Source organism: Lissotriton helveticus, chromosome 12 (assembly GCF_964261635.1).
Source record: "Lissotriton helveticus chromosome 12, aLisHel1.1, whole genome shotgun sequence".
In the NCBI taxonomy this organism is placed as follows: domain Eukaryota; kingdom Metazoa; phylum Chordata; class Amphibia; order Caudata; family Salamandridae; genus Lissotriton; species Lissotriton helveticus.
Window position 1 is genome coordinate 471,819,538 of NC_136073.1, and position 72,089 is coordinate 471,891,626.

The following is a 72,089-nucleotide window of genomic DNA, read 5'->3' on the forward strand; positions in this document are numbered from 1 at the left end:
AAAACTGCACACACAGGCTCTGCAATGGCAGGCATGAGACATGTTTACAGGGCTACAGAAGTGAATGCCACAATCAGTGCAGCAGGCCCACTAGTAGCCAATGTTGCCATGTTTAAAGCAGCGAGCACATGAACTTTGGCACTAGTTAGCAGTGGTAAAGTGAGCAGAGTCCTAAAACCAGCAAACCAGGAGAACTGAATGCAAAAAGTCATAGGGAACCAAACTAAGGATGCCAGGTCTAACATCTACCTCACCATTGTGATGGTACATTTGTGATGCATAAGGAGGACATTGGATTTTCCATTTGAAACTTTGGTAATCAACGCCACATCATTGTCTTTATTACAAGTGAAATAGGTCAAAAAGAAATGCAGCTAATTCTGTATCAAGAAAATCCCATTCGGTGTATATGCAGGGGCCTATTCACAAGCTGCACTTTGTGGGACATTTTGTAGTGTTATATTAGTACTACAAATGTACAACAAAATGCTATTTTCAAACTACATACGGAGCTCTATGCCTCTGCCTGCCCTATCTTTTCATTGCAGAGATCTCTGCCCGACTGTGGAGTCTCTGCACATGTAGGTATATATTTTAGAAGTAAATGTGGGAGAGATGTGGGCTGGGTAATATTTATGACTAAAGGAGAAGGAGTTAGGGCAGAGTAAGGAGAGGTAGTGAGAGGTATAGGGAGGGATATGCACCCACCTACAAAACAGAAAACCCATTCCTATTCACAAACTGTACTTCTATAGTTACTGCTGCCAAAAAGGATCCAAAACTGTATTACATTTCAGAGCTGGGGTAAGTAGCGCCCCACACATGGCCACTCAGAGGTACTGCAACATCCTACCATAGCATATAATTAAGGATCCCAGTTTTCAGTTTTTTACAGATTTTTAAAGAAAATTACAGGCAGAAAACAACGTGTTTCCTGCCTGTATTTAGTTTTTAAATTGGAAAAATTGGAAAGATACGGAAAATTGTGCTTCCTGTGAGTGACTCTCCATGCTGTCCATGAATTCCAAGCCAACAGATGAACAGATAGACAGCATGGGGCATTGAAAGAGAGGATGAGATATTCCTAAGTACAGGGATATGTTACTAAACATTAGGATATAATGCTAGTATTGACCTTTGGCTATAGTTTTTTGTTGTATTTGGATGCTCAATTTGCTAACATGCGACAAGCATCAAAGTATGAGTGCATATTTTCCCATTAAATATATACGAGGAAATGTACCATTATGCAATTCCATTTATTTTCAAAAAACAAAATAAATATGGATCAATACCAATAAGATAGCCAAAAAATAAACATTGATAAATACAGACGGAAATGTTAAAAATATAAGCATCATAAAAACGGGAGCCCTAAATATAATGAAGGTAGGGAGAGCCCAGCTGAAAATAATGGTCAATTAAATTAATTAAAATAGGTAAAAAAATATGAATCATTATATTTTAATGTAAAAAGTATTATCTAAAATGAAAAAGGTTTTGTTTTATATTTTAAGAACCTCTATTTACTTAAAAATATAATGTAAAATATAATTTGATTACTTTTGATTATTTCTATGTACCACTCAATAATTATCACAACATAATAAAAAATGTTTTATTTTTACTTTAGGTAGGAATTCACATCTCAACATTGACTATAGTATTAAAAACAGTGCTCTCTAAAGTATGTTCATTCTTCCCCACTCCATTTTCTGAAGACAGCAGCAGGTCTGTGATGAGATAAAGAGTATGGCAAACTATGTCAGCTGAAAGAATACTTTTCCAATTTAGTAACAGAACAATGTGAATAAAACAAAAAAGAGAAGACACCTCTCTAGGGCCTCCCAATTATATCAAGTGAGACCCCAGACTGATATCCAACATCTCCTTGTGTTTGCATATAGCTGGGTCTGAACTGAGGTGGCAAAGTGAGCTAAATAATGATGATGGATTCAACCCAGATCTGTGACTGGGCGTGAGTGTCTGAAAAGTGTCAGCGCTCTGTCCATCATTTCCTTGTGTTTGCTTTGTTCTCCCTAAGTTGGCAGCTTATGCCCAGACATGGGTCCCTTGCTCACTTTGCCACTGGATTCAAGCTAGCCTGGCTGATGAAGGGTGTTACCCAGAAACCGGTCCCTGGATGCTTGTTTCCGGTTCAGTGAAGACCTGGCTTGGCAGTTCAGGCTGGACTGTTCTTATGAGGCACAGGGTCAAGACTGATTTGCAAATAGCTGGGTCAGAACTGAGCTGCGAAGTGAGCTAAAGAATGATGATGGATTCAACCCAGATCCGTGACTGGGGGTGAGTGTCTGAAAAGTGTCTGCACATCGTCCATCATCTCCTTGTATGTGCTTTGTTAGCCCTAAGTTGGCAGGGTATGCCCAGACGTGGGTCCCTTGCTCACTTTGCCACTGGATTCAAGCTAGCCTGGCTGAAGAAGGTTGTTATCCAGAAACCGGTTCCAGGATGCTTGTTTCCGGTTTGGGGAAGACCTGCCTTGAAAGTTCGGGCTGGACTGTTCCCATGAGGCACAGGGTCAAGACTGATTTGCATATTGCTGGGTCTGAACCGAGGTAGCAAAGTGAGCTAAAGAATGATGATGGATTTAACCCAGATCTGAGACTGGGGGTGAATGTCTGAAAAGTTTTAGCGCTCCGTCCATCATCTCCTGTGTTTGCTTAAGGTTGACATGGGCCCCAAAAATGCATCCCGCTAAAGAATGATGATGGATTCAACCCAGATCCGTGACTGGGGGTGAGTGTCTGAAAAGTGTCTGCACATCGTCCATCATCTCCTTGTATGTGCTTTGTTAGCCCTAAGTTGGCAGGGTATGCCCAGACGTGGGTCCCTTGCTCACTTTGCCACTGGATTCAAGCTAGCCTGGCTGAAGAAGGTTGTTATCCAGAAACCGGTTCCAGGATGCTTGTTTCCGGTTTGGGGAAGACCTGCCTTGACAGTTCGGGCTGGACTGTTCCCATGAGGCACAGGGTCAAGACTGATTTGCATATTGCTGGGTCTGAACCGAGGTAGCAAAGTGAGCTAAAGAATGATGATGGATTTAACCCAGATCTGAGACTGGGGGTGAATGTCTGAAAAGTTTTAGCGCTCCGTCCATCATCTCCTGTGTTTGCTTAAGGTTGACATGGGCCCCAAAAATGCATCCCGCTGTAAGGGAGTAACAACTGTGGGTCTTGCAGCAATGGCAGTGTAATATGTAAAGAATGCAAAATACTTTTTATTTGTCACCTACAGAGATGTATGTCTAAATGGCTCCCATGACTAATGGGTTCTCTCATCTTAGGATGTTTCACTCCCATCTGCATGTGTTATCGGTGATGCTGTATGTAGTCTATGGTTATAGCATTGGATGATTGGGGAGCCCACATGCATGTCTAACATAGGTGTGTTGTTTTTTTTGTGTGTGTGTGTGTGGGTGTGTGTGTGTGTGCGTGTATGCACGTGTTGCACAAAAATGGTGAGGACATTATACAGGGTTGCCCAGGACCTTGCTGGTCTTGGAGTATGCACCCTTTCTATTTGTTTCCCTTCTGCAGTGTCCTACTAAAAAGGGTTGCAGAGTCCTGTGGACGGGGGCTTCAGATGTCTCCCATTTGTAATCTGAAATGTAGTGCCTCAGGCAGAGTGCTCCCAGCTCTGCCCTATTTACCTGCCTGATCTGTGCTCACAAATAATTTGAGTTGCATCCAATAAACAGCTGCACATGAACTGTGTGACACCAGATCCAACACAGCTCTTGATGTCTGTAGCCTAGAAATGAGCTGACCCTGTAATGGCCATGAAATATCTGATTACAGGAGCTGCCTAAAAATATTAACTATCCAAGGGAGCAGGTACATCATCTCTAAGGATAAAAAACAACTAGCATTACCAATACTTGTTGCAGGATACTTGATGACCAAGGAAGGAGCTGCGCACCAGTGCAGTTGATGAAATACTAAGTTCCAAGGACAGAGTCTGCCTGACTATCATCATCTTGCCAGATTAGTAGCAGACTAGGTTAGGAATCCTGCTGGAAGCACTGCTGGATTCCCTTGCAAAAAGAAACCCTATCCTATACCTGCTATGAGAGGAGTTGCTCCACTGCACCACACAGACCAAAGCCAAGCTATCTAAGGACATCTGGATGATGTTGTAAGAGCTGTATTCCACCAGGAACAGGGTAAACCAGCTGCTGTGGTAGAGAAACAAACACCAGCAAATATCAGCATTGACCAGTGTTAAGATCATCACCTGCATCATGTATGCTTTGCCCCCATTGCCCTGACTGTGCCACTGCAATGTAGTGACCAGTTGGTCATTGTTCTAGTGTTTCTCAGTGTATGTGTTTACCAGCCACTCCCTGAGGGCTGGCTTCCACCCTCACCCTCTCCTCACACCCATCATAGGAGTCACAGATCAGGTGACCCTATCAATAAAAGGGTCCGGGTGCACGTGCCCTGGGCCAGTTCTAGATATTGTACCACTGTGTCTGTGTGGTCATTATTAGTACATTGGGGCCTAGGGCCCCGACGCTTACATGCAGCAGGGAAACCCATGTGTGCCCCAACTTGCTTAAATGAGACCTCAAAAACTGAGGTACTGGGTTTTTCAGAACCGGTAGCGAACCGGTAACCCAGTGGTGTCAGGGTACACCCTAAGACCTCGAGTACTTTCCTGATTCGGACCACAGAAACTCAGAGTCTTCTAGGTGAAGTCAAGGATCGATTTTATTGGCTGCAACCAAGAAACAAGCGTCCTAGAAGTACAACAGCACGGGATGTATTTTCTCAGTAGACTGCTCACTCTTACAAAGTCAGGCTTCTCTTTTTATACAAAATATTGTGCTTTAGGCAAACATTCTTCGAATTTACAGTATACTATTCAAATTTTTTTGTTACAAAGGAAAAGCAGAGTCATGATGACAGGCCCATTTTTCAGTTCGTCCAGCCCACAACAAATTACCCGGCAAGGCCCAGTATTTCCATCAGATACCGGTGGACCCCCAATAAAAACGGGCACCTCCCCATCATAAAGCAAGTGAGAGAGAAAAGAGCAGGGACAGGTGTGAGCAAGATTCGGCAGGGCGTGTGTGCGATGAAAAGGGTTTATGGCCTGTTGTGCCTTGATGCTATCTTGTTCGGCCACTGGGAGAGGAACTGACCAAACAGGTTCGGCCTGGGGCAATGGTTTCAACCTGCCCAGGTCAGAGAAAAGTCAATTAAGGTGTACGTGTCCTTTGGAATCGAATTTAGCTGTATCATAAGCCTATGTAAAAGGCAACTCACAAAATGGCTGCCGTATACAAAATGGAAGCCAAGGGTTCAAGACGAAAATGACGATTTCGAGGTGAAATCGTCACTCGAATATGACGAAAATGCTTGTACATAGTGTACTAGCCATTCTCGGTATTTTGATATAAAAATCGTCATGCTATGATGAAGTTTAATTCTCGAGTCCAGAATTTTCAGAACTACAAACCCTCCTTTTGCCCTTACATAGGCAATTTAACCTAATCTCATGCTAATCTGAGTCCAGGTCTATATTCCTAAAGTCATTGAGATGTTGCTGTAACATCATTCTAGCACTTAGCTCGTCTCTTGATACAGGTTTCCTTACACATGATGTAACACAGAGGCCACATATTGCAGGAGCACACTGCACGCACAGACAAAACAGGAAAAGAATGGCTAAGACCATCCCAATGACCATCAGAACTTTCCATCCCCAGGCGGATATCAGTTCCCAGAACCATCCCATTAAAGACCAATCTCCTTTATCCACATGAATAGATTCGGAAATCTTATGCAGTTTAGAGATGGCCTGGTACACTGTTGGAGCGTTATCTGGAATGAAAACACAGCAACTCGATTGGATCAATCTACATACCCCACCTCGGTCTGCAAGTATGACATCTAATGCGACCCTGTTCTGAAGGGTCATAAGACGATCCGACTGGAGCTCAGCAGTCAAGTTACTAAGGGCACCAGCAGTTTCAATTACGGTGGACTCAACCACCCTTGTCAATTGCCTTATGTTCCTGCTGTTAGCCATCGGTCCCCAGAACGGCAGAAAACCCTTTATGAAGTCCCCAAATTCTTGTCCTGCAGTGTCGTCTTCGCTGAAGGCACCTCTAACTATCCTTGTCTTGTGGTAATCTGCCGCTGCTGTGTAGGTGGGAGGTAACAGGAATAAAACAAAACATGTGCCCGAAAAGTCAGGGGGCAACCATGTATAGGCTCTATCATGGCAGATGAAATAGGTACCCTTAGCTGCTAAAAACAAAGGGGAAGTCTGGGCTGCAAAAACATACGTTTTAGTGCAGATACTCTTCCCTAACTGAGCTCTGGGATTCTTGCCATTACCTTGCAGACACAGGTGACCCTGATGGGGTACAATCCAAATCGGGGAAGATCTCTTAGCTTGCTGTTTCTCACTCAGAGTAGCTCCATATCCGGTTACGTTCCATCCTATGTATACTAGTGTCTCATCTCTCGGGATAGTCTCATAAGAAATATCTTCCTTAATCATGTCTACTATACCCTTAACTAGAGCACTATTCTTAGGATTGTCTGTTACAGAACGTAGGAGGTAGATTTCATGTGCATATATGAACATGGTTCTGTATGCCCACACAGAACCATTGTGGCTGAAAGGCAGGACCAGATAAGGGATACCTTTATCCGTTGTGTGAGGCATGAGACCACACACCCAACAGTTAGTTGTGTTCATTACAAGTTGGTGTTGGTGCAAGAGCTGAACAAAGGAGTTATTAATAAACTCTAATCTCCTAGCTGATTCGTGTTCAGGAAGGGGTTGAAAAGAGTGTGGGGAAACAGTAGAAGGAGGAGGTATAGGCGATGTAGTGGGTGCAAATGTTACTCGAAAAGAGAATAACACATAACTTATTAAAAATATCATCACACTGAATAACATGAAAATGCACAATATCAAAAAGCTTTTCTTTGTCATTATTTTACATATCTTGGTTTTAAAGTTCATAGTTTTGGCAGGTCTCTCCATCTCGAAAAACTCCATCCTCTCTAAAGTGCTGCCCGCGATGGGAGGTTGTTTCTGCTAAGGAATGCTTCTGTCAGTCCAGGGCAACTCCCTTAGACCAACCAGAACTGACGACCTAACGTCGTCAGCTGCACCCCAAAGACTTTGGGCAATCGCGGCCCTAGCAGCGGAACCCGGATGGCGGTTCGAAAAACAAAAATAAGCAAGTTTCTCGGATGGGAGAGCTGCGCTTTCAATAATAGTACTTGGAGGAAAAAAACTTTTATTAGTTCGTATTTCTCGGCCTCAGATTATACCGTTGTTTTCCTGGTATTGTATTATCTTGGAAAAGGAGTTCAGGTTCTGTAGTGTCCAATCAAACTGATGGTGATACAACTGGTTGCAAAATGTTATCGCTCTCTTGTTCAGTAAGTGTTCCTTTTACACGTGCCTCACTGAAAGGCAGAAAACGTGGCACGGTTTCAGTCTCTGAGTCGGCGACACCTTCCTGGACCCACCGGTCATATGGCAGAGGCAGAAGGATCCGCTTGCAGTGGATCCCGTGGATCCAGGTTTTCTTCCCCTCCACTCGAACAGCTGATCTCGTGGAAAGAAGGACGAGGTGCGGTCCGGTCCGGTCCACCTGGGCTTGTCGTTCTTGGTTCGCTGGAAATTCTTGACCAGCACCCAGGATCCAGGGTCGATCTGATGTCCTGGAGCTTCAGAGACTTGAGGCAGTGTATCATGTACCTGTTGGTGCAAAACACGCAATTTAGCCGTCAATTCGTACAAATAATCAAGCAAAACAGGGTGTTCAATGTCACTGAACTTAGTGGGCCTTGGCACTCCCCATATGTTGGCCGGGCGGCCAAAAACTATTTCATAAGGACTAAGTTTCACTTGCGAATGTACAGTCATTCTGGTGGATAGGAGTGCTAAAGGGAGAGCGTCAGGCCATTTAAGACCTGTGCTCGCTTGGATTTTGGCCAGTTTTAACTTAAGCGTGCCATTATAACATTCTACTAGTCCAGCTGATTGGGGGTGATTTGCAGCGTGGAACTTTTGCTGAATGCCTAGCCCTTCACATACTCTCTTCATCACTCGACCCACAAATTCACTTCCATTGTCACTCCAGACCATTCTAGGCATTCCGAACCTGGGGAAGAACTCTTTCACAAGGGCTTTAGCTGTGGATAAGGCAGTGTTGTCTTTTAGGGGATAGGCTTCCACCCATCTTGAAAAGGCACAAACAACAACGAGTACGTATTTTAAATTGTTGCACCTCTCCATGTGGATAAAATCTAGCTGCAAAACCTCAAACGGGTACGTAGGAGGTGCAAAATGACCAGCTGGAGTTGGGGTTCCCCTACCAGGAATATGTTTCAGACACACCATGCAATTCTTGACGACATTCTCTGCACACTTGGGAATTCCTGAATTTTGCCATACTGGAGCCAACAACTTGCAAATCCCTTTCACGCTGATATGGGCCATTCCATGAGCCATTGTAACCACTGCAAGCACATATGTTCAAGTTCAAGTTCAAGTTCAGGAATTTGTATAGCGCACTACTCACCCAGAGGGTCTCAAGGCGCTTGTGGGAGGGGTGCATTATTTATCGAATAGCCAGGTTTTAAGTTCCTTTCTGAAGTAGATGTGGTTCTGTGTAAGGCGGAGGTGAGAGGGGAGAGAATTCCAGGTCTTGGCTGCCAGATAGGAGAAGGATCTTCCTCCCATGGTGGATCTGTGGATGCGCGGAACTGCGGCGAGGGCTTGATTGGAGGATCTTAGTTGGCGGGTGGGTGTGTAGAAGGACAGTCGTGAATTGAGGCATTCTGGTCCTAGTTTGTAGAGGGCCTTGTGTGCGTGGGTGAGGAGACGGAACGTTATTCTCTTGTTAACGGGAAGCCAGTGTAGGTCTTTCAGGTGACCGGTAATGTCAGCTTGGCGAGGGATGTCCAATATGAGTCTGGCTGATTCATTTTGAATGCGTTGGAGTTTTTTCTGTAATTTGGCTGTGGTTCCGGCGTAGAGGGTGTTTCCATAGTCCAGTCGGCTGGTGACCAGTGCGTGGGTGTCAGTCTTTCTTGTTCCGGTGGGGATCCAACGGAAGATTTTTTTGAGCATGCGAAGTACGTTGAAGCAAGAGGATGAGACGGTGTTGACTTGTATGGTCATCGAGAGGGAGGAGTCTTGGATGAAGCCTAGGTTACGTGCGTGGTCAGTGGGTATGGGTGCTGTGCCCCGGGCCGATGGCCACCATGAGTCGTCCCAGGCAGAGGGGGATGGTCCTAGGATGAGGACTTCCGTTTTGTCTGAGTTAAGTTTTAGGAGGCTGTTTTTCATCCATTCAGCAGCTTCTTTCATGCCTTTGTGTAGATTGGTTTTGGTGGTGTTGGGGTCTTTGGTGAGGGAAAGGATCATCTGGGTGTCGTCAGTGTAAGAGATGATGTTAAGGTTGTGTTGACGAGCGATGGATGCGAGGGGGCTCATGTAAACGTTGAAGAGAGTGGGACTGAGTGATGATCCTTGTGGTACTCCGCAGATGACTTCGGCAGCTTCTGATTTGAATGGGGGAGACGGACTCTCTGGGTTCTCCCGGTGAGGAACGAGATGATCCAGTCCAAGGCTTTTCCTTGTATGCCGATGTTTCTGAGGCGTTGTATGAGGGTGCTATGACAGACTGTGTTGAAGGCGGCGGAGAGGTCGAGTAGAATGAGGGCAACTGTTTCTCCGTTGTCCAGTAGCGTTCGGATGTCGTCAGTCGCTGCAATGAGGGCGGTTTTGGTGCTGTGTTTGGCTCGAAAGCCGGACTGTGAGGTGTCGAGGGAGTTGTTGGATTCGAGGAAGGCGGCGAGCTGACTGTTGACGGATTTCTCAATGACTTTGGCAGGGAATGGGAGGAGGGAGATGGCTCGGTAGTTCTTAAGTTCAGAGGGGTCTGCTGTGGGTTTCTTCAAGAGGGCACTGAGTTTGGCGTGTTTCCAGCTTTCTGGGAAGGTAGCGGAGTTGAAGGAGCAATTGATGACATCACGGAGATGGGGTGCAATAATGGAGTCTGCTTTGTTGAAGATGTGGTGGGGGCAGGGGTCGGTTGGCGAACCTGAATGGATGGAGTTCATTAGGCGGATGGTGTCTTCAGTGGTGATTGGGTTCCAAGTGCTAAGGTTGTTAGGGGGCGGTTTAGGTTTGGAGGTGGGTGATGTGGACTGTTCTTTGGAAGAGTTCTCAAAGCTGTTATGTATGTCGGCGATTTTGTTGTAGAAGAAAGAGGATAACGAGTCGCAGAGGTCTTGGGAGGGAGTAATGTCGTTTGAGGCTGCGGTGGGGTTGGTAATTTCTTTGACGATGTTGAATAGTTCCTTGCTGTTATGGGCGTTGTTGTCGAGTCGATCCTTGAATGCTGATTTCTTGGTGGAACGGATCAATTGGTGGTGTTTGCGGGTGGCCGTCTTGAAGGTGGTCAGGTTGTCAGTGGTTGGGGTTTTTCTCCATGTTTTCTCAAGGGTACGGCAGAGTTTCTCGGATTTCTTAAGGTCATCATTGAACCAGGGTGCCTTTTTGCATTCCTGTTTGGTTTGGTGGTTTTTCAGGGGTGCTAATTCGATGAGAGGGCGGAAAGGTTTTGGTTGAGAGATGTGAGGAGTTGGTCGGTGGTGATTTTGTTCCAGTTTCTTCGCGGAACAGGTTGAGGGGGGTTGTGGGTCGAGGTCTTTTTGTAGTTGAAGTGAACACAGCTGTGGTCTGTCCAATGGAGAGCTGTGGTGTGATCGAAGGAGATGTGCTTGCTGGAGGTGAAGATTGGGTCGAGCGTATGTCCGGCTACATGGGTGGGGGTGTCAACAAGTTGTTTGAGTCCGAGATTGGCCAGGTTGTCCAGAAGGGTGGTGGTATTGCTATCGTTATTCTTTTCCAGGTGGAAGTTGAGGTCTCTCAGTAGAATGTAATTCTCGGAGGTGAGGGCATGTGGGCTGATGAAGTCAGTGATGTCTTCGTTGAATTGTGTGCGGGTTCCTGGTGGTCTGTAGATGAGGGTGCCTCTAAGTGTGGTCCTTGGGTCGGTGTGGATCTGGAAGTGGAGGTGTTCGGCGGTCGCGAGGTTATCGTCGGAGCTAGTCGTGATTCGGATGGTGTTTTTATGGGCGATGGCGATGCCTCCTCCTGTTTGGTTGGTGCGGTCTTTTCGGATGATCTTATAAGCGTCCGGGATGGCTATGGTGATGTCGGGCGCTGATGAGGCGTTCATCCATGTTTCTGTGAGGAAGGCGACGTCTGGTGATGTTGTGTCGAGTATGTCCCAGAGTTCAGTGGCGTGTTTGTGGACTGAGCGGGTGTTCAGCAGGATGCATTTCAGGTGGTTAGAGTCGGAGCTGTGTTTAGAGGGGGGGGATTTGGTGATAGTCCTGATGCAGGCGAACTTGCAGGAGTTGCAGGTGAATGGTCCGTGGGTGTGTCCTGGGGTAGCTACGCAACATTGTGGGGAGCGTCTGGGGTTAAGGGCAAGGAGGGTATAGGCGTCATACGTTATGCGGGCGGGGTGGCTGATGCGGGGACCAGGGGGTCTGGCGCTGGGTGCGGTCCAGGCGCGGACGGGCGTAGACGGGCTTACCTTTGGCGCGCCTTCGGCGCGCATGGGGCGCGACCGCTGCGCGAAAACGCATCTGTCATAAGTGGGTAGTGGAGGGGGGGAGGGGCGAGGGAGGATCAGCTGGGAGGCGGGATCGGGTCGGAGAGGACGGGCTCCGAGGCACAATTACAACAAGATGGCAGTAGAGTGAAAACCGGGAACAGGATGGGGCACACAGAGCAATACGAGATCAGCAAACAATGCAAACAATAAGCGCTACAAAGATAAAATCGCAGAAACGAGCACTGCTAATTAGGGTCAAAGCGCTGATTCAGAACAGTGAGCCTGCGCATATGAGTCAAGCAATTCTTAAGTATGGAGATCGCTATCAATAGTTGCAAAACACTCGATAGCGCTATGGCAAGCAGCAGCAAGCGGAGCAAATCAAATTAGTGCAGCCAACGATACCACTGAGCAGGGAGCGTGGGGAGCGACCGCTTCTGGAGGCACCAGGACGGTCACAGCGCTTCTGAGGGCGGGGGTCAGGCTATGTAATCAGTGGGAGGGAGGATCAGCTGGGAGGCGGGATCGGGTCGGAGAGGATGGGCTCCGAGGCACAATAACAACAAGATGGCAGTAGAGTGAAAACCGGGAACAGGATGAGGCACACAGAGCAATACGAGATCAGCAAACAATGCAAACAATAAGCGCTACAAAGATAAAATCACAGAAACGAGCACTGCTAATTAGGGTCAAAGCGCTGATTCAGAACAGTGAGCCTGCGCATATGAGTCAAGCAATTCTTAAGTATGGAGATCGCTATCAATAGTTGCAAAACACTCGATAGCGCTATGGCAAGCAGCAGCAAGCGGAGCAAATCAAATTAGTGCAGCCAACAATACCACTGAGCAGGGAGCGTGGGGAGCGACCATTTCTGGAGGCACCAGGACGGTCACAGCGCTTCTGAGGGCGGGGGTCAGGCTATGTAATCAGTGGGAGGGAGGATCAGCTGGGAGGCGGGATCGGGTCGGACAGGACGGGCTCCGAGGCACAATAGCAACAAGATGGCAGTAGAGTGAAAACCGGGAACAGGATGGGGCACACAGAGCAATACGAGATCAGCAAACAATGCAAACAATAAGCGCTACAAAGATAAAATCACAGAAACGAGCACTGCTAATTAGGGTCAAAGCGCTGATTCAGAACAGTGAGCCTGCGCATATGAGTCAAGCAATTCTTAAGTATGGAGATCGCTATCAATAGTTGCAAAACACTCGATAGCGCTATGGCAAGCAGCAGCAAGCGGAGCAAATCAAATTAGTGCAGCCAACGATACCACTGAGCAGGGAGCGTGGGGAGCGACCGCTTCTGGAGGCACCAGGACGGTCACAATATGCGTCGGGTAACAACTGATGCTCTGACAATTCAATCCAACAACCATTGGCATCCATTTTACCCATACTTTCTCTCCACACACTCAACTCTTTCTCTGTAGCCTCAGCTTGAATAGACTTCACACTCTCTATCTTGTCTTCACACATTCCAACATCACCAACCCATCTTGCAGGGCCTGCAACATACATTCGGCTCATCATATTCCTTGCAGTTTCTTTCGCGATTTCGTCAGCAAATGCATTTCCACGACCAACATCATCAGTCACCTTCTTGTGAGCACTGCATTTCACAATCGCCACTTGCAGAGGCAAGGTCAGTGATTCAAGGAGCTCATTCACCAACTGACCATGCTGAATCTTAGCTCCATGCGAAGTCAAGAACCCACGTTCTTACCACAATCGTCCAAAACTGTGAGCCACACCAAACGCATACTGACTATCGGAATAGATAGTCACTTTCATTCCTTTAGACAACACACATGCTCTTGTAAGTGCAATCAATTCTGCTGCTTGAGCTGAATTATGTGGAATACGTGCAGCTTCAACAATTGTATGCAAAGTCGTGACAGCATATGCTGCAGTCGTGTCACCATTCGGAAGCTTGAAGCATGAACCATCCACCCATAAGTTACCATCACACTTTGCAAGAGGAGTGTCCTGGAGGTCTATTCTCCCTTTCGTTTCTTCTTCTGTTCTAAGAAAACAACCATGCTGTTCTGAATCGTCTAACTCCTCTACAATTGGCAACAACGTAGCTGGGTTTAGAGTGTTGCATCTTTTTATATGCACATGACTCGCTAACAATGTCAATTCGTAACCTGACAATCGAGCACTAGTTAAGTGCTGTGTCTTGGTTCTGTTTAACAACGTGCCCACTGCATGTGGAACTATCACAACTAGCATATTATTCATCACTAGACCAGCAGACTGTCGAATAGAAACAGCTGCTGCCGCTGTTGCTCTTAAACAACTCGGCAATGCTTTAGCTACCGGATCCAAAGTCAACGAAAAATATGCACATGGACGCTGCTTGTCTCCAAACAACTGAGTCACAACTGACAATGCACAACCTTGTTTCTCATGGACATACAATGTAAAGGGCTTACTGTAGTTGGGGGTACCTAACACAGGAGCCGAACATAATGCTGTGCGCAATTCAAAAAAACTTTTCTGACACTCTTCAGACCAAGGAATGGGATTGGGTGTATCTTTACACGTTAATGCCACCAAAGGGTTGGCTAATAACGAACAATTTGGTATCCATTGCCTGCAATATGATGTAATGCCCAAGAAAGCACGCACTTCTCTCTGTGTTCTTGGCACACTCAATTTCGCTATTGCCTGAATTCTTTCTGGGGTCAGTTTCCTTCCCTCCTTCGATAAGAGATGACCTAAGTAGGTCACTTCTTGTCGACAATATTGCAATTTTGAGAGACACTTTGTGATGCAAATCACACAAATGACGCAACAATGACAATGTGGCTTCTTTACAGATTTCCTCAGTATCTGCAGCAACAAGCAAATCATCTACATACTGAATGAGGGTAGCGCCATCAGGTAAAACAATCGTATCAAGCTGTGTTTTTAAAGCTTGACTATATATTGATGGACTTTCACAGTAGCCCTGGGGAGCGCGTTTAAAGCGGAAGCTGCGACCTCCTAAACTGAAACCAAAAATATCACTACTCTCCTCAGCAATCGGGATGCTGAAGAAAGCATTCTTCAAGTCAATCACCGAAAACCGGGTGGCAGACGCTGGAATCATAGTCAATAAGGCAGTAATGTCAGGAACAACTGGAAACTGTGGCACAACTATTTTATTCACCTCTCTAAGATCAATCACGAATCTGTAAACAGGTGGCTGGGAAGGGTCAGTTTGCTTCAAAATAGGCAGAACAGGACTATTGCAAACGTTGCCTCTTGTCTCTTCAATTACATCTTTTTCAATCAGATTCTAAATGATCGCTAACAACGCTTTTTCACCTTCACTAGAGATTTTGTATTGGGGAATTCGTGGCATTTTAACATTGGCTTTCAATGTTACAACATATGGTGGTATTTCCAAAAGACCCACATCATTAGGACCAGTAGCCCAAAGAATATTAGGGAGAGACGACAAATCTTTTTTTTTTTTTTTTTTTAAACCTTTATTGTGACATAAGGCAAATACAATTACAGGCTAGCAAAAACACAGCCGGCCATAATCACAGAGACGGTCAATGCAAATCAAGAAGTCAAAACACATACCTCCCGCCTCCTAAAGTCCATCTCAACACCCAGGATACTGTTGCACCATAACGGCACCAGGATAAGAGAGGTTTCGTTTTCGTTTTTTAAGGGGGTTCAGAGATAAAGCAGGATCCGACATCATACAATCTAGTAGCACCAGAGCTAGGGGACATCATAAATCAGGATATGCATATTTGGGACCACTGCAGGCGGGGCGCAGACACTAACACGCACTAAACAGGATAGACAACAAACAGCACATTACGCCCTCCAATGCAGCACGAGCCCGCCATACCTGAAACGAAAAATTATTAGAACATCCCCCATATTGGCTTGAGACATAAGAACAGCCGGTAAACTACTTACTACTCGGAATCCCAAAAATAAGAAAAGAAAGAGAGGAATAAGATACCCAAGCAAAGCAAGAGAGAAAAAGAGGCCCTAGAAACTGAAAAAGGAAAAAGAAAAACAGAGAATACCCCCCACCCTGCACCCCTGCCTCCGGCTACGGCCTCCCCCTCAGCAGTGTGCCTGTCGCCCGCTGTATGAACCCGAGATTTAGAAGAAAGAGAAAAGAAACAACCACCCGTCCAGACTAAAAAGAACCCAAGCGAGGGAAGGAAAGAAAGAAAGAAAAAACGGGAGGGGAGCCCTCAAACAGTCCCCCGGCCTCTCCCTCTGCAAATATCGTAGACGGACAGAATGTAAAACACCTACGCCCAAAGCAATACAATAGGTCAGTGCACTAGGCACAGGAGCCGCCCAACATGGCAACAATATGGACAGTATGTCACACATCCCACATGAATCCGCAAGCAGGAAGCATCGAAACGGAGGAAACATCGTCTACCCTTGTTCTGTCCCGCACATACTACGATGGCCCATCAAATTGTCCCACTCCAAATCCGCAAACGTAAGGAAGAGGAATATTGGAGCAAGTCCAGAGAGCAGCAAGTCTGTAGTGCTGCGCTGCGATCGGACCCCATCCGAGCCCGCTGCCCGCCAGCGCGAATGACCAACCTGTCGAAACAACATGACTGCCACATCGCAATCAGCAAAGCAGAGCAGGGAAAAAGTGTCGCAGAATGAAAACGTGGTTGGAGCAGAATCGAAGACACCAACAGCATGGTGTGGAAAGAATGCCATCGCTCAGGTCCAAGCAGGAGCCCACGGATAGTTCTAAATCACGAATGTCACAAACTGGGGATCTCTCGAGAGCCCGCGTACAGAAGTTCAGGATATCAGCGCAGGCGCCATATTGTCGCGTCTGGGTAAGAAGTGAAACATACCACTGTGCGCCCACAAACCACTCGGGCTCAATAGTTCCACCACAAAGTCAATACCATCCAGCATATCACACAGTGAACGGACATCCTGCTCCAAGGTATCGTGAAGGACAGCTAGGGCAGCCAGGAGATCACCAAGACGAAGTTCCGCTCCATGTCCTCTTTGTTAAAGCTCCCATCCTCCACAGGATGGAAAACAGGTCAGGACTCGGTAGCACGGACACAGCACTATGCCCCCCTCACTACGTTCCGAGGGAGCACCACCATAGATCGGGCCGGGGCACGAACAGCAGGGCATCAGGCGTCATGGAAGCACAAGCCGGGCACCCAAACAGAGAAAATATGGCCAAAACACAGCCGCCGGGGGAGTCCGTGTTATCAATCGCGGCCGGGCACAAATTCGGGATTCTCCCGCAAGTAGCGGGACAGGAATGACCACGGTCCTCGGCGGCAAGCGAGAAATGTCCAAAAAAGGGGGGACAAACGACCCAGGGAAATCAGGAAGGGGCGATCTCCAGCTCATGCCCCCAATCAGACAGGTAAGCGATCCGAAAATCGGCCGGTCCGAAGCAATCCGGAACCGACCGGTCCCTCACTGTGGCCGGTGGCCGTTGTTGTTGAATTAATGGCCGGCCCCGCAGCTAGACGAGGTCCCGGTCTTAAAGCTGCCCCAGGCCGCAAACGCCGCCGTCGGTTTCTCCTCGTGTGGAGGTGGTAGAAAACCCGGGGACGCTCCATCGAGCACCGGAGCCGCTCCTGCGCCCGTGTGTACACTTTATGAAACAGGACATCAGGCCGAAGGCGCCTCCAGGAGGAGATGGTACACGGAGCCGGGGGACTGGGCGGCCATCTTCGATGCCGGCTTGGCTCCTCCCTTAGAGAGACGACAATTCTGTTGGAGGTTTATCCCTTGACAAATACATTGGAGAAACCACTTTCTTACCCAGTGTAAGTTGTACTCCAGAAGGAGAACAGTACAAAGTCGCATACAATCTTTTCAGCAAATCTAATCCTAGCAAGTTTTCACCACAACCTGTTGTCAGAATAAGGGGTGCTTCGAATTCACAAGGTCCAACAGAAAGGGACAAAGGGTCAGAAATCGGATTTCTAACTGGGGTGCCAGAAAAACCTACTGACACATTCGTTTCGCCAGACAAAGGTGCGCCAGGGAGTTTTGAGTGCATAATAGAACTCTTTGTAGCACCGGTATCCAACAGAAAAGGCTCTGACACACCTGATGTAATCACCTCAACGTATGGTCCACTCTGATCTACTGGAACTGAAACAACTCCCTCTCTTTGTCTATGGCTGTCCTAGCAATCATTACCGTCCATATACTCATCTTCTGCATAGTAATCATCAGCATAGTACTGAGCCATCCTATCAGATGCGTTATTCTGCTGATCAAACCTATTCATAGAATTTTGAGGTGGAAGAGACTGTGTGTTCTGGGGGAAATTTCCACGTCCTCTACCTCTAGATGCTTGTTGAACACCTCGACCTCTTACACCAGAAGCACCATTTGCACGCTGTAATAAAATAGGACAACTATACTTGAAATGACCCTCTTCCTTACAATATGAACTCTGATTGGGGCCTACAGGGACATGTGGTTGAGTATACTCGACTCTTTGCGAGTTCCTATGATACTGTCGAGGCTGCTGATAATTATTCTGATAGTTACTCTGAGCACCACTATTTTGACCACCAGGTGGCGGATATGCTTGTTGTAACAAAACCTTCGTTTTCAACTCTTTAGTTTTCTTCTCTGCTCTATCTTTCTCATCTTTATCTCCATTTTCATAGTACTGTGCAGTAGCCTATATCTGTGCTGAAGAGGAAACTGCCCAAGAACTCTCTGAATCTTTTAACTTCTTACACAACTCTGGAAGCAGATTGTGCACGAATTTATCGACGAACAGTCGCTGACCACCTTCTGTGCTCATATCTTGACCACTGTGGTCGACAAAAGTCTCTTCAAACCTGGTGAAGAAATCTGAGACCGTTTCATCTTTCTTCTGCTTACATGCAGACAATTTATCCCAATTTACTCGCATGGCAGGCATTAAAGTCTTCATGTAATTAATAATCCTACCAGGGAGGTCTGCTACTAAAGGCTCGGGTTTAGCACCACCAACTTGTCGGTCATCTGCAGCAGCAATATTAGCCCATGTGTCACCTAACTCCTGATCATGATCTGCATGATGAATCTTTCCCCACAAAGGCTGTGGAACAACGTTCCCAAACAACATGTCTATGTCTGCTAAATTCAGGATACAAGACCCAGCAGTTTGTGACAACTCTTTGTAATACCCTGCGGGATTTTTACGGGGATCAGGCAATGTCTGTTTAAGGGCCAAAACTTCAGCTCGCTTCCAAGGAACGTGTACCCACACATGCTGAAAATGTGCTGGCACAAGTGGTGGAACATTACCAGGACCAGCTGCTACTTCTTCCTTCCATACTGGAGGAACTTCTCTCATGGGGTACTGTCGCGCCTTTTTCCTACCGGATGCGTCACGCTCAAATAGTGATCGAGAAGTGCCCCCCTTACTCCGATACGACAACAATGTCTCAACCGCTCTCTCGACATCGGGACCTACGATCATGCCCTCTGCGAACTCGAACCGCACACGACACAACTGGGGCGGGTTGTATTCCAGATCATTGTCTTCCAAATCTTCACAGAGAAAAACACACAATTGTTCAAAAACATATCTCTGCTTCGGTGCTTCCCATTGGCGGAAGACTTCCATGACAGACTCTACATCATACCTTACAGCGTCGATAACCCATTTATGCGCTAAACGATTCAGTAAATGTCTCTCTCGATAGTCAGGCAGTTGACTCCGCAACTGTCTTCGTTCTGTGTTAGGGGTCATATTAGGCGACCCGAAGAAGGGTGAGAGAAGATTAGTAACAGTGTTGGCCATTCTCTGTCGAACGGAAGGAGAAACTGACGGAAGAACGGGCAGAAAAACAGGGTGAGATAAGGCAGGAGCAGAGGCAATAGCAGAGGGAGCATTAGGAGAAATAGAAGGTGCACTAGGCAAAGTCGTAGAAAGCACAGGTGAAGCAGATGTGATCGGTGGGCCTTGAGGAGGCTGCACCGAAGGAGCAGGAGCCAGCTGAAGAACAGCTGGTGGGTGCTGTGGAGGAAGAGGAGGCAATGCAATCACAGGTTGCGCAACTAATGGTTGCGGAGGTGCCATGGCATTTTGCGCATAGGGGGGTGGCGAACTTAATAAATGCGAGAGATCGGTTGGATGGATGCACAGCTGGTGTATTCTATAGTTTATTTGTTGCGTTTGATCGGTTCACTCAGGTAGCGTCTTCACCCCTAATACGCCTGGTAATATAATTGAGCAACGTGGTTCCAGTGGGCCACTGGGACCATCCCTGAGAGAACTTGCCTTTCTCCTCGTGAAAAGGATTTCCCACAAAGTTCATAAATGTTCAAAACAAATTTATTCGTAATTGTTCTTCAAATCAGATTCAATTTCCGTTTTTAATCATTTCATTCATTCATCAATATGGCATCATTGTCTGATTGTCATGTCCAATGCATTTCGGGCTTTAGGATAGCCCTTCATCAGGGAATAACATAGCTGTAAAAATAATAATAATATGATTAATTTATGCTCGTAATTTCGAGAAATACCTTAAACAATTATACCTCAATCTGTTATTATGGCCAAAGATGCTCTGTTGGCGAAAAACATGGTTCGAATAAATGGCATATAACACAATTCATGCACGTACGTTGTAGGAAGTAGATGAAAGATTAGCGACTTACATGCCTGATGTGTTTCTTAAGATGTTTACGCGCTAGGATAAAAAAAGAAAAAGATCGAGAATGTGACTCTATCCTATTTGTTGTCAGTCATATGAGCGCTCTTTAGTAAATAGCTCTGGTTTAACTAACCTGGTTAACATGCTGAATGGGCTTAGTCTGCTTCCGAGGATTTGTTTACCCGAAAACGCCACTCCGAGGGGTGCGCGCCATTAGCTTAGTTAGTTTATGGCCGGGTTGCGGTCATGTGATCTATAGTGGCTGAAGACAGACTATGGCCATCGTGATGTGTTTGCGAGAGTCAGACTCTGTAATGTCTTATAGAGGAATGATTATTTATATGCTTAGACAGGTGTGTAACAGCGCTGTAAACAATCGAAAAATAAAGAGTGCAAAAATAGAAATAATAAGTGTGTGCTAAAATGTGAAAACGAGACGGGTGGATTCGAACCTTCGTGTTGGTGTGTTCGATGTCTATGTATCAAACCTCTGAGCTATCCAGAGAGTTTGGCTTAAACTTGAGAATGGGTATATCTAACCGTGGGTATTACATTGTCACTTACAACTAACACAGTTGTACCGTATAGCACGTATGGGGCAATTTATAAATAGCATGCAAATTCGATACGATCATTGAGTCCATTGGGTTTCTGTGTGCAAAGTCTATATATCCAAAAGTTCTCTCTTTGTAAAAGATATTTGGAATTGTCTCTGCCTTCAGTTTTCTTTATAATTTCCAAAATTAGAAATTTTAGTTGGGCAATGTTATGTTTTGCTTCATTAAAGTGTGCTGCTACTGATGACTTGGTATTGTTCAATCGAATATTGGACTTGTGCTCTGTGATTCTCACTTTTATCCGACGCTCAGTCTTACCAATATATACCTTCCCACAAGGGCACTTCAGGGCATATATTACATTGGATGTTTCGCATGTACCATTCACCTTTAGTTTGATACTGTAGCCTTTCATTGGATGGTTTATTTTGTTTCCTTTCTGTACATTGTTACAATGTCCACAGTTAAGACATGGCTTTGTCCCTTTGTATGTTTCCGAGGTTATTAGCTGAGGTTTGATCATTTCTCCCAAGTTTCTTGCTCTGGTATAGGCAAATAGCGGAGGGTCTTTGAAGCAGTCGTTAAAGTCTGGTTCAAGCGTTAGCATTCTCCAATGTTTGCGTATGATTTTCTTGAATTTGTCACTTGATGTTGAATATTTTGATACTGCTACTATCCTAGTTTGTTCCTTTTTGGTGCTGGGTTGTAGCAGTGTACCTCTGCTTATCTGGTTATCTTTCAATTTTGATTCCTCTATGATTTGTATTGGATACCTTCTTTGTTTGAATTTGATGCCCATTTCCAAAGTTTTTTGTTCCATTTTGCTTGGGGTAGAAGTGATCCTTTTTATTCTTGCCATTTGGGAAAATGGTAGATGTTTTTTAAGGCTATGTTCGTGAAAGCTGGAATAGTGTAACATATTGTTCCTATCTGTGCTTTTAGTATAGAGCTCGGTTTCGAGTCCTGTGGTCGTGCGATTCACTCTGACATCTAGAAATGTGATGGTTGTTTCTGATGTTTCCCACGTTAATTGGATTCTTTCATCGATGTTATTAAATTCAGTAAGAGCTGTTTCTAAATCTTCTTTTGAACTCTTCCAGATGATGAAAATATCATCTATATATCGGATGAACAGTTTTAAATTGTCCTGCCGTTTGGCTTGAGAAAGTATATGCATTTCTTCGTAAGATTTCATGAATAGATTAGCGTATACTGGGGCTGCTGAATTGCCCATGGCCGTGCCCACGAGTTGCTGGTACCACGTTTCCTTGTATTTGAAGTAACTTTGATACAAGGAGAAAATCATCAGCTCCATTAGGAATGTTTGAAAGGTGACGTCTAAATCCGTGTCCATTAAAGCTGCCTCTATTGCCTCTATGCCTAAGGCATGTGGTATTGCAGTGTATAAGGAACGTACATCTGCAGTGCATAGTATCAATTTCTCATCCGGGTCAATGTTGATCATTTGTAATTTGAGTATGAAATCTGTAGTATCCTTTATGTAGGTTTTCATCTTCTTGACTGAGGGTTGTAGGTATTTATCGAGTAGTTGCCCAATGGGTTCATGTAAGCTACCACTGGTGGATACTATTGGTCGAAGTGGTGGGTCAAATAAGTTCTTGTGGATCTTCGGAACCATGTGTAGAATTGGACTTTTAGGATTGTCTTTGATAAAAAAAAAATTGTTTTGTCATTGATGATACCCATGTCGTATGCCTTGCCAATGATGGTTTTCAAGATTTGCATAAATTCGTTAGTGGGATTTTGTTCTAATTTCATGTATGTGTTGTCGTCTAGGACGTGTGCCATTACTTTTTGTTCATACATGCTTCTGTTCATTACGACTATTGCCCCTCCTTTGTCAGCTTTGGTGCAGAGAATTTCCTGATTTAGAGACAATTGCCTTAAAGTATCCCGATCTTTTTGTGTTATGTTCTTCTTGCAATGTTGTTGACATTTGATTTTATTGAGATCCTGTTTAGCCATTTGTTCAAAGATGTCAATGGTCTTGTGGCTCATGGGTGCTTGAAATGAACTCGGGGACCTCAACCCTTTTAATTGGTCACTTTCCGCCATAGTTGGTTTTGGCAATACGTTGTCAAAGAAATGTCTTAAACTGATTTTTCGCATAAGCTTGAAGAAGCTGACCTCTAATTCTAAATTGTCTGTATTGTGTGTGGGCACAAAGGAGGTTCCCTTTTGTAAGAGCTGTTTTTCATACTCATTGAGTGGATGACTACTAATGTTGATCACTAGTTGGTTTTGACAGTTTTCTTCTTGTCCTTGTTGGCACCTGATGTGCTCCTCGTAGTTGGCGCATCCTTTTCCCTCTCCTTTTCTTTTTCTTTTATTCTTTCCTCGCCTGGGTCTCCTTTTTGTGACTGACCTTGGTCTAAAAAATGGCTTGTTTCTGTTTGTACCATTGTAGTTGGTTGTTCTATTTCGTCTACATTTATTGTTATCACGGGTTGTAGGCCGCTTGTAGTGGGCTGTTCAGTTGGTTTAGTTGTTTTGGGTACCTGTCTTGTTCTTTGTGTAGTATCAGTATCCGATGAGGAAGTCTCAGTATGTGATGTATAAGTTTTGTTTGCTCGTTTACGGGCATATACCTCTGCCCAGGTATATACTTCTCCAAGGCGGTAATCCAGAGTGTCTCTTTTGTATTTGCGGATCTTTCTCTCATTAATGTCCCTGGTGTGTTTATCCATTTGTGTTTGGATGTCTTCCAGTGTCTTGGTTAATTCATCTTTGGACATTAGTCCAGATAGTTCAGTGGATACTTCCTGTATTTCCTTGGTCAATTCCTCTAAAATTTCAGATAGCTCCTCTATAATTAGAAGGATAAGATCTAGTGAACACTTGTTCAAAATTTCATACCATTTCTCCTGGAATTTCTTTGAGTTCTTACATAAGGACGGTTTGAGGGCAATCCTTAGACCACGTGGTATGCGCAGATTTTTATGGTATTTTATCAATGTGCTTGCATGCATTTGTTGATTGATCTTTCTTTTGAATAAGTAGATTAAATGTCTTATAATTTGCTCCTTAGTACGTGCATTGGACTCCTGTGAGAGTTCATCCCTGATCAAAGCATAGATTCTGTCTGCCTCATCAGATTTAAATGCAAATGTAGAGGCTCTGGCCTCTGTGCTCCTTGAAATTTCGTCGTAATTACTCATGTTCTGGTTAGTGCGTGCTGTCCGTCCTATTGAGGTTTGGAAAATTAACAGAGATCGGTTGGATGGATGCACAGCTGGTGTATTCTATAGTTTATTTGTTGCGTTTGATCGGTTCACTCAGGTAGCGTCTTCACCCCTAATACGCCTGGTAATATCATTGAGCAATGTGGTTCCAGTGGGCCACTGGGACCATCCCTGAGAGAACTCGCCTTTCTCCTCGTGAAAAGGCGAAATGCATTGGACATGACAATCAGACAATGATGCCTTATTGATGAATGAATGAAATGATTAAAAACGGAAATTGAATCTGATTTGAAGAACAATTACGAATAAATTTGTTTTGAACATTTATGAACTTTGTGGGAAATCCTTTTCACGAGGAGAAAGGCGAGTTCTCTCAGGGATGGTCCCAGTGGCCCACTGGAACCACGTTGCTCAATTATATTACCAGGCGTATTAGGGGTGAAGACGCTACCTGAGTGAACCGATCAAACGCAACAAATAAACTATAGAATACACCAGCTGTGCATCCATCCAACCGATCTCTGTTAATTTTCCAAACCTCAATAGGACGGACAGCACGCACTAACCAGAACATGAGTAATTACGACGAAATTTCAAGGAGCACAGAGGCCAGAGCCTCTACATTTGCATTTAAATCTGATGAGGCAGACAGAATCTATGCTTTGATCAGGGATGAACTCTCACAGGAGTCCAATGCACGTACTAAGGAGCAAAGTATAAGACATTTAATCTACTTATTCAAAAGAAAGATCAATCAACAAATGCATGCAAGCACATTGATAAAATACCATAAAAATCTGCGCATACCACGTGGTCTAAGGATTGCCCTCAAACCGTCCTTATGTAAGAACTCAAAGAAATTCCAGGAGAAATGGTATGAAATTTTGAACAAGTGTTCACTAGATCTTATCCTTCTAATTATAGAGGAGCTATCTGAAATTTTAGAGGAATTGACCAAGGAAATACAGGAATTATCCACTGAACTATCTGGACTAATGTCCAAAGATGAATTAACCAAGACACTGGAAGACATCCAAACACAAATGGATAAACACACCAGAGACATTAATGAGAGAAAGATCCGCAAATACAAAAGAGACACTCTGGATTACCGCCTTGGAGAAGTATATACCTGGGCAGAGGTATATGCCCGTAAACGAGCAAACAAAACTTATACATCACATACTGAGACTTCCTCATCGGATACTGATACTACACAAAGAACAAGACAGGTACCCAAAACAACTAATCCAACTGAACAGCCCACTACAAGCGGCCTACAACCCGTGATAACAATAAATGTAGACGAAATAGAACAACCAACTACAATGGTACAAACAGTAACAAGCCATTTTTTAGACCAAGGTCAGTCACAAAAAGGAGACCCAGGCGAGGAAAGAATAAAAGAAAAAGAAAAGGAGAGGGAAAAGGATGCGCCAACTACGAGGAGCACATCAGGTGCCAACAAGGACAAGAAGAAAACAGTCAAAACCAACTAGTGATCAACATTAGTAGTCATCCACTCAATGAGTATGAAAAACAGCTCTTACAAAAGGGAACCTCCTTTGTGCCCACACACAATACAGACAATTTAGAATTAGAGGTCAGCTTCTTCAAGCTTATGCGAAAAATCCGTTTAAGACATTTCTTTGACAACGTATTGCCAAAACCAACTATGGCGGAAAGTGACCAATTAAAAGGGTTGAGGTCCCCGAGTTCATTTCAAGCACCCATGAGCCACAAGACCATTGACATCTTTGAACAAATGGCTAAACAGGATCTCAATAAAATCAAATGTCAACAACATTGCAAGAAGAACATAACACAAAAAGATCGGGATACTTTAAGGCAATTGTCTCTAAATCAGGAAATTCTCTGCACCAAAGCTGACAAAGGAGGGGCAATAGTCGTAATGAACAGAAGCATGTATGAACAAAAAGTAATGGCACACGTCCTAGACGACAACACATACATGAAATTAGAACAAAATCCCACTAACAAATTTATGCAAATCTTGAAAAACATCATTGGCAAGGCATACGACATGGGTATCATCAATGAGAAAACAAATTTTTTTTTGATCAAAGACAATCCTAAAAGTCCAATTCTACACATGGTTCCGAAGATCCACAAGAACTTATTTGACCCACCACTTCGACCAATAGTATCCACCAGTGGTAGCTTACATGGAGCCATTGGGCAACTACTCGATAAATACCTACAACCCTCAGTCAAGAAGATGAAAACCTACATAAAGCATACTACAGATTTCATACTCAAATTACAAATGATCAACATTGACCCGGATGAGAAATTGATACTATGCACTGCAGATGTACGTTCCTTATACACTGCAATACCACATGCCTTAGGCATAGAGGCAATAGAGGCAGCTTTAATGGACACGGATTTAGACGTCACCTTTCAAACATTCCTAATGGAGCTGATGATTTTCTCCTTGTATCAAAGTTACTTCAAATACAAGGAAACGTGGTACCAGCAACTCGTGGGCACGGCCATGGGCAATTCAGCAGCTCCAGTATACGCTAATCTATTCATGAAATCTTACGAAGAAATGCATATACTTTCTCAAGCCAAATGGCAGGACAATTTAAAACTGTTCATCCGATATATAGATGATATTTTCATCATCTGGAAGAGTTCAAAAGAAGATTTAGAAACAGCTCTTACTGAATTTAATAACATCGATGAAAGAATCCAATTAACGTGGGAAACATCAGAAACAACCATCACATTTCTAGATGTCAGAGTGAATCGCACGACCACAGGACTCGAAACCGAGCTCTATACTAAAAGCACAGATAGGAACAATATGTTACACTATTCCAGCTTTCACGAACATAGCCTTAAAAAACATCTACCATTTTCCCAAATGGCAAGAATAAAAAGGATCACATCTACCCCAAGCAAAATGGAACAAAAAACTTTGGAAATGGGCATCAAATTCAAACAAAGAGGGTATCCAATACAAATCATAGAGGAATCAAAATTGAAAGTTAACCAGATAAGCAGAGGTACACTGCTACAACCCAGCACCAAAAAGGAACAAACTAGTATAGTAGCAGTATCAAAATATTCAACATCAAGTGACAAATTCAAGAAAATCATACGCAAACATTGGAGAATGCTAACGCTTGAACCAGACTTTAACGACTGCTTCAAAGACCCTCCGCTATTTGCCTATACCAGAGCAAGAAACTTGGGAGAAATGATCAAACCTCAGCTAATAACCTCGGAAACATACAAAGGGACAAAGCCATGTCTTAACTGTGGACATTGTAACAATGTACAGAAAGGAAACAAAATAAACCATCCAATGAAAGGCTACAGTATCAAACTAAAGGTGAATGGTACATGCGAAACATCCAATGTAATATATGCCCTGAAGTGCCCTTGTGGGAAGGTATATATTGGTAAGACTGAGCGTCGGATAAAAGTGAGAATCACAGAGCACAAGTCCAATATTCGATTGAACAATACCAAGTCATCAGTAGCAGCACACTTTAATGAAGGAAAACATAACATTGCCCAACTAAAATTTCTAATTTTGGAAATTATAAAGAAAACTGAAGGCAGAGACAATTCCAAATATCTTTTACAAAGAGAGAACTTTTGGATATATAGACTTTGCACACAGAAACCCAATGGACTCAATGATCGTATCGAATTTGCATGCTATTTATAAATTGCCCCATACGTGCTATACGGTACAACTGTGTTAGTTGTAAGTGACAATGTAATACCCACGGTTAGATATACCCATTCTCAAGTTTAAGCCAAACTCTCTGGATAGCTCAGAGGTTTGATACATAGACATCGAACACACCAACACGAAGGTTCGAATCCACCCGTCTCGTTTTCACATTTTAGCACACACTTATTATTTCTATTTTTGCATTTTTTGCACTCTTTATTTTTCTATTGCTTACAGCGCTGTTACACACCTGTCTAAGCATATAAATAATCATTCCTCTATAAGACATTACAGAGTCTGACTCTCGCAAACACATCACGATGGCCATAGTCTGTCTTCAGCCACTATAGATCACATGACCGCAACCCGGCCATAAACTAACTAAGCTAATGGCGCGCACCCCTCGGAGTGGCGTTTTCGAGTAAACAAATCCTCGGAAGCAGACTAAGCCCATTCAGCATGTTAACCAGGTTAGTTAAACCAGAGCTATTTACTAAAGAGCGCTCATATGACTGACAACAAATAGGATAGAGTCACATTCTCGATCTTTTTCTTTTTTTATCCTAGCGCGTAAACATCTTAAGAAACACATCAGGCATGTAAGTCACTAATCTTTCATCTACTTCCTACAACGTACGTGCATGAATTGTGTTATATGCCATTTATTCGAACCATGTTTTTCACCAACAGGGCATCTTTGGCCATAATAACAGATTGAGGTATAATTGTTTATGGTATTTCTCAAAATTACCAGCATAAATTAGTCATATTAATATTATTTTTACAGCTATGTTATTCCCTGATGAAGGGCTATCCTAAATCCCGAAATGCATTGGACATGACAATCAGACAATGATGCCATATTGATGAATGAATGAAATGATTAAAAACGGAAATTGAATCTGATTTGAAGAACAATTACGAATAAATTTGTTTTGAACATTTATGAACTTTGTGGGAAATCCTTTTCACGAGGAGAAAGGCGAGTTCTCTCAGGGATGGTCCCAGTGGCCCACTGGAACCACGTTGCTGAACTTAATAAATGCGCCATTAACGGGTCTTTTTCAAGCTCTTTTGCTGCATCTTGCTGAGGAGGCGGCAAAACTGGATAGCATTTATCTAACACCATTTTACGTTGCCTGTGCAACTGCTCACTCATCTGTTCTTCTTCATTGTCTTTAAACTGCATAGCAGCTTGCATTTTCGAAATACCCCTTTCTCTCTTATTTTTCTTTGCTAATTTAATTTCCTTCTGTTTGGCTTCCTTACGCCATAGGTGGAAAGAGTCAAACATCGCCGGCCGGGCTTTCTTCTTAAAAAGTTTAACTTCGAGGTTATCTTGGATTTCTGTGTCAAAGCTACCATATTGGGGCCATTTTAAAACACCATCTTTTCTGTGTATTTGATCCATACTTCATTGTATGTGATGGGGCCTACTCCATGTTTCACATATAATTCATAAGTTGGAGTTCCAATCGGAGGAACCGGACACGAGTCCTCCAATCGGGAGTCCCTATTATTACAACCAAGACAAAACAAATGTCCAAGTCTGCTAAGACCAGGCATCTTCGCTCTCTAGTCTAGCTTCAAACTTCAAAGGATTATCGATTACGATATTTCTCGTGAATACACGAGTCCTTCGGTTTTGGCACTTGCAAGTTCCAAAAAGTGATCCCAAAAGGGGATACCCAAACTAAGACCAACTAAGGACTGGGAGACGCTCCACTTATACTTAACTGAGATATCGATGACGTCACCAGAAGACTCGTCTTATCGTTTCGCTCTACCAAACTTCAAGGGTCCAAATCAGGGCGATAGCCAGGGCAGCAGTCCTTTGTAGCCGTCGGGAAGCGGGGAACCTCGCAAGAAAGACTTTCTGACCACGTCGACATGCAGGGGTCGATGAAGTGGTTGGCCTTCCTCCAGAATTTTCACACGAAGCTCCTCACGAACCTCTGGCTGGACCGGTACCGCTGGTATCGCCCCGCGTTTGGGCGCCAAACTGAGGTACTGGGTTTTTCAGAACCGGTACCGAACCGGTAACCCAGTGGTGTCAGGGTACACCCTAAGACTTTGAGTACTCTCCTGATTCGGACCACATAAACTCAGAGTCTTCTAGGTGAAGTCAAAGATCGATTTTATTGGCTGCAACCAAGACACAAGCGTCCTAGAAGTACAACAGCACGGGATGTACATTCTCAGGAGACTGCTCACTCTTACAAAGTCAGGCTTCTCTTTGTATACAAAATATTGTGCTTTAGGCAAACATTCTTCGAATTTACAGTATACTATTCACATTTTTTCGTTACAAAGCAAAAGCAGAGTCATGATGACAGGCCCATTTTCCAGTTTGTCCAGCCCACAACAAATTACCCGGCAAGGCCCAGTATTTCCATCAGATACCGGTGGACCCCCAATAAAAACGGGCACCTCCCCATCATAAAGCAAGTGAGAGAGAAAAGAGCAGGGACAGGTGTGAGCAAGATTCGGCAGGGCGTGTGTGCGATGAAAAGGGTTTATGGCCTGTTGTGCCTTGATGCTATCTTGTTCGGCCACTGGGAGAGGAACTGACCAAACAGGTTCGGCCTGGGGCAATGGTTTCAACCTGCCCAGGTCAGAGAAAAGTCAATTAAGGTGTACGTGTCCTTTGGAATTGAATTTAGCTGTATCATAAGCCTATGTAAAGGGCAACTCACAAAATGGCTGCCGTACACAAAATGGAAGCCAAGGGTTCAAGACGAAAATGACGATTTCGAGGTGAAATCGTCACTCGAATATGATGAAAATGCTACAGTGTACTAGCCATTCTCGGTATTTTGATATAAAAATCGTCATGCTATGATGAAGTTTAATTCTCGAGTCCAGAATTTTCAGAACTACAAAACTCCCTTTGTTTAATATCCTACCAGGGAGAAGTCAGAGAGGTGGCTAGGTGAAACTACATAAATTCCAGAGAAATGCAAACTTATTGGAAACCCAGTCAATAAAAATCAGCTGTCCCATAGCCACCACATCATGCCCCTAGCTCTGTGGGCACTCCCCAATTAGGGAAAAATCACCAGTGACCATAGTTTGCACTTTTAAGTACAGTTACTTAAAGTTCAGGAATTTCAGAGGATAATCAATATAATCAACTTTAGTAACCAAACATCAAGGACTTCTGTGGATTGTGCTTGTTCTGCAGTGCAAGGTTTTCAGAGTTGCCCCCTTTACCAGCTAAGTTTCTGTCCAGCAATTCCAAACTTCGGTTGAATATTTTGGCTATTATGGAAGGTTGACATAAGTTGGGGGCTGAGCAGTTTCTGTAGGAAGGCATAAAAACCTTGTCAAAACTTGCAACCCTTATAAGAGATGATTAATCCCCAAGTGAAGTATAACGCCCTGATCTCCCTGACTAGAAACAACCATATCAAGTTATTGATGAACTGCATTGAGCAAGAAACTGAGCTTGTGCACTGTGCCTTTGACTCTCAGGGTGAATGTGCTTTGTACATGTATAGCACATGTGAAAGGAATTTATCTAGTTGAACAAGCTATTTTGGTGAAAGAATTGAAGATTGTAATTGTAACTGCATTTATATAGCTCTTACTACTCCTGACGAGACGTTGAAACGCTTTATGTCAGGCAGCACGCTGCCCCGGAACCCAAGTTTAGTGGTTAGTGCAGTGTTCCTGGGAATAGTCTTGTGAGCTCAAGCAAACCATTCCAGTTTCTTTTATGGTGGACTAAACTATTTAATAGGGGTTATTTGTGATCATTAGTGGGTGGTATAGGAGTTCATGCACATGGATGGTGGGAATAATAGATGATTTAGAGAAGATTAGGTATTATTAGCACAGTTATTACTGTGATAGGAGGAGAGGTTGCAATATAGTGAATGAGCTGTGGGAAATTTGCAGAAATACAATAATAGAGAAAAATACAAACATGCATGTGTTACAGTAGGTTGTGCTCAGAGAGAAAAGGCTTGCAGAGGATGGAAGGGAAGGGCAGGGACATTGAAAGAGGAAAATGGATATCAGACAATCAGAACTTTTAATTGAAGGTCAATTTTTTTATGCTAGATTAAAGGAATGTAGAGAATACTTTTGAAACAGCATGCAGGTTAAATGATGGAATAATGCAGAAAAAACTGGATTTACTCTTGAAGATAGTGCTATCTTAGGTACTTTCGAAAGGTACTAAAATCAGGTAAACCATCTGTTCAGTGCTAGGCTTCTGAAAGGCCACCTGTCCAGCCAGGTCAGTTGATCAGCTCAAGGGTTAAAAGTGAAAAATAATGGCTGGAGAAAGATGTCGAGAAATAGCAAGAGCTTTAGGCTGCACTTGGAGGAAGCAGAAAATGCAAGATCCTAGCAGTGGGAGAAATACATGGGAAATATTGTAGGTGATTCTGCAAATGGTTCAGTGGATGTCTTCTGGGGTTTATCCTTAGGTTTGGCTCCCACTATTAATAGTATAAATGTCAAAGCAGAGTGGGAGCCATTTGAATGCCCCTGGTTTCAATTGGCACAAGATGGAAGGCGAGGACAGCTTCCAAAACAGTAGAAGGGTATTGCCTGCATTTCTTTGACTGGAGTATGAAGATGCAAATACTGATCCATGTGGGGATGGTGAAAGGGCTCCCTTTACAAATTAAATGAAGACTTTGATTGCAAATGACTGCCATTTAGATTTCCTGAAGCACTGCCCTTTGGTAAATACTAGGGGAAGGGGTGGAGCTGCAGGCTGAAGGGGGCTCTTTGAGACAGGCCTTTTGTCTAACTTGATCACACTTTAGGTCAGAAACCTTACACCTCTTCGTGCCTCTGTTGTGGGTGCTCCAGGCTGGAAGACTACCTTGCTGCGAAGGGCATACTACACAAAGGCTGTCAGGAAAGCATTCTGGAAGATACATTTGAAAGGAGGACCACCCGAAACCACTTTTAAAGTATAATGCTGCCTTTATATATTATTACACACACACAAATGTAAAGAGACAAACTGTCCAATGTCTCTCTTTTTACTTTGTTTCTTTACAGCTGGGAAGCACTGTGCAGTCATTAAATAAAACTTAAACTCAGTGTCCTAGCTGGAATTCCTAGCCTGTTTTTATTGTCACCCCACCTCCTCCACACACACACACACACACAGACACACACTTTGGAAAATTCGGGGTAGTCGGGATAGCGGCAACCAGGCATGCGAGACGGCTGCAGCCCCCGTGGATGCCCCCTATAGAAGACAATCGTATTACACCCTTTAATAGACACCCCTTCGTCCCTGCCTCTCAAAGGAGTTGTGCATCACAACCCTCTCCAGAACCCCACAACAGCTTGCACCAATAATGTGTATATGACCACCGCACTTGATACCCCACACTGACTGGCACCATACACCCCATTCTGCCCCGCAGACACCCCACTCTGCCCCGCACCAGACACCCCACTCTGCCCCCGCACCAGACCATAGACGTTGATTCACCAAAATGATTGAACTAGCGGAAGTGAAATTACATGCCCTTTGACCCAGTGGCGTCACAGGAAGTGACAGCATATGGTCGTTGATGTCTTCCCGGAAGTAATGCCATATGATCTTTGACCCTGGTGATGTCGCAGGAAGTACATCATTAAAGGTATAAATTCTTTAATTAGTTCAACATTAATAAAATAGATATGCCATTCATACCTTTATCATATCATCCCAAGTCTCCTCCATTACCCCTTCTCTACCTCTCTCAGCTCTGCCTCAGGATCCCTCTCACCTCCATATCTGCTATCTTATCGCCTTCCTTCCCCATCTTGCTCCAATCTTCAATTTTGTATGACATATTCATCACCTTAACAGTTTTTATATATGACACTGGGATATGTTGTCCTCTACCAGATCTCCTCTTAACCATACTTTTATAAACCACTCTCTTTCTCTTATTCTCACAGTTCTATTACCTGCTCGCTCCCACTAACAATTCTCATCACCATTGCTCACATATTTCCAATCATATCTCCTTCTTATTTTCTCACCTCTATATCAGACTGGTTTTCTCTCATCTTTCTCTGCACGCCCTTCGCCCTAACTCGGTTAGAGAATCTACCTCTTACTCTTGACCTCATCACTCTAATTTGCTCAGATTTCTCTCTCCATATTTCACGTTCACCTAAATCCTTCCCATTTTCCCTTCCAACCCCACCTCTCTCATTATCACCACCATTCCCTGCAACGTTAGACCATCTGTCTTGAGTTCTCTCAGTTTGCTCCCACACAATCTTTACTCTTATCTTTGACAACGAATTGTAACTATCAGTGAAGAGCACACTGGCAATGTGGGCTCCAAACAGTGCACTGGTATGTAATAAATACAAATTCTGTTTCCTCCAATGCTCTTCTTTTGTGACCTCATTGCCAAGAGGCCACCCCAACACAAGGTCAAGAAATAACAAATGAAAAGGAGTGTTCAATTCTATACAGGATTATCTGTTCCAAAATCAACAGCTGGTTAAACTGTTCTCTAGAAAGAGATCAAGTAGTCATGATGTGACAACAAAACCCTCAATATGCAAACAACTCTAGTGCCTTTCTAGTAGAATAAGTCTGACAATTAGCACTGGGGACCCTTATGCTAATTATCAGACATATTAAAAAATGGATTCAGGACTTGATGTTAAGATTTTTTGTCGCCTTCATGTGCACACTCTAACTTGTTTAAACAGAGTCTGGTTTAGATTACCAGGGCGGGATGTCTCTTGATTAGAATGGCATGTTTACATTTTTTTTAATGCTAATAGTGAATGCTAGGTGGCTTGGCTGTGATTTACATAGTTTTTTAAAGTAATTATAGTGAGTGTGCTAAAAATTAAATCAACTCTTATGCAGTTAAAGGAAATCCTGCTCAAAAGTTGCTCAACTGGTATTCCTGGTCACCAAAAGGCCTGTCCTTCAAGAGTGGGATTTCCAGTTGAAGGAAAACAGGATCACTGTTTTGCCATCATGAAGCCTTAAGGCATACATTTCACGCAATATAAATATTTTACTACTTCGTTAAGGAGTGCATGGTGGCTGAAGACTGCAGGCTGTCACAGAGTCCACAAGAAAGTCCCCCACTGTTCTGTTTTTCTTCCTCCCTTAATTAAAAAAAAAATCCTTTCCAGCTTTTCAATTCATGAAGCTGTCACAGTTTTAAAAACAGAGGGACATATTATCAAGACTAGACGATAAAATTATCGCCGCTTTATCGGCAGGAAACTGCCGCTAAACTGGCGATAATGGGCTTGATAATATGCCCTTGGGAATTCCCATAGAAACCCAGGTTAGACATCTAACCTGGGCTTCTATGGGAAATCTCTAGGGCATATTATCAACCCCATTATCGCCACTTTAGCGGCAGTTTCCTGCCGATAAAGCGGCGATAATTTTATCGCCCAGTCTTGATAATATGCCCCAAAGTTTTTAGTGCCTCCTCACAACTTCTCGTACCTGCGTGATTAATTGGCACTAAACGGCCCTGATTATGGGCTGAGTTGAGCAGATTTCCGGTATGGAATTCGCTCCACTCAATTGTGAGTAGGCTGTCGTTCCTCCACCTGGATTTACCACGTGCTTGGACATCAGATCGTATTTTACTAGTTGGAACATCCTGCTTGCCAGAGGTCGTAGAGGAAGTGCTAGGAGTCACAAGGGACAAACTAGGGATCGCAACTGCGACCCCTGGTGACACCTAAATCACGTCCATGCACTAGAAACCCCTCCCTGGCCCAGCACCATACACACTATGCACCCCTTGCGGCTCCGCCCTATAAACCCCACTCTGCCCGCGCACCAGACATCCCATTCTGCTCAGCAACAGACACCTCAATCTGCCTCCACAGATGTCATACAGCATCCCAAGACCACGTAGATACCTCCTGTAAGAGAGAGATCGACCGCAAATCCCCTGCAGCAGACCCCGCAAAGGTGGTACCAGGCTTTCAAAGCGAGAGATAACACTCCCGGGACTCCACAATACAGTCCCTAGCCTCACCCCCCACACACTTAAAAACCTGCAGTAGGTCCCCGCAACAAATACCCCGCATACCCCAATAGATCCCACAACAAAAAGCATTGCACAAGTTCCTTTCAGCACAAAAGACCCACAAAAAACATTCCTCACTGGACTCCCACCTGACTCGAGACCCTCAGCAAGTGCCCCTGCAACATACCCGTCAGTCCTTGCATGGAGCCTCATGGACAGAGAGGGCCAAGACCCTCATAACGGACCCGCAGAAACCCCACACACATGTCCACCTCATGAACCCTCATGGACAATGAAGACACAAGGCCCAAGCACATCAGCGCCATATGAAGCCAGTTGGTTAAAAGTGTCTGCAGCAAATTCCCCAAAACCATTTATCTCACACAAGTGACCTATACATTTACAAAACACTTATCTTTACCTCAAAACGCTATTCGTCACCTTTCCGCTTTTCTGACACATTACTTTACTTTCTTTTTTCCCTTTCTCCCCATGCTTGTTTCGTTCCTTGTTTGTTGTGTGACTCTGTCTTGCTTAATTTTCTCACTTTCACTCGTTCTCTTCTATTTCTCTAATTTTTAGGTTGAATTCCTCCTTTTGCTGACTTACTTTCGCTAGCCCATTTTGCCTCTCATTCGTCATCTCTCGATTCCCTTGTCCCATCCAAACCCCTCCCTAGACCTGCGCTTTAAACATACTCTCTCTTTCTACTTCTGTACGTTTCTATAAGTGGCTGGTTACTGAAAACCTGGCAAGGCTCACTCTTCCCATGCCATTCCTACCCCACCATGCACACTCGACCATGGACGCAAACATCACAAATAAATGTACAGTTTATAAAGTAAGCGTCTCAACAAGGCGAACAGAAATATAACTTATAACTAACAATATGCATCAACATTCGGAGGCAGGGGATACACATATTATGCCATTCATAAAGAACACAGAAAACATGTAGATTTAATAACACGAGGCGATAGTGGAAGCCCCCTCCCAGGGCTGGCTTTAGCACTGGTGGCGCCCAGTGCGACAATGTTTTTAGTGCCCCCCAGTGACCACCTCCGCAATGAATTCCGTCCCTACCACCCTTTAACAGTCTTCATAACCACTCTCTCTCAGAGGGCATTCATTTAATAGAGTCACTCATAAAAGTGAAGGGTGTCAGAGCACTTTTCATAACACACAAATTACACAAAGACAATCATAGGTGTGTAAATCAGTGTATAGGAAATGTTACATAAGACAGTGGACAACAAGGAGTGGGTTCACATGTCATCCAAACAGGCAGGCAATATAGTCGAAGAGTACTTGGTCTGGAGAAGCACAAACTCTGAATTTAAAATGTAACAAAATGATTGGGGCTCTCTTCAATAATAAGAACTGATTTGTACCCAAATGTACTTTTTTTGCAGCATTAGAATAATGAAAGTCTGGATGGGACACTTACACCTGAAAAGGCAGTGTCCTGTGTCTCACACAAAGAGTTTATCTTTAAAAATTCATAACTCCTTTTCTATGTATTGGATTTTTGTCATTTTGGTCTTGATTTTCTCATAAACATATTCTCTGTTTCAAAACCTGTGTGGAGTATTTTCTTTGGTGTTTTCATTGTGTTACTGTGTGTGTGTTGCAGAAATACTTTACACATTGCCCCTTTAGATAAGCCTGCTCGGTGCCAAGCATAGCCAATCTTTTAGTGTGTATCTAGCTTACCCTGACTAGGATTGTAGTCCCTACTTGGACAGGGTGCTTATCTCTGCAAACTAGAGACCCAATTTCTAACAGTATCAAACTGAAAACGCATGCCAACTGAAATACTTAATTCTGCATATATTTTCTTAAATATTCATTATACTTTGGGAACATTTAAAAAAAAAATGTAATATAAGAACTGGTAAACCAAAAACAAATGTACACTGTGGATGAGAAGTCAACAGTGGCAATATATTTCAATACCATCGGACACAACTTGATTCAGTTTCCTTTTCAAATTCTAGATGATGCACAGCATCAAACTCTCCTATTTATCACAAGAAAAAAAATATTATAGAAATAAATCTTAAGGATGAAGGAATTAGTTACAGTCAGCCCAAGAGGGTGAAATGAAAGTTACGATTTGGTCTGCACTGCAATAGAAGTTGAGAAAAGACTCCAAGTGTTATGGAATTAGGTACAATGGTTGATAAGGATAAGGGATGCACAAAGGTGATGGTAATTTACTCCACAGATGCAGAATGGTGCCACATTGACACATTTAGAAGCTGTAGTACTATGCAGATATGATGTTAGAATGGGAACATAGTTTCAGAGATTAGATATGTTGTGAGAAATAAAAGTTGTATTTTCTCGTTCACAGATATGCATATCTGTGAATAATGAAATTGTGAAGGTAGCGGTAATGCTCCTGTAGAAGGGTTTTTATTTGGTAATGTGAAATGCATTGAATAATGAGATCTGATACATACCAATCAAAGATCACAATAAATGTATTTTGATTAATGTATCAATAAGAAAACTCTAAGTACAACAAGTAACATATTTTAAAGTTCATGAACAACTATTTTAGTTTGTTTGATAAATGTGATTATGCATTTGAAAGCTTGGATATACATACACAGGTGTGCACCATATGGCTTACCACTGAAGTCTTGTGCACCAACATTACATTTATATGAGAGATAACCGGACCAGATTATCAACATAGTTCATACAGGACTTCAAAATGTATTTTATTCACTCTGTTTAACAGTGAGTGCAGCTCAAGATCCAGGTTTGCACTTTCTAAGTTTAGAGATTTTTTGGATGAACAGAATCATAGGGGGACAACGAAGCCTAAAAATATCTTTGAGGAAGGGAAGGCCTGTGCTTTGGAAAGAATCGTGCTCAGTACAACTGATAGTCAATAAGGAATCTGCAGTGTAGATTTATACGATAAAGGTCATTAAAAAACAAGGCTACTTCAAATTAAACAAGGAGAAACATTTAGACTGTGTAGTTTTGCAGGCGTTAAGAGAAACAAATAGTTTGGTCTAACTTAGATGTTGCTTGTGCCATTGTAGCAGAGAATCATTGAAGATTAAAAATCTTAAAGTCTTAGCTGGTTACTTGACCAGAGGTGGAAACATGCCCAAAACAAACATAACCTCAGTGTTGCATGTGATCAGCCTCAGATGACTGATGCTCACCAACTGATCATCAGCTTTCTAGAAAACACACCTGTTTGTTGCTGAATTCCAGTAGGAATATTGTGGTCATAAAGACCAGGGTGTTATCTGTCCGTATACAAAGTGATTCAAGAACAAATTATCAAAATCTTGGTTTCGATGCAGATAACGAAAATAATGGTGACAGACCCAAGGTAATGCCAAGCCATAGGTTGAGAAGAAAAGAAAGGAGGAAGCACATCAGATCTGAATTTTGTTGCAATTAAGGACACCATGTTAAAGGTGTGTTCATGATCCAAACTTCGAAGATGCATTGCATTTATGAGCTTGAGATTCATGATACTCCATTTGATGTGGAGCACAAAACATGTATTAATTGGTTAGGGGTGATACCATGCCGGAAATGCCTTTCTTATCTTTGAGTTTTTAATTAATGATGCAAGTGGAGATGTAAATGATTGATTGGTGAATCTTTATGATTTGCAAATTTACCATCGATTGAATGTTTATTTTGCCATCATATGGTCTATATCTCTGGGGGTTAAGCAGTTCAATTTCCGCCTACAATCATTTTAGCTTGTTGTGCAGTAGTAAATATGCACTATTGGGGTTCTTATGATCAATTCTACTTCTGCAAACCACCAGCATTTCTGCGGAGTCAGTCAAAAGTATCTTCTGAAATTTCACAGCAATTTTTTTCTTTTTAGTGGCTCCATCTCACTTTTCCAAGTTTATGTGATATGATAGGAATCTAGCAGCAACTGCAAACGAAATCCCCCTGATTTTCTAGCTATCTGGACTATGCTAAACTTGTTTAATTGAAAAACTTTCATGTTGAGGAAGGAGTTACCAGTAAAAAATATGTTCTTGGCCAATATGCTAGAGGCAGTCTGAGGTTAGGATGCACGTGGTACTTCAGCCCCCTTTTGGTGGCATTTGACCGCCTCCGGGCTAGCACAAGCACGCTGTCTAGGAGTAGATAAGCTCTTTATACAAAGGCTAATCTCCACTGAATACCTCTACTCTAAAACATCTACACAAAATGTGAATATCAAATAATTCTGCAGTCAAACAGTGATGTAATCTCCAACGGAGATTTTCTGCATTTACCCCTGATATTCAACACGTAGCATCAAGCCTGAACCTTACGCTTACCTGCTCCCTGGAGGTGTTTACCGGGTTATTGATTACACTGCTGATAATGTGTGTCAGAGTACGCGTCTGTTTACCTCTGCTTATCATCGAAAGATAATGGAGTCCATATACACCTGCTCTTTGGCGCATATGAGGATGGGAAGGAAAAAAGTCAAACATTAGCACTACAGTAGAATTTTCCCGCTGCTCATATTTTATTTCCAATTTTGTTTTCTTGAAGGGGATATCCAATGTCGACTAAAAATGGTCCTCTTTGCCCAGTCCTGCATCTCTAACAACGAATAACAATAAGTTTTTTAGAATGCTTGTCTGTTTGATGATCTATTGTGCAAACAGCTACTGGTAACGGCCCCCTTACTTAGTTTTAGCAGTCCAAAGAGCACAGGACTGCAGGTCTACAGCACTAGTCACTAATGAAAGGAAGAAGGGGTTTAACTTTAGTTTTCAATGGAAGAGGGTGCTCAGAAGTAACATTACGTATATGCGTGCTCTTTCTGTTAGTCTCCTCAGATTACAGCTATTTAAAGTGCTTGGAAATAAAAATCTGCAGAGTACACTTAATTTGTAATAAAATGGGTAATAAGAAGTATGAGGTGCTCACTAAGGAAATATTTGTCTCTTGGAGCTAAGAATCTGAATAAAACCTGTTAACCTTAAAGTACCCTATGAAGAGGTTTTCGGAATGAAAAAGATGTATCTCAAAGGGTGTGTCTATAGATAGAGAAGCACTGGCTCTAGGTGTTGCTATGCTATTTATACGTCTAGCCAGCAGTCTTCTCTAAAAAGAAATCACACTAGGGTAAAAGTGCTAAAGATCATTTAGGTCTTGGGAGTAAAGGTGGGGAATATGTTTGTAAGATACATCTACTTTAGTACCCAGTGAGGCCCAGGAAGGCCTTCACATCTGTATGAGGCTTGTGGAATTCTCAAGACAAGATGGTTTGAATTTTGGTCTGGAGAGGCTGAATTTTGCCCCCTCCAACCTGGTGTCCCATGTAGACCACAGAACTCTGTTCTATCGGCACTCATTGGCTTTGATAGTCAAGCCTGCCTTTTGCAGAGCCTGAAGCACTTCCCTGAGGTGACACAGGTGGTCCTCCCAACTGGAGCTGAAGACCGCAATGTTGTCTAGGTGGCAGCACTCAAGCTTTCCAACCCTGCAAGGACTTGATCGTTGAACCTCTGGAAGGTGGCAGGGCCATTCTTCAACCCAAAGGGCATCACCCAAAACTAAGTGGCCTTCTGGGGTAGAGAACACAGACCTTTCTTTGGCCTCCTCAGTCAAGGGGATCTGCTAGTACCCAGAAGTCAGACCAAATGTGCTAAGGAACTTGGCAGCCGCAAACCAATCATTAAGTTCAATAGCTTGGGGGACAGGGTGAGAGTCAGTTTTAGTGACTGAATTGAGCCCTTGTTAATCCATAGAGAACTGGAGTTTGGGGGTGATACCTGGAAGGGCAGCCTTGAGGGCCATCACCACTGGACTAGACCAAGGGCTGCTTGAGGTCTCAATTGTCCCCAGTTCCTGCATTTTTTAGACTTCCTCCTTTATGCTGGCACTCACCTTGTCAGAGAGCCTGTAGATCTTATTGCTTACAGGCATACTATCCCCAGTGTCAATATCATGGGTACACCATATAGTGAGCCCTGAGGTTAGGGAGAATAGTGAGGCAAACTGCCCCCACAATAGCTGAAAGTCCCTCTGTTGCTTTAGCGTCAGGGGAGGGGAGAGGCTGACACCCTCAACTGACCCATCCTGGTACTTCGAACAAAAGAGGTCAGGGAAAGATTCACTCTACTCCTCTACTCCACCATCTGTTACCAAGAGCATGGTAACCTCGGACCTCTCAAATTAGGGTTGGAGGCGATTGACGTGAAGGACCTGCAAGTAGTTCCTGGAAGTATTGAAGTCTACGAGGTAGGTGTCCTCTACCTTATGCTCATCCAATTCATATGGCCCAGGCCATCAGTCTTGTAGGGCCTGGCACTGTTTGGCCACACTGGAACCCAACCAGAGTGGCCTTCAGGTCATACCAGAGCTTCACACTCTCCTGGCTGACTTTTAGATTCTCTTTTGCCTTCTTTCAGAAGTGCTTCATCTGACCACGTGCTGAGGGGCTTTCTTGGGAGTTTGCTCGCAACCCTCCTTTACCAGGCTGAGAGGCCTTCTGACAGGGTGACCATACAAAAGTTCAAAGGAGCTAAACCCAACCCCCTTCTGCAATACCTCCCTGTACGCAAACAACAGGCATTGGAAGAAGACGTCCCACGTCCGCCTCAAGGACTGTGACAGACCCATTATCATGCCTTTTAGGGTCTTCTTGAATCCTTTCACAAGCCCATTGGTCTGGGGATGATAGGGTGGGAGAACTGATATGTCAGCCCATACTTACCCCACATACACTTCATGTACGGTGACATGCAGTTGATACCTCAGTCAGATGCTGCCTCCTTGGGGAACCCCACACGGGTAAATATCCCCATTAGTGCTCTGGCCACTGTAGGCACAGTTACTGTACTCATAAGTTTAGCTTCCGGGTACTGGGTGTTAAGTTTCCACCAAGGCCAGAATGAACCTGTTGCCTAGGGCTCTCTTGTGGCCCAGAGGCCCAACACTGTTGATGCCCACCCTTTCAAAGGGGGTGCAGACTGAAAGGTGAACTAGGGGAGCCTTGCACTTCCCTCCTGACTTCTCACTGGCCTGGCAGATAGAATAGAATAGAAGAGAATAGAATAGAATAGAATATGCTCTTATATAGCGCATGGCTAACCAGAGGCATCCCAGCACTGCAGAGGAGATGTAGAGTAGATGGGGTTTTTATGGGAAGAGCAAAACACACAAGATGATGGACGGAATGTTGCACAATGGCAAAACATTCACCCCCAGTCACAGATCTGGGTTTAATCCATCGTTATTTTGCTCACCAAGCCACCCCAGTTCAGACAGGCCATATGCAAATCAGTCTTGATCATGTACCTCATGGGAACAGTCCAGCCCGAACTGCCAAGCCATGTCTTCCCTGGACCGGAATCAAGCATCCTAGGACAGGTTTCTGACTATCAGCCGTCTTCAGCCAGGATAGCTGGGGGTGAGTGTTTGTATTGTCAACGCTCCGTCCATCACCACCTTTGGTTTTTCTTTGTTCACCCTAAGTTGGCAGCGTATGCTCAGACATGAGTCCCTTGCTCACTTTGCCACTGGAGTCAAGCAAGCCCGGCTGAAGCCAGCTGTAATGCCAGAAACCGGTCCTGGGAAGCTTGATTCCGGTCCAGGGAAGACATGGCTTGGCAGTTCGGGCTGGACTGTTCCAATGAGGCACAGGGTCAGACTGATATGCATATGGCCATGTCTGAACTGGGGTGGCGGAGTGAGCTAAAGAACGGTGATGGAATAAACCCAGATCAGTTGACTGGGGGTGAGTGTTTGTATTGTCAACGCTCCGTCCATCACCACCTTTGGTTTTTCTTTGTTCGCCCTAAGTTGGCAGGGTATGCTCAGACGTGAGTCCCTTGCTCACTTTGCCACTGGAGTCAAGCAAGCCCGGCTGAAGATGGCTGTAATGTCAGAAACCGGTCCTGGGAAGCTTGGTTCCGGTCCAGGGAAGACATGGCTTGGCAGTTCGGGCTGGACTGTTCCCATGAGGCACAGGGTCAGACTGTTTTGCATATGGCCATGTCTGAACTGGGGTGGCAGAGTGAGCTAAAGAACGGTGATGGATTAAACCCAGATCAGTTGACTGGGGGTGAGTGTTTGTATTGTCAACGCTCCGTCCATCACCACCTTTGATTTTTCTTTGTTCGCCCTAAGTTGGCAGGGTATGCTCAGACGTGAGTCCCTTGCTCACTTTGCCACTGGAGTCAAGCAAGCCCGGCTGAAGACGGCTGTAATGCCAGAAACCGGTACTAGGAAGCTTGATTCCGTTCCAGGGAAGACATGGCTTGGCAGTTCGGGCTGGACTGTTCCCATGAGGCACAGGGTCAGACTGATTTGCATATGGCCAAGTCTGAACTGGGGTGGCGGAGTGAGTTAAAGAACGGTGATGGATTAAACCCAGATCAGTGGACTGGGGGTGAGTGTTTGTATTGTCAGCGCTCCGTCCATCACCACCTTTGGTTTTTCTCCGTTTGCATGGTAAGAGCCATGTCTTCAGATGTCTGCGGAACGAGAGGTGGTTGGGGTCCTGACGGATGGGAAGAGGCAGGGAGTTCCAGAGCTTGGATGCGATGTAAGAGAAAAGGCGCCCTCCTGTGCAGGACTTCCTAATGCTGGGTACCTCGGCCAGATGTAGTACATTAGAGAGAAGACTCCTGGTTGCTTTATAGGGTTTGATAAGGTTGTTAAGAATAGGAGGACCTTTGCCCTGCAAATTTTTGTGTGCGATGCACAGAGCTTTAAAGTGAATTCGCTCTTGCCTCGGGAGCCAGTGGAGTGTTTTTAGGGCCGGTTTGGCTGAGGAACGATTGTTTGTGCCTGTAAGGAGTCTTGCTGCCGAGTTCTGGAGTACCTGGAGTTTGTGGATGACTGAGGTGGGAGCTCCTAGATAAACGGCTTTTCCATAATCCAACCTCGATTAAATGAGCGCTTGGATTAGGATTTTCTTTGAGCTCTCAGGTAGGAGGGGCAGTGTTTTGTGTGTTGACCTCAACAGGCCGAAACAAATGGCAGCTGTTTTTCTGACTTGGGCTCTAAAAGTGAGTTTGTGGTCAAGCCAGAACCCCAGGCTGTTTATTTCTTTTTTTGGGATTGGGGGAGTTCCCATAAACGATGGCCACAGGGTAAGTGGGTTGAAGATACCTAGCAACATGAGCTCTGTCTTGTCGCCATTGAGTTTAAGGTGGGGCAAACTCATCCAGTTGGCGACTTCTTTAAGACAGGAGTTCAGGTTTGTTGGGTCCTGCTCTGCCTGGTTCAGTGCCACAACAAGCTGCGTATCGTCCGCATAGCTGATAAACTGAATTCCAAAAGGTGCAACTATCTCAGCCAATGGGGACATATACACGTTAAAAAGTGTGGGGCTCAGGGAGGAGCCCTGAGGAACCCCACACTGCAGAGATAGTGGTCGTAAATGGGTGCTACCTTCAAACACCTGGAAGTATCTTCCTTCAAGGAACGATTCCAGCCAGGAGAGGGCCCTGCCTGTTACTCCCAGTTTTTATATTCGGTGTGCCAGGGTACGGTGGTTCACCATATCGAAGGCTGCACTAAGGTCTAGGAGGATGATGGCATCGGACCCTCCGATGTCCAAGATGTTTCTGGACTCCTCCACCACCACCACTAGTGCAGTCTCCGTACCCTGGCCCGGACGGAAGCCCGTCTTGGAGCAATGGAGTAGTTTGAAGGTTTCAAGATGTGCAGGGAGTTGGCAGTTCACATATCTTTCCGCAACCTTGCTAATACCAGGGAGAAGGTAAATGGGGTGGTAATTGGCAAGCTCCCCGGGATCTAGATGGGGTTTTTTCAATAGCGCTTTCACCATAGCAATATTCCAGTCCCGGGGGACTAAACCAGATTCTAAAGAGGTGTTTACTAGATTGACAATGGGAGGGATGATGATAGACATGGCGGACTTTAGAATGTTAAATGGGGCTGGGTCCAGCGGGAAGCAACTCTTGATCATATTAAGGATAGGAGGAAGGAGTTCCTCACTGAGTAAAGGATTCAATCTTGGGGGAATTATTCTGGGGTTCTACTCCGAGCTCTGCGGAAAGGTGTTCATTATTAACCAGTGGAAGGAGTTTAAGTATGAGCTGAATTTTGGTGGAGCAGAAATCTGTTAGCTCCTCACAACGGAGGCCCAAAAAATCGTGAGCCAATGGGGGATCTGGGACTTTTATGAGTTTTTTAATGATCCTGAATATTTCTTTGGGTGTGTTGGAGGAGGATGATATTTTTTCTTCGTAATAGGATGCCCGTGCTGATTTAAGTGCGGCTTTATAAGAGATGATAGATGGCCTATAATCTGATTTTTTATCGGCTGAGAAATTTTTCCTCCATATTCTTTCTAATCTTTTGCACCGCTGTTTTAGTTTGCAGAGTTCAGGTGTAAACCAGGGTGAGTTATTTGAGCCAGCTTTTTGTATTGTGGGTCTCCTGGGTAGTACTGTGTCTAGTGAGTTCTCGATCCAAGAGTGGAACTCTCCACTGGCTATTACGGGATCAGGGTGATGTAGAGGTATGGTAGATTGCAGTTCCTGGGTCGATTCCTCTATACTTAGCTTAGGCCATTGGCGGGCTTGGGTGTGAGAAGTTAGCACAGTCAGACGTGGGGATGATGACGGCCATGCGAAAGGGATTTAGGAAAAGATCCAACCAGGGGAGGGGAACGGGCTCCTTTCCTTTTAGTTCTGCAATATTCTGCAATATTTGGCACATGACCTGGAGAACACATCTGAGGTCACCTTCATCCATGGCCAATAAAAGTGAGTGACAAGCCTGCTAAAGGTCTTGTGTTGCCCCAGATGACCTACCAGAGGAACATCGTGACACAGTTCCAGTAGGAAGGTCCTGTAGCACTGGCGGCCCACCAACACACAGATTGCACCAGGCTCAGGAACCTTAGGTTTGCAGTACAGGAGGCCATTCTCCTAATAAATCACCACCCCAGTTCAGACATGACCACATGCAAATCAATCTGGCCCTGTCTTCATAGGAACAGTCCAGCCCGAACTGCCAAGCCATGTGTTCCCTGGACCGGAAAGAAGCATCCTGGGACCGGTTTCGGGTTCATAACCCTCATCAGCCAGGCTATCTTGAATCCAGTGGCAAAGTGAGCAAGGGACCCACGTCTGGGCATACCCTGCCAACTTAGGGCGAACAAAGCGATACCAAAGGGGATGATGGACGGAGCGTTTTAGCAAATCAAACACTCACCCTCAGTTCACTGATCTGGGTTTAATCCATCACCGTTCTTTAGCACTCCACCACCCCAGTTCAGACATGATCATATGCAAATCAGTCTGACCCTGTGCCTCATAGGAACAGTCCAGCCCGAGTCAGGGTCAAGACTGATTTGCATATGGCCATGTCTGAACTGGGGTGGCGTGGTGAACAAAATAACGATGGATTAAACCCAAATCTGTGACGGGGTGAATGTTTTGTCAATGTGCAACATTCCGTCCATCCTCTTGTGTTTTTTGCTGATCGCCCTATGTGGGAAGGGTATGCCCAGACGTGGGTCCTGTGCTCACTATGCCACTGGAGTCAAGCTATCCTGGCTGATGATGGTTGATAGCCAGAAACTGGTCCTAGGATGCTTGATTCCGGTCCAGGGAAGACATGGCTTGGCAGTTCGGGCTGGACTGTTCCCATGAGGTACAGGGAGAAAGGCTGATTAGCATATGGCCATGTCTGAACTGGGGTGGCGTGGTGAGCAAAATAATGATCGATTAACTCCAGATCTGTGACTAGGGGTGAATGTTTTGCCAATGTGCAACATTCCGTCCATCATCTTGTGTGTTTTGCTGTTCGCCCTATGTGGGAAGGGTATGCCCAGACGTGGGTCCCGTACTCACTACGCAACTGGAGTCAAGCTATCCTGGCTGATGACAGCTGATAGCCAGAAACCGGTCCTAGGATGCTTGATTCCGGTCCAGGGAAGACATGGCTTGGCCATTCGGGCTGGACTGTTCCCATGTGGCACAAGGTCAAGACTGATTTGCATATGGCCATGTCTGAACTGGGGTGGCGTGGTGAACAAAATAACGATGGATTAAACCCAGATCTGAGATGGGGGTGAATGTTTTGCCAATGTGCAACATTCCGTCCATCATCTCGTGTGTTTTGTGTGTTTCCTGCATCATGCCCTTCCTCTTTTTGACAGGTACCTGTGACATTTTTCCAGACTGCAGGTCCTTTTGACTACCCTCTCAGGTTGCCATGGACACCCACTCAGACAGCTCCAACATCTCCAGGTGGGAACGGAGCTCTACCTTTTTCCAAATGGTGTGCCCCATGTTATGGTATGTTATGTTATTTTGTGACTTTTATAGCGCACGACTACTCAAAAGAGTGTCCCGGCGCTTTTATTGACATCCTAAAAAGACAAGCACAACAAAATAAAAGAGGCAGGGTTAGGAGAACATAAGAATCTAAGAAGAAAAAAGCCCAGTTTTCAGGCCCTTCCTAAAAGACAACAGGTTTGGGGTGCTACGTAATGACAGGGGCAAAGAGTTCCAAAGCTGAGGGGCCCGGAGCATGAAAGAGCGACCTCCCATGCGCGCCCTCCTCACACGAGGGACAATAGCAAGAAACTTCGACTCTGATCTCAGAGATCGGGAAGGACGATAAGGAACGAGCCTCTTCTGCAGGTATTTGGCTCCTATGGAGTAGAAGGCCTTATGAGCAAGGGTTAGAGCTTTAAAAGCTATCCGCTGTCGGATGGGCAGCCAATGAAGCGACTGCAGGAGGCCAGAAACATTGACTCGCCTATGCAGACCAAAATTGGCACGTGCCGCCGCATTCTGGACCACCTGCATCCGTTGCAGGAGATATTCGGGCAGGCCAAGATACAAGATGTTAGAGTAGTCCAATCTTGAACCGATCAAGGCCTGCACCGTAATCCTCCTGTGATCTTCCGAGAGCAAAGGAAAAAACTTCCGAAGCATACGGCGAAGACCAAAGCAGGTGCCAGTGAGGGCAAGGATCTGAGATCTTAAAGTCAGACCGTTATCAATTTTAACCCCCAAATTCTTAGCTGACTGAGACGACTGCCTCGGAGGAGACATATCGGCAGGCCACCATACCTGCCAGTCCGGATCGGATTGACAACCGAAGAAGAGTATCTCCGATTTATCTGAGTTGCACTTGAGGCTGTTCAGTTGGAGCCATTTAAAAACAGCCCCAAGGCACTCGCAGAAACTCTCTCTCCATCAAAATCCTCTCCTTTCCGGCAGGTAAAGAGCAACTGGGTGTCATCCGCATAGGATACGATCTGGGCCCCGAAAGACTCGGCCAGAGCCGCCAGAGGGGTCACAAAGATGTTAAAAAGAGTCAGGCTCAATACAGAGCCCTGCGGGACTCCGACTCCTAATGGCGGCATCTCAGCAGAGCCAGAGGAGGCCCAGACCGACTGTCGGCAGTCAGCCAAAAAAGATGTAAACCAGCTGAACACCGTCCCCCTCAGACTGATCTCATGAAGTCTGATGAGCAGACCCTCATGGGGGACGGTGTCAAAGGCCGCCGACAGATCGAGCATGATCAACATGGCTCTCCCACCCGAGTCTAGCGTCTCCTTGATGGCCTCAGACACCTCCAGCAGCGCCGTCTCCGTGCTTAGATTGGGGCGAAAACCCGATTGAGTGGGATGAAGCAGATCGTTTGATTCCAAAAAATTAGAAAGCACGTTATGCACGTGCTTCTCCAGGGTCTTAGCCAGATCATGTCATTACATAGCAGACAATTAACAGGCATGGATTGACTCACAGCTACCCTTAAGGAACCTGAGCAACTCCCCCATTCAAAGGGAACCAGAGCTACTGGGTAGTTACTCTCAAGCTTGTCAGCATGGTAGAGCACATTAACAACTACCTGCTCTGAGGCTTCCAGGTGACACCTGACAGTAGTCATACTGGCTCCTGTATCTCTCAGAGCGTCCACCTGCTGCCCAAGGATGGTGACCCATTGCTTATACTTCTTGGTATTGCTAGGCATGTTGGCCTTCTGCACTATCTCTCTGTTACCCAGAGACACTAAGGTAACCGCTGCACTTATCCCCATACTAACAGGGGTAACCTCCTCCCCAAGCGTTATGCTAGCCAATCCCAGTGTCTGTCCACCAATGGGATGTGGTGTCCTCTTAGGACACTTGCATCAACCTTGAAGTGCCCATACTTATAGCACTCATAGCACATAGGGGTGATCCTCCCTCAAGACTTGTTATCCGGGAACCCATTCTTATTCTGATCAGGTGAGAATTGGGAATCCTGTTCCTTGAAACTGTTTTGGGTACCTTTAGAGAACTTTTTGTTTTTATTGTTATTCTCCCCTCCTTCTTCTACTGGGGACCCTGTCCATCATTTTGGGGACCCCCACAGATACCTTCTTGGACACTTTGGTAAGCCTGATCTGGTGGTTTATTGGACTAATAAGTCCACTGCAGGGGCCTGTAATCGACCTTATGGTCACATATTCGAATCCTGGCGGGTCCACTCAGCCTTTCATCCTTCTGAGGTCGATAAAGTACCATTGAGTTGGGTAAAAATAAATCTCTGTTATTCAGCACCAAGATGCCCACGGTGGAACGTACCCTTTATAAATACACATGCTTTGTTATGTTATGTACTCACCCCGAGGTCTGCCTCCTTTGTAAGCTCTCTGGGGTCAGTGAGCTTGCTGTCAACTAAGTGCTGGTGCAGCTCCACAAAACGTGTACTGAACATGTGTTCTCTCAAAATAATATTCTACAACCCAGTGAAATCATTCACCTTGCTGGCCCACACCCAACCGCTCAGTGACTTACTGGAATGATAAAGGAAATCGACCCAAGACTGGTTTGGCAGGTTCTGACAGTTCCTAAACCTTATGCAGTACTTCTCTGGGATGAGTCCAAACTTGGCGACAATGATGGCTTTCATGGAGGCATGCGTCATCTAGTCTCCTATCCCTGGTGAGCAGGGTGTACCTCCCCGCTGTAGACGTATGCTTCCAGAGACTTACCCCAAGTACTTCTTTATGAGCCTGTGCATCCTTAGGGCTACCTTAAAGGCTGAGAAGACTTTTCGATATCATCTCCCACCACACAGCTAGCCACTAGGTCTTTGAGAATGTGGACCCTCTGGTATGATGCCACCATTACTGCTGAAATTTGTCTGCCTTGCCCTGATGCCCAGCTATCTGGGGTTCCTTTCATCAGACAGTCACACCTATGCAAGTTCTTCCTCCATGGCCAGTGTCTTTTGATCTAAGGCTCTCTCACCCACAGCCTTTCTCCTCCCCTGCCTCCAATTTGAGTTTGGCCAGATGCTGCTCTGGGTACAGACCAGTGGAAGATATGCTGCGCCTTGTCCTGGCAGAGGGAACCACTCCTGTGGGCATGTTGTCCCTCCCTTCAGAGTTCTGCATTTCAAGTCCTGTGCCCTGTTCATCCCCTTGCTCCTTCACATCATTCTCCCCCTCTTTGTCCCTTGCTGCTGCCAATATTTGATGAACCTCCACCCTGGCCCTCAAAGACTTCCGAAGCTCCAGCTTCCCGGTGTTCCTCTTAGCTGGAAATCCCCATAACATTTTGAGATCAACCACATTGTTTAGTAATCTGGTTTGGCAAGCTCAAGCTCCATCCTTGCTGGTGTAGCCATAGGCACAAGGAGTCAGGTAGAATGAGGGTGAATTAGGAAAAAAATAAAAAAGAGCCAATGAAGAGAATTGAAAAGAAGCTCAAAATGGTATCAAATTATTGAATTCCACAGCTAACCCTCAATGCAGGAAATTGGGTTACTGGTTGAGTTCTTGTCAGTGTGAAACATGACAAACCCTAAATTAACCTGTGCTTACACCTCTGGAAGCCTGGCACAAAAGCAGTCAGGCTTAACTTAGAGGAAATGTGTTGAGTGTTTATGCAGCACTTCAAACAGTAATAAAGTGAAAATACAACACAATAAAAATTCCACACCAATTTTGAAATATACAGTAAAATGTAATAAATGATTTGACACCAAAAACAAAAATCCAATCAGCAGAACCAGAAATATTCAATTTTAATTGCTTAGGTAAAAATGGGGCTTAAAAGCACAAAGCGCCAACTATGGTTATTTGTTTGAGCCGGACCGGTGAATAAAGAAGTTGAAAATTTCCCAGGCTCAGACATTTTATTCATGTAGACGAAGTGATTGTGGAATGACTCCTGGCCATCAGTATTTGATTCATGGATGAACTGGTGTTTAAATATGAGAAGATATTTGAATTTTGAAGTCCCCCCTCCCCCCGGTCTGTGATTTGTTCATGTTATGTGATTTGAGTTTTGATGGCAGTCGGACCTCAAGGAGTGTGTACTATTTGTGAATAGTACAGCATAGACCTGTGCAGTGTAGTGGGCCACAACTGACTTTGAGTTTTTATTAGGAGCTACACTAAGCTCTACAGTAGACTTCCTTTTGATAGGAACTTCTAAATTAACATTAAAAACCTTAAGTGATTCAAAACTCAGTATTAAGATTTGTGGTCAGTGTAGCTACAATAGACTATAATAGTTACACTAAGGAAACACAATTTGCTGACAGGTCAAACAGACATTCTGTAATTGATGTTAACTCTGGCACAGAATGAGGAGTGGGTGAGATTAAATTTAGCCTTTGAAGTTGGGCAAAATTGGAAAACAGTGTCCTTCGGAAGATGGGTGAAGGTTCCTGACTTCCTTTGAACTCACTTGAGGCTAGGTTTAGCTTCCCTGGCCCCTATTCCGTGCACCTGGATGTCCTGCCACAAATGGACAGGACTACAGGCTGCAAGTAATTGTTTTTAATGCTGTCACTCAGGGCTACTATTAGTCCTCACTGGTAAGGTGGAAACACAATTCCCATCACCCAGTAGCCATGTTCATCCCATTCCAAGCTACCAAAATTCACACCCTAAGCATTCCTACACTTGTGAAAAAGATATACATTGTTAAGGTATTCAGGACAAGGTTAGAAGTTTCATAGAAGCTTATTCGCAGCCTTGATCAACAGTTGAAATGTTCCCTCTCTCACTAGAGGCTTGGGTTCCTATAGCAAGGGCAGGGCCAGACTGGAAACCCAAAGCAACCCTGGCTATTTGTTCAGACCAGCCCCCGGAGGGGTGATTGCGAGTGTGAAGCACAGCTGCTTTTGTCAATGGGGGCCAATATTGCAGCACTGCTTCAAAACCAGACCCCAGTAACAAAACCGGACCCCACCCCTCCAGCCTCCAGGGGGAACGCTCAATGCCCGGCATGGCCAGTCCAGCCCTGAGCAAGAGCATGGATTAGTCCTAAGTTCAAGGAGACAGGGACAGCAAAGAACTAGAACTTACTCAAGATCATGCAGATTTGAGAGGCAAGGACATCTTGGAGACGTTCCTGCTCAGTATGTTGTTGCTTAGAGCAGGGTCCATTATTTGTAAGAGTCTTTCTGGCGCCTTCGAGCTTGCCAGAGCCCAGAGTGGTTCCTCACTGGTGGCGGACAGCACAGTTTGCTAGCGGCAGAGACTGGGCTCCAGATAACTGCATGGCATGCGAATATCAAACCTGGGCTTCTTTGATTTTTCATCCCTCTCAGTGCACCCTTGCTATACATATTTGTCTCTGATTTGTCTCAGCAGATTTAAATCATTGCTTGTGAATCTTCCCTTTCCTGCTGTTTTGAAGTAGTTTTTGCTATTTTGTATGCAATTTGCCTCCAAGCAGTTTTTGAATCAACTTCCTTGTAGACCATCTGACTCTGGATCTGTTATCCTGCATAGTTGTTTTCGCACTCCTGATGTGAGGGAGATCTTGGTGCCTTGCTGTTTATAACCAATGCAATCTACATCATCAGTAAGTATCATCAATCAAGAGCTACACAGATTAGTAAAGGTTTTTTTCCTCATCTTTTTCCCTCCTATTTGTAACTCCCTAAAGGAAACACCTACCATGTATGGGGGGAACATCCTTTACAACGTGGATGTTACCCCGCACTACAGTTACGACGCGTCTTTTACAACGCAAGTCGTAACCACGACTTGCGCTGGAGGGCGCTCAAGGACAAGGAATAGTAGATTTACTATTCCAACACCTTCTCTACTGTACGTAGGCTGGTGTTGGAATAGTAAATTTAACTATTCTAAGTCCAGCACCCCTACAGCGCAAGTCATGGTAACGACTTGCGTTGTAAAAAACACGTTGTAACGGTACGCGTGGTAATACCACGCGTTGTACCGTCGTACATCCCATGTATGGTATTTCGTACAAGCAGACATCGCTTATTACTGCCAATGTTTTAGATTGCTATGTGTGACATTTTCATAATTTCAGTGTAATTATGAGTGACATTTCAATGACTATGAGTGACAATTTCTCGTGAACAAAATCAAGCAATAAGGATGAGAAAAACATATAAATATCAGAATTTACACCCATTTGAGCAACGAGAAACTCTAAGTTAAGTGCTGCAAAGCATAAGAAACCATTTTTTAACGACTTTCATTTATCAGACTCAAGCCAAAATTGCAGAAAATAGATAAAGTGGTGTGGAAGATGTTCATAATTTAATTATAATCAGTTGAGTGCCTGGCAGACTGAGACTGGCGACGGCATGAGCAGTAAGCATGACTGCACTGGAAGGCTGACAATGAGAGGCACTCAGTTAGGTCATGAATAGTTTATGGAAACTCAATAGCATACTTTAAATATTTTTGAAGTGAAAAGCTGATTTCCTTTATAGCACTGACATTAGGGTGTTAAGCTGCACCTATCCACCGGCCAGAATGACATCTGAACAAAAGCATAGCTGATGGCGTGAGGCATTGAGATGGGCCCAGCAGGAAATGGATATAAAAGAACTCGCTCATCCGAAACACAACAGTTCACTTGAACCGGAACTGTCGCTCATGGTGCTCCTATTCAGTGCCCCTCTTGGACCTGAACCACCTCCCAACTAAACACACACATATGTCAGTGGTCGTGGGCCCAAACTCATAGTTGAAATAACAAAATGTACTTGGAAGTCTCTGCACTCAGCCACAGTACGGCTTTTGCCTGCTTACTGCCTCAATGCTGGTTAGAGGGCCACTAGTAGTGGCCGGCATGACTTGCAGGTGAGGTGGCAAGGACACGCGGGGAGGGAGGTCACGCTGGGGTCAATAATTAAACAAATACAAATTAAACTTATCTTTCCGCCGCGCCGGGTCACGCGTCTTAGCTACTCCTGCCTCCGACAGGAACAGGAAGCACTCAGTCTCCCTCCCCTCCCTTAAGCCAATCACAATGCTCCAGTGGAGCGTTGTGATTGGTCGTGACGCCTCCCAGCCAGGGGCTGTAGGGCATGGCATGTTCTCCATGTAGGCTGCAATGCAGCCTGCATGGAGAAGTTCAGGGTGCGCATGACTGTTTTTGGGGGCTCGAGAGGGCTGACCAAACAGTCTTTGCGTACATAGGAGTGGGCAAACCAATCCTGCCCTGCCTGGGCAGCTCCGGCCACCCACCCGCCCACAATGCACAAAGAAACATAAAATGGTAATAACCAAAAGTTATTACCATTTTATGTTTTGGCTTTCTCACATTGCGAGAAAGCAGTGGAGCGAGGCTCCTCTGCCCTTGCGGAGGAGCCGGCCCTGAGGAATTGAGTCGCACCGGTAACTCTGAGACTCTCAAGGGCCTTTAGAACTACTGCAGGTGAGTGGAGTCAATGGTATCTAAACTCACTGTATTCCATCGCCGCTAATAGTTACAGGCTAGTCAGCTGTGCTTCTTAAAGACAGCAGCGCGCGCTTAGAATGGACACAATTATCTCTGTGCCCCTAGCCTTGAACACAAGTGAAGGCCACGCAGCAGGTGAGGTTTAATGCTGCAAGCCCATCAACTTATTTTTATTTGAGTCTGTTTGATTTGCACCCCCTATCTTATTACTGCTTTATGATGTCCACTAAGTCGAATGCCTCCTGAGCATTTATTAATATCGCTAATGGTCAGGGACACATGGCCGACATCCGTCTCGGGGCACCCTCAATCGGAAGTCTGGCCATGGTTCTACATAGAGGGGCAGTGCATACACTATTGTAAAACTTGTAAATATGGCCAATGAAGTACCACTAATGAAAAACTAAAAGGGGAAGAAACGGGCAGCAGCATCTTACCAGCTCTGCTTCAATCCAATGTAGCACCTGAATTGCTTTCCCGCGCTCTACCGTGCAACACACCTGCACGCCGCGGGATCGCGTTTCATACTTTAAAAGGAGTATACGTGTCCAAGGCAGGCTGTCGCATTACATCATGGCAACACATAGACCACCTAAGTGTATGATGCTCCCTAAATAGCAGCGCTCCGGCAGACAGCTGAGATGCTATAAATGCGTGACAATGCATTTCAGTGCAGTGATGCGGACCACCAAACGAAATGTGTTAGCCTAACACCTGATGTGTGGTACTTGACAGGGCTGACCATGGTGTGAACTCCTAAATGCAAATCGGAACAGTATGTATCAGTGGTTAGCGGCCGCAAGTGTAAATATAAACCATTGAAAAGTTACTGACTACGCAAAGGAAGGATTCCCAAAAGGCCTCCCCCAGATGGTTGCTGCCTGCTCCCTGTGAATGTGTCCCCAAAACACACAGGCCGCTTTAAAAAACAAAAGTGTTTCACTTGGGAATGCAAAAACAGAAATGGAGATCTGGTGTTACTTGCAGTCCACACATTCCTGTGTTTGTAGCTGATCAAATGGGGCAATAACAGCTCGCCTAATTAATTATAATTAGAACGGCCGTTCTGCGACCTCTCTTGACTGGACATTTTGTGGTTTGACCAATGTAAAATCTGGTTGCAAAATGTGTGTTCACAGAAAGTGGTGTGTAATTCACACTCTTTTCGTACATGATGCATTCAATCCTCTGATGCACACCAAATCATGGGAAAATATTGTTCATCATTGAAATGGCTGCTGTTTTCATCTTTCAATTTGGAAAGAGAACAGCAGCGGCCGGCACCGATTGGGGGTGGAGGAGCGGCAAGAGAGAGGAGGGGGAGCGGCACGGGGAGTGGGAGGGGTTAAATAAAAAAAAATATTTCACTTACCTGATTGCCGCGTCCTCCTTACCGCTCCCTCCTGGTCGCATCTATCCCCCTCCCGCCGGCTGGAACAGGAAGCAGTCTGGAGGCACCCAGGCTCCCCTGGGCCAATAACAACGCTGCAATGCAGCATTGTGATTAGTCTGAGTGCTGTGATTCGGCACTCAGACAGGGCATGGGGGCTTGGGCATGTTCTTCACCCAGGCTGTAAGGCAGCCTGGGTGGAGAAGAGGGAAAGTGCGCATGACTGGTTTGGGCGGCCTTGCAAATCTGACGGTCACCAAAAAGGAAAAAATACAATTATAATAACTGAGTTATTATCATTTAGTTTTTGTCTTATACTGGTAAAAATAACAGTGGGGGACGCTCCTCCACCTTAGCAGAGGGGCTGCCACGGAAAGAGTAGACATCACATTAACCTGGTTAAAGTACAACTGGCGGTGAGCGGATACACATTTTGTCACGGCTCACCTGGTTGCTGTTCCTATAAAGTGTACCTATAAATCAGACCAAGTGAACCCCAACCCCCGTCTATAATAGACTTCTTCACTTTGTATTCTATGCTGAATTGGCGCACACACTAGGCACCTTCTGCAGTGGGCTGCTGTGTTTAAGCCCAGGTTCCACTGTAATTAATATTAAGGAGAAGGCACAGAAACTTTAGCTATAACTTCATCTTGTTCTATCTTGCAGATACCTTTTTGCACCATATTGGATAATACTGATAGTAAATTCTATGGCAGGACGGAGGCTCCGATTATGCTTTCTCTATTTCTTTACTGAAGAAAAACAGCAGCCAATCAGTACACAGTAAAGAAAAAACTACAATACCCATGAGTACTCAGACAGTATATATAGGGTCACAGAGGTCATAACGTCCTCTTTCTTTGCTGCTTCGCAGCCAGTTAAGTGCATTTACTACTTTACTACTTTTACTTGCTATTGCTATTTACTGTACTGCTTTGTGGTGTAGTTGCTAACGCTTCGTGCGCTTATTTCGCATTCTCGCGCTTGCTCTGTACCTTCTTGGCAGCGCGTGCGGTGTGTCGCTTTCCGCCGTCTTCCGCGGCTGGGTTGGCTTCGGCTTCGGCCGCTGTAGTGTGCGAGCGTGTTTTCGCCTCTCTCTTTGTACGCGCAGTGTCGCGTCTTTCTTTTAGTGGAGCGGGAGTTTATTACTGGGGCTGGAAAGACGCGCGTGTGTCGCGCGTCCTTCCTATCGGCCGGCTGCTGTTCGCGCATGCGCGTCAGCGTTTGTTTTGGTTTTGGACACGGCGCGTTTCTGTAGCGCTCGTCAGTCCTGAGGTATTCAAACCATTACGAATTCGTGAAACGACGTGCCCTATTCTCCGCCTGCCGCTTGAGCCCCATTACGCCCCTTTGCTATGTTTGGCTCTGTTTAATTTCAGGGGTTGTAAAATTTCTGCATAGGCTCTGCCTAGAGTGGTTGTCTTGTTTTAATGCAAGCACTCCCTCCACTTTCTAAATTGTACCTTGCTTGTCAAGTTTGTCTCTCTTGCTTGCATTATGGGTTCCACTCCCCCAAATTCGGCTTTGGCCTTTCAAATAATTTGGAATTCTTCCATTTTCAAACAGTGGGCACTGTTATTGGGTTTTTGTCGCTATGGCTGATTATTTTGATGATGATGGTTATGAGTATTACCAGGAGGAAGAGCCTTCTGCCTCCATGGATGACTTCATGGGTCAGGCATTATTTCAGGCGATTGCGCCTGTAAGGAAGCATTAGTCTGAGTATGCTGCCCAGCAGGGCTGGTTGCCTCCTTCCTCTAAGCGCAGTAAGAAGTCGCCTAAAAACCCACATCAATCTGACTTTGCTAAGTTGGCGAAGACTTTATCTTCTGCTCCGGCACCTAAGAAGCGTTCTGCTCCGCCACGTGATTCTCCATCCTCTGATTCAGACAACGGTTCGTCCACCTCGTCTTCTTCTTCTGAGCCTGCGAAGCCGCCTCCTTCTAAAAAAGGTTAGAAAGGAACATTTTGTGGATGCCCCTGCGACTCCTCAGGTTTTGACTTTTGACCCTGCGGATATAGTACATCCGAACTCTTCCTCATGGCTGCCCTCTCCTGAGGAAGCGGCGTATGTCCAGGACCATATTCGCACCCCTTTTGAGAAGGAGGTGCGGGCGCGTTTGCGCTCTGAGTGCCCACGTCCTGATCTCTCCAATAAGCTGGCACTTACTCCTGAGGTGGATCCGACAATGATCACATACATGAAGAAATATTGGAAGGATCCTACTAAGGGTTTGGATCGTTCTTGGCGTTCTTGCCAAGATAAACTTTTGGATATGTTGGGACCGCTCACTAAAATATTGGATATGGCCTACCTGGCGAAAGACTCAGGAACCTTAATTGACCCCGACGAACTGGTGGGGTGGTCCCAATGCGCGGTTTGTATTCTTGGCAATGCGAATTGCGCCCTTTCTTCGGAACGACGCCGTTCTATCCTCATGAAACTGGACGCTAGGTTGCCTGACCTGGCCTCCTCAGAATCGGGTCCCCAAGGATTGCTTTTCGGTGCTCCTTTTCTGAAGGAATTGACGAAGTTTGTTTCCACCTTCAGTGGATTGGATAAGGCCCAGGCCAACCTCCGTAGAGCTTTTCGTCCACTTTTTGGAAGGGCCGGACGAAGGGGACGTTCGTCCGGCCGTGGCGCGGATCAAGCCTCGCAGCGAGGCAATAAGCCCCAGCGTGGAAATCAGACCTATTCCGGCAACAAGTCTAGTTTCTATCCTTCCAAAAAGGGTAGAGGGAATTATGGAAAAGGAGGTTACAACGGTAACCAAGGAGGACGTCCAGATTCCGCCTCAGGTGAGCTTGATTCTCGCTTCCACTGTGGTTTTGGGGGGCAGGGTGCAATCTTTTCTCCACAATTGGCAATTGCTCTCGAACGATGCCTGGGTGCTGGAGACGGTACAAGGGTACAAGATAGAGTTTTACTCTCGCCCTCGCCAGCTTCTTCGGCTGCGCCCTCTTGTTTTTTCTCAACAAGATCAGGAGGTTATCTCCGCAGAGATCGCCTCCCTTCTGGCCAAGGGAGCCATTGTACCAACAACTCCACATCCCAGAGGTTTCATCAGCAATGTGTTTCTCGTAGAGAAAAAAGGGGGCGTGTCTCGTTTGGTCCTCAATTTGAAGGATTTCAACGGCGGAGTGGTATACTGCCATTTCAAGATGGAGGGCATCCATCTTCTGCGAGACTTGCTTCGAGAGGGCGACTGGATGGTTCGTCTAGATCTCAAAGATGCTTATCTCTCAGTGCCAATATTTGCCCCTCATCGTCGTTATCTACAATTTCAATGGCTAGGACATTGGTACGAGTACAAGGTACTTCCTTCCGGCCTTTCTTCAGCTCCGTGGTGTTTCACGAAGCTTCTTCGTCCTGTGATGGAATCTCTGAGGTCCCGCGGAGTTCGTCTAATTGTTTACCTGGACGATGTCCTTCTCTTGGCGCAGTGTCCTCTCCTTCTTCGCTCTCATTTGCAATGGTCTATCGATCTGTTACAATCTTTGGGTTTCCTGGTGAATCCTCAAAAATCCGAATTTATTCCGTCTCAGTCGATGGATTTCCTGGGCTTTCGGATAGACTCTGTCTCCTGCCAACTCCGTCTTCCCGGACAGAAAATCAGGTCCATCAAGAGGGACTTGCGTCTGCTTCTCGCCAAACAGACCGTTTCCTTGCGATCGGTGGCTCGTATTGTGGGCCTTCTGTCCTGTTCCATCCAGGCGATCTTTCCGGGTCCTCTGCATTATCGGGTGCTTCAGCGTCTCAAGATCCGACATCTTCAGAAGGGTCTACGGTATTCGGACCGTGTCCCCCTGTCGGAGGATGCTCGCACGGAAATGATGTGGTGGCTAGACCACATGGAGTCCTGGAACGGCCGGGCGTTGTTCGGGAAGACTCCCAATGTTGTGATCGAGTCCGATGCCAGCCTTTGGGGTTGGGGAGCCCGATGCGGTTCAGTGACAAAGGGGGGGTCGTTGGTCACAGGAGGAGCTGTCTTTACATATCAATTGCCTGGAACTTCTAGCGGGTTCCTTAGCGATTCGGTGCCTCTCCCCTCAGCAGACGAATTGCTGCATTCTTCTCCGGATGGTCAATGTGTCTGCAGTTCGTTATGTGAACAAACTGGGGGGTACCAAGTCCAAGCTTCTTTCAGAGATTGCGAAAGACTTTTGGCACCTGTGTCTGCAACGCAGGAACACTGTTATTGCAGAATACCTGCCGGGTTCTTGCAATCAGATTGCGGACTGGCACTCCCGACATCTCCGCGACTTCAGCGATTGGAGACTTCATCCTCGGGTCTTTCGGAGATTGACTCTCATATGGGGGTCTTGTCATCTGGATCTATTTGCTTCCCGTCTGAACGCCCAGCTTCCACAATTCTTCAGCTGGCGCCCGGATCCAGAGGCCCTGGCTATGGATGGCTTTCTCCAGCCCTGGCCTCCGTTTCTGTGCTATGCGTTTCCCCCATTCATGATGATTCCCCGGGTTCTTGCCCGGGTGCGTCAATTCTCGTCGGAACTCATTCTGATCACCCCTCTTTGGAGGGCCCAAGCGTGGTTTCCAGTTCTTCTGGAAATGAGTTGCTCGACGCCATTCCTCCTTCCACACCGGTGGAACCTGCTTTTGGATCCTCTTCACAATCCTCACCCTCTGGTTTTGTCGGGTCACCTCCTGTTGGTGGCTTGGAGGATTTCGGGGGACGCTGGCAAGTCCCGGGATTATTGGGAGACGCTACCCGATTTATCAATGAAGCTTGGGCTCCCAACACACGCAAGCGTTATGCGTCCTCTTGGAAACGCTGGTGTGCTTGCTGCGCACAACGGTCAGTGGATCCCGTTTCAGCAGATCTCGCTATGATTAGCAATTTTTTGGCTTCTATGACCTCCTCGGGTCTGGCCTATTGGACTGTAAACAATTTCCGGTCTGCCATTTCGGCAGGTCACATTCCTATTGATAGCAAACCTGCGGGAGAACATCCCTTGATTTCTAAATTGCTGAAGGGCATAAGGATGGTAAAACCTCCTTGTCCCAAGTACGTTGCTTTATGGGATGTGTCTGTGGTTTTGCATTTTCTTTCGTCTTGGCCCTCTAATTCGTTCTTGACCCGTAAATAGCTTTCAGCCAAGCTGACTATGCTTCTATGTTTGATCTCCTGTAAACGGGTTTCTGATGTGCGAGCTTTAGATCTCGCCGGTCCCACTTTTTCCCCGGAGGGTGTCACTTTTGTTATCTCCAAACGGACGAAATGTAATACCTCTTCCGTTTCTTATCCCTCCTTTCCTCACAATCCTCAATTGTGTGTGGTTCAGTGTCACAAGGATTACAAGGTAAGCACTGCATCTTTACGACATGACTTACAAGGTCAACTTCTTATTGCTTTGCAAAAGCCTTTCAGGCCTGTTACTCCTGCTACTCTGGCACGTTGGCTTCGTTGGCTTATGCAGGAGGCGGGCATTGATATTTCCATGTTTGGTGCTCACTCCGCTAGGGGAGCTATGGCTTCAAAGGCTTTTTCAATGGGTGCTACCCTTCATGACATCATGAGGGCTGCAGATTGGTCCTCTGAATCTGTGTTTAAGACTTTTTATTTTAAACCAATTGTTGATGTTGCATCTGTTGTGGTGGACCAGCTTTGAACAAACATAATCGGAGCCTCCGTCCTGCCATAGAATACAAAATTTGCTAACATTCGTGCCAAGAATTTTCAATTCTATTAAGGACAGGAGGCGAGGATTATCCCACCCTTGCTATTCTACTTGATATTGATTGTTCTATACTGTTCTGATTTGACTGATTTATGTCTTATTATGCAATGTTTCTGCAATATATCCCGCCCTCTCATGTTTTTTACCTTCCTTGAGTTGTGGGTGTAGATATTACGACTTTGTTTACTGTTTCAGGTTCCGACCTCAAATGATCATTGGATCCGGCGTCTGTGACTGCTGCTGTGGTTGGTTCCTCTGGTCCTTGGATTTGCCTGTTTGCTTGCCTTGTGGATGTCCTGCGGCCAGATGTTCTTCATGGATCCTTGGTTTTTTCTTCTACGTTTTTGACTTTTCATTGCTTAACTGTTATGGACAAAGAAAGAGGACGTTATGACCTCTGTGACCCTATATATACTGTCTGAGTACTCATGGGTATTGTAGTTTTTTCTTTACTGTGTACTGATTGGCTGCTGTTTTTCTTCAGTAAAGAAATAGAGAAAGCATAATCCTCGCCTCCTGTCCTTAATAGAATTGAAAATTCTTGGCACGAATGTTAGCAAATTTTTAATTCCCCGTCTGGATACGTTCAGACGCCATCTATCGGTAGCTCATGGTCCTCAGAATACACTTCATCGATGGGACCTTTAACTCGATATGATCAATAAAAGGATCCTTTTCCAATGAAATACTCTAGGATTGATACTCTTGAGTAAAACGGTATATTTTTTAACTTCTCCATCGTTGGTATATTCTTCTGAGTCGACCTTTTGCTGTATCTTTTTATTCAGAGAAATCTCTACATTAGATTCAAGCAATGTTCAACCACCCATGTATAATATGTAACTGTCAAATATGGACATCACAATTCCTTGAATCATCTTTTAGGATAGCTAATGTACACTCAAGACCTGCAGCAGATGTATTGCTAGCTTCCTTTATATTTCTAAAGTGCATTCAGTCATCACTTAGAGACGGACGGTAACAGTCCTGTGACGTATGTCTGGTATTACAGGATGCACGTCTTCCTTTGTGTCTGTGATGATTGCTAAATAATTAAATATACTTTTGCATGTCCTGGCGGATTTCAAGAAGCATTGTCCTATGATAAGGTTTGGACAGCAGGTGCTGCCAGACAGCGCAATGACTTTAAAACTAGGAATTGTTGTTTCTCATACATTCCAAGGGAGGCAGAAGGACACATCTAAACAACCAATAGCAAAATGGTGATAGTAAATTACTCGTGTGACCTGAACCCAAATGTGATTGAGAAAGGTGCACGCTAAAGGCAGACGGATCAAAGGCAAAAGAAGCCAGTGGTTGAAGGAGGCTGACCCATGGCCCTTAATATAAGTATAGAATATGTTTGCCATGAAACAAGCACCATACACATCAGACCCCAAAAATTGAATCACTTAATGTTCATCTAATTGAATCATATTTTTTAATTTAAATGCTTGAATGAAAAATGTTATACCACATTTTAATATCACATGCTTAAATATTTGAAAACAAGTACAAGGATTACAATTTAAAATTCAGCTCCTACTCAACCAACTGAACAGCTTTCTATGCAACCAACATTAGAAACAAAATAAACCATCATATATCCTCAAAATAAAATAAAGCTACACAAAAAATCAAATTGTATTTATAATTATAAAACAATAGCTGGGAAATGCAGCCACATTAGCAATCTATGTTTATTCCCCAGGATAAACATATATTTTGTAGAAAGTGCCAAGTGCTATGTGGTATGTAGTGTTGGCCCAGAATAGTCTTGGACTACAAAAAAATAATGTTTTGACTTTCATCATATCTAGTTTTTTCATTACGCCAGATCAATTACATTTTATTACTAGCCACTTTTGACCTGTAGCGTTTGGATTTTGAAGACCACACACAGATAATTTAGGCACGGTGGTAAAATCAAACAGGTAAAGTTTCAAAATCTTCTAAAAACATTTTGCGGACAAGCAGCAGATTAGGCTATGTTTGCACTTTAGAAATACCATATACATACATGCATACAAGTAGTCAGAGAATCAGCACAGTAAAATGTATGGCATGGATGTCTGCCTGATATTGAGATGTGGTACTATACTCAGTGGAGTCAGTAATTAGGTGATTTGTTGGGTGCCACATTCCGCATGTTCTAACATGAAATCAATGCCTCTGTTCTTAGCATAACAAGTACCTTTTGATCGATAGTAGGGACTCTTATGGCGCAGGATGTCTATATATTTAAGCATCTCAAGGGGATAACTCCTCGTTGTGTACATCTGTGTTGGTTTGAACAAATAAGGGGCCTCATAAGGGGGAGTTTCCGCTTAGATGTTCTAGTCTCCTAATCCAGGATATTTTCAACCATTTAACGTTCCTAGAGGTGTACCCTGGTTTTGGAAAATGGATTATTAGTAGTGATAAGTAGTGACTTAACACTAGTAATAAGGCTACAAACACAATAAAAGGGTCAGTCAAGGTCATAATAAATGATTCCCTTGCTCAACCCTTGGTAGCTGGCAACGATCAGGCAGGCATAACTTAGGAGACAGGTGTATGAAGCATTTAAAAACACCAATACATTAAATAAGTAAGACACGACACACAATACAAATCCAACTCCAATTTATAAAGAATAGGTTATATTTTTCTGAACAGACACACAAACAACAAAAATCCAATGTAGGGAACTGGAGATATGAATATTTAAAGAATAAACACTTTCCAGTGCTTAAGAACCTATAACATCAAATTGGGACATCTGGCCGCGCTAGACCAGGACAAAGTCAAAGTTTGAGACTTACCGCGATGAAGCCCTGGTCGGATACACTACGCGGGAGGCCCCAGTCAAAATGTTACCTTTGCACTTATCGTTTTTCTGGAGCTTTTTCTCTCAACGTTAAGCGAGGCTCCCTTTTCAGGCCAGATTTTCGTCGACATTATTGTTTATCTGCGAGGCCCTGGTCAAATCCTGGAAGTCTGGAGCTCTAGAGCTTTCAGCCAGGTGAACCTGAAATCCAGGACGGGTCACGGTTGAAGGTAGCCATCTTGACTATCGACGTCGAGTCGGTCACCTTATGGAGCTTTTTCCAAAAAGTTCACCAAACTTCTGGATCTGCTTCCAGAAGGTCTCCTTGAGGGTTCAAAGTGTCCACAACACCAATCCAGGGGTCTAGAATCTCTGAGATGGTCCTTGGGCTGTTGGGACTACAATCTGTCAATGCACCTGGTCAAATCCTTAAAAGTTCATTGGGCGCACTCCAGGATTGGGACTTTTTGGTGGAGATGATGCAGGTGAGCTACGTTAACCTGTATCTTGCATGAAGTACACTCCTAAATCCTTCTTCAAGCAACGCAAAGTCCTTAGGGCTGTAGTTCCAAGTGTGCAGCAGGTGCAGTCCTTCAGAGGGCAGTCCTTCTTCTTGTGGTTTCAGACAGCAGGTCTCAGTTGCTTGGCAACTCTTCAATATTTATACTGTGTTTCTAGGCGTCAGGTATGGGGGTACCCTAACCAGTGGGATGCAGGGTGCAACCCAGGGGTATTACCACTTCCTCCTAAATGTGGCATATTCGTGTCTCAGAAAGCACTATTCTCTCAAAATCCAACATGAAGGAAGTCTCTTCTTGGAGGTTAGAGAAGACTAAGCCAACCTCTGGCATGACTAAGATGATCTAACACTCCCCTTCCATCCCTCTTTTTAATCTAATTACAGGGGCCCCTGTGTGTCTGGGGTGGCAGGATGTGGGGGTGAGCCTGTGCTGTCCTAAAGTGTAATTCTCCTCTTGAAGATCAGTTTGGCCACCCCTCCTCCCTCCTCCTTCTGCTTCTGCAGTTTGAGCTCTCTTCCCACAGAAAACCCATTGTCTCTCTAGCAGGCTACTTCACACCTCATTAAGACAGCTTGGCTCAGCCTGACAGAAGCTAGCCAATCAGGAGAGGTCAGCTGGAAGGCTGGATTTCAGCTTACGGGAAAGAAAGTTCAATAACTTAGTTTCTGTGATAGGTATTATAAATCCCACAGTGGCAAAAGTAGGTGCAAGTAAAGCAGGGACTTCAACATTGATCATAGCGTGCGTCAAAATTGTAAACATTGCAGGAGCAACATTAGTTGCAATGACATAAGTGATCACAGCAGCAATTACAGCTGCCACAACATCAGGGACCTCTGGTGGCATCACAGCAACCACAACACTACTACAACATCCTCCACCACAGTAGCAACAACAGTGACCACAGCAGGGACCACATTGGTGATGACAGCAGGGACCATAGCAATGACAACAGCAGCAGCAACAGAGATAACAGCAGCAGCTATTGCAGCAGCAATGACCACAGCTGCCACCATGGAAAGGATTCAGAAAAGGGGGTGGTGATGAACAGAGTGTCTGAATTAAGCAGACCACTCTTACCCAGTCCAAAGATCAGGGCTTGATCCATCACCGTTATTTATCTCACTGCCCCATCCCAGCTCAGAACCTGGCTATATGCAAATTAGTCTGTCCCTGGCCCAGTGCATCATGGGAACAGGGCAGACCAAACTACCAAGCCAATTCTTCACCAGAAAGGAGACAAGCTACCGGGGACCGGTTTCTGGCATTTCAGCCTCTTCGGCCCGGCTTGCTTGAATCCTGATGGAGCAGTGAGAAAGGGACTCATGTCTGAGTATACCCTGCCACACCTATAGTGGCCAAAAACGATTCAGAAAAGGGGGTGGTGATGAACAGAGTGTCTGAATTAAGCAGACCACTCTTACCCAGTCCAAAGATCAGGGCTTGATCCATCACCGTTATTTATCTCACTGCCCCATCCCAGCTCAGAACCTGGCTATATGCAAATTAGTCTGTCCCTGGCCCAGTGCACCATGGAAAGGGCAACAGTTGCCAGCCAGGCAAGGACAACCTCTGCCATCTCAGTTAGAGCAACAATTGCAATAATAACTCCTAGCAAGCTATGAACAGCAGCCACAACCATATATGTAACTACTGAGGAAAACAGAAAATGTACAGAGTTTGATGCTTGAATTATTCTCAGCCATTGGTAATTACTCTGGATGCAAATAATGAGTGAAAAGGTAATTATTTGACAGTGGCAACCATCCAGTGCCCAGAATACAGGAGAGACTAATTACGAAGTCTTGAAAAAGATGGCAGTATATCACTAAATCGCCATCGAAACGCGTCGACGCAGGATAATACACAATCGAAAGAACCTATCTGACCTGGAAGTCTAGAAGATATTAGGCCTAGGTTCAGATTCCAAATAAGCAGGTTCTCAGAGGTGTAACTTTGATGACTAAAAGTTGATGTCTTTTGTTTGTCTCTCCCCAATGTGATTTTCTATTCTGTCTATAATCGAATGGTATTTTGTGTAAAAAGTTTACAATTGTTTTTTAGTTCATTTTTATTGTATTAAATTGTGTCAATGAATTGTTTTTAAAACTGTACTGTAACCATGTTATTCATGTGAATTTGGTTTATGATCATGATTTACTAGTTTCATATGTTTTAATCAAATGTGTATCTGTGCATAAACACCTGCTCCCCTTTTTTTAACAAAATAAAAATTATTTTCTGTACATTTTCAATAGAAGTGTGGATAGTTTTGGAACCCATACAGTTTAGTGTGTATACAAGAACGTATGTGCATGAGTATGCGAATACTAGTACGCTAGCCAAGGGATAATCTCTACTTTACATGCTCAAATAGGAGCAGTCCAGCCCAATCTGCTAAGCTATGTCCTACCTGAATGGGAACACAAGCGGCACCAAGCCAGTTTCAGCCTTTTGGGCCTCATCCTTGAAATGCAACTTGAGTTCTTTAGCACAGTGAACTTGGGACCCAGGTCTCAATATGCAATATGCATACTCAAGCACTGGAAAAACCTTGTTTCATGGCTGTCAAACTGCTGGTCACTTGCTTACTTACATTGGTAATGCTGATAGGTCTGGCTTTAATGTGCTGCACTACTCACCATAAACTCACACAGTCACAACTCGCTCTACACTCATATAGGCATACCACGCCCCAGAACTTACAGGTACATCTTGCCTTCAGCATTCACAAAGGCACACCTACACAACCCACTCTGCCCTTTCAGACACACTGCTCACCATGCATGCACCACACACTCTTCTCCTCACTCTAGCACCAGCACTCATATGAAATAGCACTCACACATTTTTTATTTATTTTTTGCATATTTATATAGCGCAGATTTGACCCGAAGGTATTGGAGCGCTTTACATGAGCACCGTATTTACATTACACATTCAGGCATGGGTAGATTAAGTGATTTGCCCAGAATCACTCATGTAGGCAAAAGTCATTCTACAATCACACAGACACCTCTCCCACTGAAGGTATCTCTTCTTTCTTTCTGAATCTTGGAGGTTGCAAGTTGCAACCAAAGGCAATTGGTGATCTGAAAGGAGCAGCTGCCTCCTGATATTTTGAGCTTTAGTGTTGAGCTAAAAGAGTGCATTAAAGTGCAGGGCTTTGTGAGACAGGCAAGTTATTTTCAGTTGGATTCAAGTATCACACACTATATACTCCTGCAGTCACCTTTCCCCTTACACAATCATACTACTAACTCTAGACTTACACAGGCACACTGCTCCCAATGCACCCACACAGAAACCTCTCACCCTGCACTAAGCAGACATATCACTAACCCTACACTCACACAGACACACCACTCACCTTGGCACACAGCTCACCCTACACTCACAAACACACCACATAGACAAGCTGCTCTCCCTGCACTCACACCGACAGACCAATCACCAGCACACCTCTCTACACGCTGGTATATAGGCACAGCGCGCACACTGTATGCATACAGCTCACCATGCATGCACACAGGTACACCAATCACTATAGCATCCTGCACTCATACAAGCATAACTCACTATACAGACATTCTCTCTTTGTACTCACACATGCTTACTGCTCACGCTGAACTCACACAGTCACACTGATCACCATGCACTCACACAGACATCGCTTTCTCTGCACTCAAGCAATCACCTCGCTAACCCAGAACTCACGCTGACACACCCCTCACTCTGGACTCACACAGGCGTACCGCTCACTCAGCACTCACAGAGTTATTGCTCCCCTGGACTCAGACAGGCACCCTTCTTACTCTGCACTCATGCAGGCACACCTTTCAGCCTGCAGTCATACCACCAGGACCGGACTGGCCGTAGCGGGCACCGGGCAATCCCCCGGTGCACCGCACGGGTGGGGGGCGGTTTTGGGCAGCTGGGGGTCGTTTTTGTTACAGGGCCGTTTTTTGCAGCATAACAAAATCGGCCGAAAACCGGACCTGGCAAAGAGCTCAGCGGCACCCCCAACCCCGGGGGGGTGGGGGGGGAGGAGCACTTTGCCAGGGCGGGTTTTGGTTCCCAGTCCGGCCCTGCATACCACACACCCTTCACTCATTCAAGCAAACAGCTCACCCTGCATTCACATAAGAAGTCCCTCACTATGTCAATACCACTCACTCAGACACGAAGTTCACCCGCACTCACACATGCACAGCACTCATCTTGCATTCAGACAGTCATAACTCCCTCTGCACCGATATAGATATACCTTCCCCCTTGCATTCTCACAGACAACCCACTCACCTGGCTCTCTCTCACCCACACACACACACACTACTATATACTAAATCTGCGCTATATAATTATGCAAAAAATAAAAAATAAATGTGTGAGTGCTATTTCGTTTGAGTGCTGGTGCTAGAGTGAGGAGAAGAGTGTGTGGTGCATGCATGGTGAGCAGTGTGTCTGAGAGGGCAGTGGGTGGTGTAGGTGTGCCTTTGTGAATGCTGAAGGCAAGATGTACCTGTAAGATCTGGGGCGTGGTACGCCTATATACCAATCCTGCAGTCACAGACACAACGCTCACTCCACTTGGACACCTCCCAATAAGCAACTCCATGCTTGCTGACCTTCACAAAAAATAGGGCCAAGTGACTTCGATCAAAATTCAACATCTGCTTATGCATTGCATCACTTCCTCCATTAGCACTGAAGTTGTGACTGTTTTGGTAATGACAGTTTTACACTATCAAAAAAGGGGAGACCTTTCTGGACCACTGGCTAGACGTGCAGTGCTGTATTCATCTCATCACTAAAATATTACCTTAGGTATTAAATTTGGTAATAATCCCTGTAACTGAGAATTGTAAATCAGGCAGTGTAATTTAAAATATCGAGTAATCTGCGGTTTTTAAATGCTTTCTATAAGGATTTTTATTTCATAATTCTGTAGTCACATTTTTTTTTTTATTGTTACAAAAACCACATAGCCACATAATTGCCCAGTGAAATTGACCTCTGTCCACAGTTACTCCGCAAGAATTCGCAAAACACAGAGGGGCAGATTTATGAGGCCCTTGCGCCACGTTTACGCCGCTGTTGCGTCATGCAAGGCGGCGTAAACGTGGCGCATCCCTACAAGGCATTTACAACGTGACGCATCTATGGAGATGCGTCACGGTGTAAGGCCCTGCGCCACATGAAACCTGCGTCAGGTTTCATGTAGGCGTTCTGGTGCAGGGGGGGGGGGGCGTTCCGTCGCAGGAACGCCCCATGAAAGTGACTCAGTGAAATCTACAAGATTTCACTGAGCCACTTTTTACATCAATTCCTTACGCCTGCTTGAAGCAGGCGTAAGGGTGATGCACCATGCAATGTAGGGGTGGCCCCTGTGCATTGCAGGAGTCATGTCGCACTTGCGACATGACTCCAGCAATGCGCCGCTTGTACGCCGAAAGATGCGTCACGCATCTTCCCTGCCTTGCACCATGGTGCGCCGCATTGTAAATACGGCGCACCATGGGTGGCGGAGCTGTGGCGCACTGTGGCGCACATTAACTGGCGCATCCCTCGGGATGCGCCAGTTAACGTAAATCTGCCCCAGAGTATGGGTTTGAGAAAATTCTGGGGACAAAACAAATTATGCAACAATTGTAACAATAGCCCAAAATTTAAATATCTCATACAAGCAGATAGTGAGAATGCAAAGCAAGTCACAGGGGAAGAGTATGGGTCCCATTTGAAACCACTAGTAACTTCTAAATTGTTCCTCCTCTCTTATCAGTTAGTGGGTACAACATGTCTGACCATCATTTCCTTGCTGGTTCTTGTTGGAGGCCGAAGGTAGAGTCCCTTATAATGTTATAGAGTTAGGGAACCAAATTATGGCTAGTCTAAAAACTGACAGCTTCAAAATTACAAGGTTATTCCCTGGAGCCCCCTAAAGACGCATCAGTTGCTAAAATAAGCATCTCTGAAAAGGAATCGGATTGGAAGACGCTCGTCCGGCCCCTCTGCAAATGTTATTAATCAAGGACCTTTAAAACATCACATTTCCATAATATCTTGGTCACGGACTGATCCATCATCACGAGCCGGACCGCAGTCCTCAAAGCTGCTGCATCGGCATTTCTGTCCAAAGCTGCAAAGTCTCAAGAAGTTTAAAATCCATTCTTCATAAATCCAGTGATGTCACGGGAAAATGACTTGCCTGACTTTGATTGATTACTGGCTTTCTGCTCTAGCAGGATGATGCACACCATTAAGGATGGTGTG